We start from the raw sequence: 72089 nt of genomic DNA, 5'->3' as shown, positions 1-72089 counted from the left end.
AGTAACTTTACAGAAATCGAAAAGTTTGGATCGCGAGAAGTCTACAGCTGCCAGAAAGAGACGTAGATTCATGATGTCGAGAAGTTCACTAGCACCAACTTCAACAAATCTTCTAGATCCCCATCTTAAAAGAAATGGTAAGCCATTTATATTGTTACGTGGCCAGGTTAAACTCTAATTTTCCTTTTCGATCCTTTTGTTTTTTTCTATTTTATGTCTTAAGTTTGGATTTTGGCGCTCCGCGATTCTGTGTTTTGTCCAGTGATAAAATGTTTACCTCATGTAGGGGTAACAGCTCAGTCACTTTAGTCCACACAATAAACATAAAAAGACACTGGAACGGAACGGAATCTATATGGCATAAACTAAAATTTTTGTTGTACTTTACAAACATTTCTTTGCCACGATCATTTAGCCTAATTTCTAGTTCCACAAACTTCAACTCTGAATCTCTAGTTATTTAAACCAGTTCAAACCAGTCATTTCTAACAAACCTTTGTTTTTAGAAACCAATAAAGTCAGAAAATGCAGCTAAACAAACTGTAGCATTTTTATTTAGTTTTAAATAACAATGCTTTACTCGTCACAATTCTCCTGCGACACGAAAAAGGAGACATCCAAAGGGAGACATCTCCCTCGCTGACAATTTTTTCTCTTTGGTTTATTAGACGCAATTTTACAGAGATTGTCGAAAACAGTGAATTAATCCCTGTCTGGCCATAAAACAGTCACCTTACTACACACGTAGCCTTGAACTTGCCAAATATGTCGGTTGTTGTTTTGAACTTTGTTTTAATGATAGAAAACTCCTCCTTCTATGTCAACAGTTGAACAAGCATAAAGCGAAAGCAGTCATTATATATATTATGAAAAGGTCTTATTAACTTTCCCTGCACAAATAATACCTCCTAAAATCTCTCAATTATCTGTTTTATCGTTTTTTTTTAATTTTTAGTTGGCGCTAAAACGACTTGCTACCCATTTAAAGACATGGTGAGTAAATATATATTTTTTTAGTTTCAATTTTATTTAGTTTCATTTTCCTTTCACTTTTACTATCGCATTCGTGAAAGGTTTTGACACTTCTTTAATATCTTTACACTGGTATAGCTTAGACGCTTATGCATAAAAGGTCCAAAAATGACAGAAAATGTCACATTTTGCAATTTCTTAAACACGTCATAATTTATGCATCATAATTAAATTTGAAACACTATATTTAAGATATTTTCAAAAGACTTTTTGAACAACTTTTTAAAGTATATTATATTAGTCCAACATCATTTTTTTATCTTTCGATCTAAATTGAAACTGTAACCTAATTAAAATTAGTGATAGAAATTAGCTCAGCCAATCGAAATCTCAGTATTTTTGAGACAACCAATCAGATCTTAGCATTTATGCAAGAGTCAATCATGGAGCAGTATCCATAAGGATAGCCTCAGGTGCTATGGCTTTAAGTGAGAAGAAAAACAACACTGTTAATAAGGAAAAATATCCGTGTTGATTTCAACGAACGTCTCGGTATATCACCCGACGGTGTGCAAGACAAGTCTTTTTTAAATATTTAGTAAAAAATCTTTGGTTGCCCTCCACAACAAATGGGATTTTTGCGGAGGGCAAGTGCAAAATCCGTTCTGTTAAGCTCGTGGTGTAGCTTTCTTTTTTACATTGATTTTTAAAAGTCAAGAAGTTTCTTCGTCCCATCTATCGCGAAATATTTCACAATTTTGCTACCAATATTTTTTTCCATATTCAGTAAATCATAATGCTGGTTTAATTTGAAGACATATAATTAGGCCTTAACTCACACGCAAGACAATAAGAAATAGACTTCTTATAGATAAACCACCATCCCTCACAACATATCTGAAAACCATCGATCTCGACGGTTTATGACGTCAGCACTTCAGTAATTTCACAACTGCTGTGAAACTGATCAACTTTGAAAAGCTTACAATGAAATGCTATTACGTCACATCTTCACAAAAATATTCTATATACATAATTCTTCTTTCAACTCATAGAAGAACACGCACCTGCGTGAAAAAACAAAATCATTTAATAAGAATAAAAGATCTTTATCTTAAACACGTTAACCTCACATGGGTGGTATCATATTTCTGCCATAGCAACAGTCCTTTAAAATACATGGCAACACGACATAATAATTAGCTATTAGCTTTCTTGCATGGTATTTTCAGCAATTACTTTTATTTATCCTTTCACAGTGGCTGAAAAAGTTTTTTCCAAGGAGATTTGGGAACGAAAGGGGTTTAAAGTCTTCGTATGACACACATGTTGTAAGCTAGCTCTTCAATTATTCATGCGGAAATGAAATTGCTATACCGTTTATATTTGTTAAAGATATATAACGAAGTATGAAATCTATATAAGATTTTGAAAGCAAGTTTTGATGAGCAAGAACGAAGGAAAGACATAAAAAGTTAGAAAATTTACTAACCAAGATACGAGAAGTAAAATTTGCACGCTTTTTTTTGCAGGCAAGTTTAAGCGGCGATAGACAAAACATTTAGAATAAGTTTAAAACATTTTCTGTTTCACATTGCTTTTTAAAACTTTTTTCTAAAAAATCAAATATTTTTTAGAAATTATTTTCCCTCTTATAAAAGAGATCAGGTGTTCACAATTGAATAATTAGAGTGTAACGTGAAAGACGATTTTATCGCAGCTCCACCATCAATTAAAATGGAGGGCAGGGCTTTAGGATAAAAAGTTAAAAAAAAGCAGTGAATATATTCAAAAACTGTATTTAGCCTGTGAAAAAATTCTTAGAAATTTAGCCGTCGCAACTTCCAGTTACTTCTTGGCTCACAAACGTACAGGTGAATTATAATAAAGATAGAATACGGTAATAATTATTTAGGTTGATATTTTCTTCTAGGACAAATCGTGGAGAAAAGAAAATATTAACATGTGCGAAATTCAAGTGTCGATCGATTCTGAGGTTCCATGTAGCCAGTCTAATTCCAGTGCTCTGCCGCTCTGGATGAAGGAGGCTGAAGCTGAATTAAATTCATCTGATGCTTCTAGCGAAGACGAGGCCAACGATGATGTAAGGATCTTCTAAAACAAGATCATGACAAGGAAACTTGTTAAAACCTCCCACGTAGAGATATTCTAACAACCAGCATTTTTTTATAATAAAATATGGCCTTTTCATAAAGAGCAACTCTGCAGTTGCATATAAATATGTTTTGAAGGTTAAGTTATCTCCAGTATCATTTTTTGTTTATTACGTTCCCATTTTTATATTGCTTCCTATTTCTGTCTTTTAACAAGTGTCAAAGCAACCCTTTATTTATGACAAAAACTCTATGACTAAACAGTCTCTTACTTTCTTCAAGATATTATCAAAGAAATTACAAATACCATCCGTCAACTGGGAGAAACTCAACGAAGAAAAGAATAAGACCAATCAAATTTTATCCAATCAAAGAAAACAAAAAAATAAAGAAAAACACGTAAGTACTTTTGCACAATTTGCATTAAATTTTTGAGTCACTGTTTTTAAATCCATCGATATGTTTTTTTTTCATAACATTTTCATCTTCCTAGGACAAAATACGACATGAAAACAGACGTCGCAAATTGACTCCTTCTGATTCACCTTCGGCATCTTCATTAGGTAAGTAAAAGATGAACCTGGGCAGAACGGACCATGTCATGCCTTATTGACCCTTTTTATGTCAATTTTTGTTAACTATATATGATCCGCAGTTTTATTCACCATGCACGAGACTGACTTTTTAAACGATCTCCGTAATTAACCTTTTGTATACATCGTTTTTATAGGAATCTTCTCCATGAGCAGAAATAATTAGTCTAAAATAAAAAGGTTGCACCAACATCAGCCAAGATTTCTTGGGGAGCTTTGATAGTCTCGGATTAATCAGTAAAAAAAATTAAAATGATGAATATTGATATGTAGAATGGTTTTGTGTGTTCCTTTATATTATATTGCGTTTATTATGATATTCTTGTTTTTTGTTTAGAAAAATTATCAACCCTAAAATCTTCTATAGATCAGTGGACTTTGGTCGAAGAAGAAGATGAAGAAAATGAAAATGAGGAATGATTTATTTTCCTTTATACTAAATGTTGAATTTTGAAAACGTATGTAAATAGAAAATTTATAAATATATTATGTTAAATTAAAAGTTTTGTAAATAGTTAGAATCTAAAGTAAGAAGTATTAAATAAAATCAGGTGAACAGGTTCCTTTGAAATTTTTTTGAAGTTTATTGGTAATAAGGTAATGGCAGAGTAATCTTTGCTTCTCTTATACATAAAAAAATCACGTAAAATCATTTTTATTAAAATGTAAAAACTAAAGGAAACCAGTTCTGTCATCTTTTCGTTCTTCCAACTTCCAACATCTAAATCAACTGTTTTATGTATATCATCGACTTTCTTCGCGAGAGTTCTTAAACACCGTGAAAACAAGGTAGGGGTACAACACACAAAAAAATGAAATTGTAGTTTTATCATTTTAGCGATTTTGTTTACCGTGAATAAACCCAGTAGTATTCATGCTAACCACGTTTTTCCAAAAACCACGGTCAAACTCTCATAGAAAATATCATACACAAAACCAGTTGTGACGTCACAGCTATTCATCACACCTCATCACGACAAAATGCGCTGATCATCAGCAAAAATCCGCTGATCATCAACGCATGCGCAGCAAGGCTCACGTGACAAAAAAGCATACTCGGCGTGACCAACAAACACCGGCACCATTTCAGAAAAAAATAGGTGAGAATATGAACAGGCTGACGGTACGAGAATTGCGCTATGTTGCGATGCGAAAAGTCTTAGTATAAAAGGCTATTACAGGATACGTAAAGCCGAACTGGTGGATATGTTGGAAGACCAGTTCAAAACGCAGGACATCTGCAACAGGGCCGTTAAAGTATATGTCTGGCTAATCGAATATATACCAGATCAATTCAAGACGCAGGACATGTGCGACAAATTTGTCGAGGGGGAGCCTGCTATACTCAGATTTGTGCCGGACCGACTCAAGACGCGAAAAATGTGTAACAGGGCGTTTGATAGGTATTCCCATTTGTTTGAACATGTACCAGTCAGATTCAAGACGCAGGACATGTGCAACAAGGCTGTTGAAGAGAATTTATAGCTAATCGAGTATGTTCCAGACTGGTTTGTTACTCAGGACATGTGTAGGAACATTAGGGTTAAATGGTTCAGGGCCTACCGCCAGAGGAAAGTTCAAAAGGCTAGAATTAGGCAGGAGCTAGCTCCAGTAGCCTGGCATCCCGACAGGGTCATAGATTGGTGCTTTTCAGAGGATAAAAAGGCAGACCTTGAAAAGTTGTGAAGCTCCTAGGTTATCTCATAATCCCCTGTGTTATAAAATGAAATTTTTTTAAAAAAAAATTACTATAATAAATGTGCAACACCCAATCAAAATTTAAAGTATTTGGAACTGGTCTCTCCCTACCAATGATGGCAATGGCTCTAGTAGAAGAAAATCATCGAAGGAGAAGGAGAATGATCAAAGAATTCAAAATCTAGAGGATCGTCTTTATAACTGTAAATAAATGGAAGAACAATGTAATGACTGTGAACGGGTACTCGATGCTTATGATAGGTGTACCTGCGGACTAAGGTTCGTGGTAAAGGCTATAATGCCATGCTGGTACTGCTACCAGGAGTATATCACATATAACGGGGGTAGCTGTGTATGTGCGAGGAGAAGCAATCCTCGGACGTTGTTTGAAATTCAATAAAACAAGATGCTAAAATTTGAGAATGAGTTTGTCAACCCCAGAAATTTCTTAAGTTTTGCTGCTACCTTTACTGACATCAACGATATCAACGTGGACTATCTAACAGTGTCGGATGCTGTCCCTGCCAATGGAGGTAAGGATCAACGGTACATCGTAGGGTACCATACACGAGACCTCGTAGTTGCTTTGAGGGTAAAAACACCTAAAATCTGGTCCCCGCAAGGAGTCAGCCGGTACAACGCCAGTGCTGTACCAGCGATGAGTCTTGATTTCGAAAAGTACCCCGACTGGGTTGCGAAGTATTGTCAAATTTGGAAAAAAATCGAGGAGCTGATATCTCAAAACTTGAGGACGGAGCCCGTGAAAACAGAGCGTTACATCAACGCAAAACTCAAATACTACAAGGATGCGATCACAACTAAATTCCACGGTCAAGCAGTACCTTACAATGAACCCTGCCAAGCCAGTGCCATCCTGGCACTATCATCCGCGTGTATACAGGGTAAAAGCTACCATCCTCGGGTACATGTTGTGGAATGTAGATATAAGGACTTTAAAGTTGAATGGTTGCTGAATGATCATTAAAAAAATCATACATTTTGTAGGCCCACAAGATCTACAAAAGATATAAAATTAAGGCTTGTAAGGAGGTGGCGAATCTAGGTAGCGCTTGCATACTGTACAGATCGAAGTTTTTTTAAGACGTTGTTTCTGCCCTCTTCTCGGTCTTTCGCAACTAGCTGAGCACGTTCACGTTCATTGATGGCGTCCACATGCCGTTTAAACCGTTGACGTATCTGTTCCTTTAGTAGCAAATACTGTTGCTTTTCCTGGATAATGAGACTTAACTCGTAGTCATTGATGGCCCCATTTTCTACAGCTTTCGAAATCAGATCGACGATGGAGTTTAATTTCGACTCAGCGAGTAGTCTGATACTTTCGTGCTTCTTGGATTTAACCCCAAGTCTTTTTGAGGCGTTCCGCGGACCGGCCTGCCCAATCCCCATAGCAATCATTATACCCCATGGCGATACAGAGGGGAGCGCTGAGCCCTGTGGCTAACGCCCCAATTCTGACACCTGAGGTGATAATACTCACACTTAGCAGTCCATGGTCGCAGTAGAGTACCCACGTACCATGCATCTTGAACTTCTTTGAAAGCCCATCCCGTTCTTTGATTTCACTTTGAAGATATTATTCAATCTCTCCGATCTTGTCAAGTCTATACTTTCAGTTTTCGTGGATAGTATCGTCCTCCACAGGCGCACTTGGTAGATTTGGTTATAACTTGGTTACATCATTCATTTATTCTATGAGCAAACACGTTGTAATTCCTGTAAACGATACATTTTTATCATGTTGAAATTTAATCTGTAAGCATGAACTCTAGGCGATCCGTAAAGCCCTTCAGAGGAAGGTAAATTGGAGTGTCAAAACTCCAGGTCAACCTATCCCCCAGGCATTCAACTCTTTGGTGGGGAGCAAAGAGAGAATTTTAGACTTTTTACCATCCAGTAGGGTATCACATTCATCCAACTGAGGACAAACAAGACGTAGCTGAATGCAAACGTCAGCTCTGTAGACTGCATCGTAGTAGCCCTTCGTATAGTACTTTTTACTAGGATCGTAGGGTAGGCCCAAGAGCTCTTGCAGTTGTCAATGAATCACCACCGTGTACCCGTCACTGACACGGAGCCTGCAGAGTCCATTTTTCAGGACAAACAGCTTGATTTTGTCCTCTGCCTGACTGTTGACGATAGTCGCCAAATCCTCGATCTTGTACAGACCGTTCATAATCTCAATTCGAGTAACCCTCTGATCAGGCCCTACCTTGCGGATGGCAAACTCGTTGTCGCTGTAAATGTCCAGCCATGTAGGTCGAATACTGATGGATTTCAAGGCAATCCTCGTGTCCTGTCCCAGGTAATCCTCGAATATCAAGGGCTTTTTAATATCGGTAATGTACAGCTGCTTCATCCCTTTCTTAGAAGAAAAGGATGAACATGTACTCGTACAACCCCAAGGCAAAGTACAAATCCAATAGGGGAAAATGGCCCCTTGGTTTCAAGAACCTGGAGCACCAGGACCTGTACATGTCTACAGAATCACATATTCCCGTGGCATTTCCCGAGTTTACCAAGTATGCTATCAAAATCCCCACCAATTTGCTGAATGACTCTGTCAGAATGGGTTGGACAGGACAAGCCTTGGACTACTGGAATATCTCTGCTAAGCACATGACCGGCTCCGTCTGTCAACTCGATTTTATATTCCAAATTTACTATCATATTAGACGCATTCTAGCAAGCATGAAGGTACCCATGCCTTATGAAGATGGTTTTCATCAGTACAAAAATCCCTACTCAACATCCGGATACGCTGCAGATCTTAATAGCCTGTACAAATTCAAGGCAGTCATGTCCTCCCTGACAAACGGTTCATGGTGGCCCCTAGTTGATTGGTGATTATGCAGAGGTTATCATACCGACAAGCCGGGGCCTGACGTCGGAAGGTCTTACCAAGCTAAGCTAGGGTATTCGTGTCTACGTGGTCTTGGTGCTTGGATCGCAGGCGGGGGCCAAGGCATTCTTACTTAAGTCTGGTGCAGACAACTACACAGCAAGGCAAATTCTGTTGCAAAAATTTCAAAGTATGGTGATGCGGGAAGATAATGTCGGGCAGGACATAACACAATTTCAGAAAGGGCTGCAGTATGCCGCAACCCCAGTCAAATTTGCCGTCATGCCCAGCGTGTACATGCTACCCTTAAACATGAACTTGCGTATTGGTAAAACTGAGGGTTATAACAATAACATCCTCATAGCACCTGCCAACGTAAGTGCTGGGGTCCAAGTTGATGTGAATAATAAGCCTATTGCAAAGCCTACGGAGCGGGCCATCAAACCACCCCCTACACATACTACACCATCTAGGCATACTACACCTCCTGTACATACTATACCACCTACACCACCTAAGCCTACTACACCCCCTAGGCATACCACACCTCCCAGACATACTACACCTCCTAAGCATACTCTTGAACAACCTTTACAGGGGGAACAACATGAGGATACCAAAACAGTGTTGATCACGGCGGGGGTAGGGCTCATTATTGCCTACATCTGGCCTAAGTAAGGTCTAATGTGTTTCATTGACATATTAGACTTTTTTCTCTTTCCAACATAAGCCACCACAAAAGCAACAGCAGCTGCGATTGCCATGTACAAGTGCTTGGCTGCATATTCGACAATTGTTGCCGCTACTCTGAGAAAGAAAGAGACTACGGTACCAATAACCCCGGGTAATGCAGCGCCTGCCTTGGCTGCTTGGTATTTCAGGAATTTCCCAAACCTTTTCAGCTGCTTCTCTACAAACCCCCTTCCTGCAGCACTTCCTCCTGCAGCACCTCCAGCGCTTCCCCCTGTAACTGCAAGTACGATGGTGCTTGTCAGTTGACCAACAGCTGAAACGATAATATAGTTAAACCTTGCTCTTTGAAGAGGATCTTGAGCTTTTAAAGGAGGGACGTGTAATCTCCGGCAATTTTCATTATGGTTTCTTTGATGACCTTCAGCTGACTAACTATTTCAGAGGAAAGTAGACCATGTGCTTCTTGCGCGGCCTCTTTTTCATCCTTCAGGTCTTTGATCTTTTCCTTAACCTTTGCTATTTCACCCTTGAGGTTAGCTCGTTGACCCTCGGTTGTCACGGCCTTCTGCGTCTTGAGTTGTTCAACCTTATCCTCTGCATTGTGAATTTCGCTGTCGTACAAAATCATCTTGTTTTTTAAGTATTTTAAGTTCCCTCTTGTAGTTTGTACTACTTGGTTAAACCCTCTTATTTCACGTTCAGTGAGATCAGTGCCACCAAACGGAGTTTCTTGGATAGCCCTCTCTGTGGCATCTGCAACTTTGTTGATATTCTTTAAATAGTCCATTGAAATGATATCATCAGCCCTGGCCTTCTTCACCATATCATCAACCTCTTGCCCAAGTGCCTGGACCGCTGCGTTTTTGTTAGGTGTAGTTGTATAGTCACACGAGATGTACCTTCAATTTTGTTATGATAAATCCGGCAGATCACAACTCACCCCTCTCCTTTGTAATAGCTTCCGTAATATCTACATCGTTAAAAAAAGACGCTTCCCTTCCAGCCTAAAAGCATCGTAATATCTCGCAGTAGGATTCCCCAACTTCTCCCTAGGATGATCGTAAAGTCTATCGACCTTTGATCTTAGTCTAGCCCCTGGAACACCCTGTTGTTCTCCTGATCGTGGAGGCCTTGGCGTTGATGGAGTAGTATCTTCATGTCTGTCATCTGGACGGCCCTCCTCATCCTCAATATCCTGCTCATATACTGGATTCGTTGGCATTTATTTAAAAACAAATCCCATATAAATAAATGAGTGCATTTGGAACTACATTGGACCCCATACGCAAAAATGAAACAGCTTTTTGGTATCAAGGGGAGAAAGCAGCGCGTCCAGATCAGTAACACCTCCTCGACAATCAATCAGAATAAGGAATCGTACGTGGATATCCCCATCATGCGACAGGACGAGGTTATTTTACTCCTGTTTGACTTGGAAGTGACAACTACCAATACAAAACGCTTGATCGTCTCGAATATCGGCAAAAGCCTGGTGCGAGACCTACGTATCATTTTGAATGGCAACGAAGTGCAAAATCAATGACTATTCCACACTGGCAGTCTACCGGGATCTCTGGCTACCCAAATTTGATCGCGATAATAACCTGATTTTAGAGGGGATCAACCTCAACGACGGTACCATCCATGTCACGGTATAGTCGTCTTGCTTTACCCTACGAAAAGATCCTAAGAAGCAAGGTGGTTACCATGAAAAAGGCTGATACCAGTTACAACCTTCAAATTGACAACCCGGCGAAGAGTTTGAAAGGCGTCCTATTACTCTTCGTGGACCCTACTGAAGAAAACAAGATTAAATATAAAAAACAACGAAATAAGTGTGTTGGCCTCAGAAAGAAAGCCATAAAAATGTATTTTAAAAATGTTATAGATTCTGGGATTGTAGAAAATAAAACTTTTTGCAAAACTATTAAGCCGTTTATAACCAATAAAAGTGGTTTGAACAATGATAACATTACGATTATCAAAGATGGTGCTCAGATAACCAATGACAGTGAGCTTGCTGAATTATTTAATGATCACTATATAAACATTGTAGAAAAAAGTAGTGGAACCAAGCCAATATCAATTGATTATCGAAATTCCTTAGACAAAGAGAGACTAATTAATGAGATAATTAAAACATACGAGAGTCATCCGAGTATTGTCAAAATTAAAGCCTGCAACGAAAATATAAATTTTTTTTAACTTTGAGGAGGTAGATGACAACACAATCAAAAAACTTTTTACTAATTTAAACATAAATTCCTCTCCAGGTAGAGACAAAACACCCCCAAAGCTTGTGAAGTTAGCTAGTGAATATCTGATTGGCCCATTGAAAAATGCTATAAATAGCAGCATAAAATTGAATATTTTTCCCGATGGAGCCAAACGTGCAACGGTTGCACCTCTTGACAAAGGAGGCAAAGACAAACATAGCATTAGAAATTTTAGACCTGTCAGTGTGTTGAATGTATTTTCAAAATTCTATGAAAACATTATGAAGGATCAAATCATGTCTTTCATAGAATCGAAACTTTCAATATTTTTGTCAGCCTATCGGAAAAACTATAATACACAGCATGTCTTAATTCGTTTACTAGAAGAATGGAAGAAAAAACTTGAGATGAATTACGTGGTTGGTGCAGTCTTAATGGATCTATCAAAAGCTTTCGATTGCGTGCCACATGATATACTAATCGCTAAACTTGAGGCATTTGGATTTGAAATTAATGCCCTGAAATTTGTCCTGTCATACCTAACAAATAGAGAACAATCTACTCGTATAAACGGATTCTGCAACCAAAATGTCTTCTTGTTAATGTTCTGCCTCTAAACACGCGTGCATTAGTAGGGAAGATGATGGTACTCGTCGTCGTCCTGTGCGCTGTGCTTGCCATGGATTATAATTGCGTTGTCTTTCATTGGATCTTGAGCATGTGGTACATACCGTTCTTGGAGCACTGCAAGTTTGTCGATTCCTATTTTCAAGCTCGTCCTCCAGCACCACAAGTATCCCATATCCCTGTCCTCGAGGGCTTGACGATGCTCATTAAGCTCATCCTCCAATTTTTCAACACCTTTTCGAGTTAGCCATCTGGTAAGTTGTGCAGCCTTCGGTTTTTTTGATTTGATAACAATTTCCAGAGCACCATCCAATGTGACGAATACATCATGCGGATTTTCCCCCTACCAAGGGGGGGGGGCATCCCATGGCCCCTTGAACCCTACTATTTCACACCTGGTAGACGAGGCCGATTTTGTTCATCGAACAGGGTCTCGATTGCTCCGGCAGGTACTGTGTTAAAAAGGCTAAGTTGCGAAGACATTTTTTCTCTTATAGGATAGAATCGGATTTTTTATACGGTCACTCGAGAATTTTCAAAGTCCTAGGATGTTCAAGCTTCACGTATAAGCACGCATGTTTGGACTTTTTTAACTCAGCCTTGATCTCCCCCCAATCGAAAATAAGGTTGGTTTCTTCGTCGATCATCTTCAGATCTCAACGTTCATGGGGGTACCAGAGGAAGAGTTGTTTCTTCTGTCTCCTCAAATTTTTGGGCAAGGCAGTATACGATTGCGTGAGTAGCCAAAGACTATGCTATGTCTACCGCTGATGGCAGGCTCAAGCAGGGACTGTCGCCGCTTATCAAGGCTCTCTTCGGCTATACAGTCGTCAACGACAAACAAACTCTCTTCAGCTGCCAGCAACGACGACAAATTTTCTATCCATTCAAACAGCCGATTTTTGTGGTCTATCAGAAACACGTAGTCGTCCCGCCAGAGCGAGGCTCTCTCGAGGTATATCTTATTCCATCTAATTGTTGGACATAATACGACTATGCTGTAATAGGGTTGCCTTTAATGGTTCTCGAGCAGGTCCAGGACACGTTGCGTCTTGCCACAGCTTGTCGGGCCTGTAAATATGACCGTATGTGGGTCTCTGACAACGTCTAACGTTTTTATATTAAACAGCCTGTTTTTTTTTTATGTATTTTCGGGATAGTCGACAGGCAATTGGTACAAGCAAAAATTTAGAGTGCTTCGAGGCACTCTTTATTTTTGCTTCAGCTGCCATAGGTGCATAAAACAATAGAATGAAAATTATGCACAAATATTTGAGTATTAAAAGTGAAGATTTTGAGCGGGTATTATGAAATTTAAAGTTCACTCGTATGTGAGAAAAACAAGAACATGAACGTTTTTTTTTAAATTTTGTTTACAACTCTGCCTTTGATGTTACCGGCAACTTGCTTTAGTCAAAGCATGCTTTATTTTTATACTAAGCATGCTTTATTCTAGTATGAACCCCCTCTACGTGTTACTAGTTACGTGTTGAGATTTTTAAACAACATTAAGAGAAAGTTACGTAAAAAAGAACGCGTATATGGTTATCTTACATTGGATGCAATTAACGACGCAGAAAATATATGGTTATTTAATATTCGGAAAGTATTTGCTGAAAATGATAAATAATCGGAACCAGCTAAAACAATCCCTTGGTATTTATTATGACACTCAAAATGTATTACGATGCAAAGGAAGACTCATATCGCAAAACTCTCGTAATCTAATCTTGTTACCAAAATGTGGATATTTTACGCAATTAATTATTCAACGAGGTCATGAGAAAGTTAAACATGGGGGATCCAAGGACACACTCACTGAAATACGTTTAAAATATTGGATCATACAAGGAAGAAGTGTTGTTAGCTAGTTCATTTATTCGAAAATGTACATTTCCTTGCAATCGCTTAGAATTCAGACCTTTCAAAAGGTATGATTTTCAATACATGGAGCCATGGACGGATTCAGTAGAAAGATGTTGTGGCTTTGAGGAGATCTAACAAATAGAGTCTGAGGGTACATTGGATTTGGGCGATGAACAACAAATGCTTATGGAATGCTTATGGTATTCTTTTTCTGGGATTATACAACAAGAACTAAACGATGTGAAGGAACATTGGAACACACACTATATCCGCAAATCAAGGTTTGATTGTGTGTCAGGCCAGCCAGACTCAATTTTCTATAAACCTGAAAGTTACAGTGGTACAGAAATGAAACTTGAAATAGAAGAGGACAAGTTTTTGAACGCAATGGAAGAAACAAACGATTCCGAAGATGAAAACAAATTCACTGAGTATTTCGATTATGTACCTGCACAGCTTAAAATCCATGCGTCAAAAACTCGGGATGATGCCTTGAGCGTTTACCACACGCTTTTGAAGATTGCGCGCCAAGGGACATAAAATATATATACCAGATTTTGCTGATAACATAAATTTTTAAAAAATGATATATACTAAAAAAAAAAGAAAAAATATCAACAGAAGTATAAATATAAATAACTGTTAGAAATCTTTACTTTTGTATGTCCCTTTATAATGTTAAAAAATGTTAACAATAATAAGGTACATATCTAAATATCATGTTCTTGCAAATGACTGTCCTTTACAGAAACCTATGTACAGAGTTCTACGAAAACTTTCAGGACTTTTCATGTGAGCGACTTCAAGAGTTATTGACCGACTGCATGAGTGAACAACAGGAAAACAAATCGTATGACCAACAGTTCGAGAAACAGTCATTGTCAAAATATACTACGATTTTCAATTTTGTATGGTCAATAGGTATATGTTTTTGTCCAGTTAGCCAAAACAACATATACTCCATACGTTTTGTATCAATTTCATAGAGAAAATCCTCAAACATATCTATGATTGTTTCTTCAACTTGACGTCTAGTAGACTCCTGCTCTGAATATATTGGTGTCAATAATGTGGCAATATAGGTTCCATCCACATTTGTATACTCAGTGTTATCAATGTTTTTCATGTTTATCAATGTTTTTTTCTTTTTTAGATATCAGCCTTTATCAAAACAACAACATTGAGCAAGGGAGTAAGAGTAAGGCCTATTTTTTTGAGAAAACATTAAATCGGTATAGGGAGTCATGTAATGAAACATGACTTTAAACATGGTTTTTCTGTTTTGTTTTTACATTTTAACTGTAGGTATGCTATATTCTATATATATATCAGCATAGAGGTTAAATTAAGGAGAAACTAATACATTTTTTATTTATCCACCCCCCCCCACCCCCCTTTTAATTTACTCCCCACTTATTAAAATTCTAGTATTTTTCAACCCCCTTACTATTAAGACCCCCCTCGTTTATTTGGCACTCGTATACAACACTTTGTGTACAATAGAAAAAATCACGTTATTTCAGAATATCTATATCCATGAAAATTTTCTAAATACTTTTGACGTCGAGACCCTAGTTAATGTCTATTTCAGTGATCATGACGCAATCATGCTTAAACTTTTCCTAACATATATGTTTACAAAACCTTCTAGAAGGGCTACTTTAAATCAATTTTGGAAATAGAATATTCAAAAAGCCTCAAAATAGCGGTTATTAAGTTACATAGTAAAGTTTGGCTTAATCTTTTAATAGTCTATCTTGTTTTTAAATAAGAATCTCAGTCTTGGTCGATTATTAAATTTTTTTCTTCTGAGTAAATTTTCTCTTTACAAGGCGGAAATCTGTTGCTTGTTCTAGCTTCTTAGCGCGACGCGCTAAAAAAATGGAAAAAAACAAAAACTGCAATGCAGCGTAATCATGGGTACCATTGCAACGTTTTTATTAATAACTGAATAGGTTCGTGTTTTCTCATTTTAATTTCGTTTAACATATATTCGAATGATGAGAAACTGAACTATGTTGTCCACAAACGTTCGTGCTTTATTTTTAATAATGATTGCAATAATAAGCTTAAAATTGGTTACATCGTTATACTTTACTTACTTTCCTAACTTTGAGGAAAGATTTTACAAAGATTGGTCTACGGACAATCGACGCGATGACAAGGTTGACGAAAGCGTTATTACGTCATTTCAACAAGATGTAAGAAGTATGAGGAAACTGTTTTAAACTTTTATGTTTTCAAAATCTGGGAAACCTTGCTGCATATTTATAATAAAATATGCAAGACAACAGTACATCTCAACTAGCTATATATCAAAATCAATGCTATCCCTCATAGAGATTAGCATAGGCCTGAAATTCACTTAAAATTTAGGCAACACGAATTGGGTTTAAAGAAAATTTATCTTTCTCAGGCTAAGGTCCGAGGAGCATCGTTAGGGAAGAGGTTACGATAAACTTCTTTTTTTCAAAAAAATGAAGAACTTATACCTTTCTAAGGGTTACATCGTCACCTTATTAATTAACCGTATAATCAATATTAAAGGATGCTAAGGAAATAATTTTTAAGTTTTTTTATTGCTTGATTTTAGTGTGTAGAAATTGGCTTTTTATGGAAAAAGTTTCTGAAGTAGATTTTAAAGAAAAAAGTGTGCTGAGTAAGTTTTGCTTGTTTGTTTGTTAGTTTGCTTTTTTTGTTAGCTTGTTTGTTTGTTTGTTTGCTTTAGAGTATTCTATTTTTTCTTTTCACTCACAGAGCTGGAATCGCAGCATAGAATAACAGCATTGAAGTTCGTAATTCCAAATTATCCCAAATACCCTGTTTTTTCAAAATTTCCAACTCATGTTAACATTCAGTATCGGCTAGATATATTTGAAGACTTCGAGGATGTTGTAGAAAACGGTGAGCTGAAGGTAGGAATTTTTGAGTCAAAACAGTGATCTCAGTGACATCTCTCTTTTTTTTTGAAACCAGCCTTTATCAACACCATTTTTTGTTATAATTTGCATAATAACATTAGGTTAAATTTATAAAATGGCGCAGTCTATGTTTTTTTAATTGGTTTATGATTTTAGTACTTAAACTCTCTTATATTGCTTCATTAGAATAAAGACATAATTACCAAACATATAATTGTGGCTTGTGGCGATGGGCAATAACAATGGATACATATTTCATATATTTTATATATTTCAGACTTTTGTAGGCGATGAAAACTTGGAAGAGGAAAACGGTGGCGTGGGCACTATAGTATTAGAACCTAGCATCATAGCAAAAGAGATACGTGTTATATTTAAACATTATGTATTTTTGACTGAAAAACCGTCTATAATTTTACTTGGGTGTAAAGACGAGGAGGGTATAAAAAACTTTCAATTCAACAGTAAATCTATGGAACTAAGTTTTGCAGAAGCGTTACCTTATGATTCACAACTCTTACAACCAGATTTTGAAGAAGGTTGTCCTGTGTTTAACTTCGAAGATGGCGCACTGGTAAACTGGACAATAGAAGGAAAGGCCTTCAAACATCAACCAACCTATGATGATAACAAGTATTACAGAGAAAGGCAGTCGGCCACCGGGTTCTTAGGAAGGTGGTGGGTGTCCAGCTACGAATATCATCCAACGCCAACTTCCGAAAGAACTGTGACCAACTTATCCTACACTGGTACGCTCCAATCGCCGCTATTTTTCATCAATACAACTAAATTGAGCTTTCTAATTGGTGGAGGAGATGATACAGGAAAAATTGGAGTCCAAATCATTGTATTTAGAAGGGTTGTGAAGAGCCTCTTTCTGAAGAAAGAAATAAAAGTTATGGAGCGTCATGCGTTCGATATGAGCAGGTACAGGAGTAAACCTGCGACGCTAGTTCTTGTTGATAAGAGCACGAAAGGAAGTCTGATGTTTGACGATCTAAGAACAGTGGAACGGTGTAATGACGGTAGGTACAAGCTACTCAGACGTATATATTGCAAAGACAAAAGTAAATGCGGACGGATTTAAAAAGTTTTTTGAGTTTGGATCAGCACGTCAGTAATTTTGTCTTTTTCCTGATAAATACAAAAAAGATGTTTTAAAGAATCAGTTGTTGCGGTTTACCGAAACTTGCACAAAATTGATCTTAAACTTCTATAAAATAAATACAAAAAATACAAAAAGGTATAAGAACAAAATAAGAATAGTTTCAGATAAAATACTTCCCAAAGATAAGACATCTCAGGCTGAAGGTAAATTTCTTGTTTCTGCAATGCAAAAGTGTAGCTTGTATTTAAGAATGCATGAAACCACTTGGCATGGAATCTGGCGAGATTACTGATTCAATGATCACTGCTTCCAACACGGTTCGGGAACCAAACAATGCTCCGCATCATGCAAGACTCACAACCTCATTTGACGATTCTAATGTTTTTATATCTCCTATGAAGAAATTTCCATGGCTACGTAAGTCACCATAATTTAAAACTTAACGGCAAACTACCGTGGCTGATTTGGACGAACTGGATTATAGTTCAAAGCTCGCGGTAAAACTCGCGGCACAACTTAATTCCGGCGCGACTTATGAGCCATTAATAACGGCCGTGACGTATGAGCCTTTAATTACGGCCGCGACTTATGAGTATATACCACGCGGCCGCGCATTACAACATGCGGCCGCGATTTCAAAATAATTATATCGGGTTTTTCTCCGGGTGTATTAGCAGATTGTCAAATCATGCGCTAATTTCACGTGCGCGCAAATTCATTCATCTCTTTTTGTATTATGGGCATATAACAAAATAAGAGGCATTCTTGATGCGTATGCAGTTGTGGTCGTTAAATGTGACGATTGACCATGGAATGAAACACATCGATCCACCAACTTGTGCAAAACTTTTTAAGGCGCGACCAATAAGCTTCAATTCGTTGATTTCTAGCTGGGCTTGCGTACAGATAATTATCAGAGGAGCCGATGAGAATAACTTGCAAATCTTCACAGTATATTTTTTTACCTTTATACCAGTTAATACACTGTATGTAATAAATAGCTATGATAAGTGGATCATTGTTAGAAGATGCAACAACAAGCCATAGAATTTTCCTGCTGAAACCATCTACGCATCTATGAATGCAGAATCCCGATCTTTTCATCTTTTCATCTTTTCAACTTATCATTTCCATCCAAATGATATACATCGCCGGGGCCAATAGACCAATACATTCTGCGTGTGATGACATTACTTTTTCGACTTTCTACACCTTCTGGGTCAACTTCTATAGCACCTTGCGAACATCTTTTTTCGACACAAGAATACCATATTTCACAGACACATTTTCAGTCATTTGGCGGTATCTAGCTTTAGATAATGATGTTTGTAGTTCATTTTCAATAATACCTTTCATCTGATACATTTCTTTTTCTGCTCAATCCTTTCTTCTTTAAAATAGCCTTCAGCTGAGACATACTAACATTCTTTTCATGATGTGCAGTAATGATGGAACATACGTCTTTGTATTTTTATTTGAGTTTAGGATGTATACCGTGGTAATAATAAACTAAATCTTGCGATGTGCTTGGGTGTGTTGAAGGAAGAAATATGTCAGGTATATTGTGTACACTACAAAATGCAACATCTTGAACTGGCGGCCGCTAGTTGTAAATCGCGACTGTTAGCTATAAGTCGCGGCCGCCAGTTTTACCGCGAGTTTTATCGCGAGTTTTGAATTAGCATCCAGTTCGTCCAAATCAGCCACGGTAGCAAATAAATATTTATTATTCTTAAGGCCCGAATAGACAGAACAATTTTGTAGATCAATTTTCGAAAAATATTATTTGCTGAAATATTGTTGAAAGAAATATTTTCGATACATACACGATACAATATAAAGAACAATCTGAATTTAATTTATCGTAACATCAGACATGAGCGACAACGAAAAAGTAACAATTTTGTGCTCCTTCTTTTACATGGAAAAAAGTTATAAAAAAAAGAACTGTAGAGGTAAACGATGGGCTCCATCACAGAAATCAAAGGGGAGCATACAATACAATTCCTTGCCTTGGGGCTTGATACGATCTAAAAGTACTTGTTAATACAAAATTATCTGACATAATTTTTAGTCGCGTTACTCTTCACTATTTTTTAATCTCTTTTACGCGCATAAAAACATTTGAAATGAATGAAATGCTAAGTGTGAGTTTCGAAAAAAGTGAGAAACTGGCGGTTACATTTGAAATAATATTGTTCTAAAGGCCAGGATACATTTGTATAATATCATTAAATATATTTTATAATACAGTTATAATTTTTCTACAATATACTTGTAATTTGTTATAATATCGTTATAATTTCATTTCATTTCATATAATCCATATTCATATGATTTAAATTTTATTAGATCAATTTTCGAATATTGATTTGTGTTTTTACGTCTTTTAGTATTATCGTTCTCTTACTTTTTAATGATGTATACACAATAATTTTAAATCAATTTTAGTTCAATTAGGGGCTGTTCATTTGGAGGCGAGCTAACCAACCGGTTGACCAGGCTGCATCACCCAAGCGAGATGTCAATATGCTTTAGAAAACCTTATAAAAATGCATGTGTTTAAGTGAGGAACCAGCCAACCCGCATTGCCGAAACCTCGGTTGTATCTACCGACATCTCGGCAGGGCGAAATAAAATTTTTCCATATGAACACACCAGCCCGGCTAACCGAGCTGACTCATTTTATTTTTTCTGTACAGTGCCAAAAAATATTAAAGGTTGCCTTTTTTGTCAACTATTGGTGAAAATAATATTTATATTATATGCATGGAATCAATAAATATATAAAAACGCTTCAAAAGAATAACACTATCATCAAATTTTAATGTTAGGTATTTATCGTTGTTTTGACAAAATAATCATTATTTGTAGCTTTTTCATAAAATACAATTTTTTGAAGAATTCCTTGTAATTTAAATTTCCTTTAGAACGCGATATAAAATATATGAACAAACTTTAGGGACTATTTTCAGCCCGCCGAACCGAGCCAGCTTGCCTTGTTTGAACGTAACAAAATATCATCTCGCCTAACCGAGCCAGCCCGGTTAGCCGGACCAGCTCGCCTCATATGAATAGCCCCTTTTATTTTGAAAATTGAATTGCAAAATTCGCACCTTTATAGAATTTTATTGCGTTATTTATGTTTAGAAATAAGACTACCTGTGGAGGCAATAATTGACGGCTGGGCAACCCAAGGTGCTTTATTGGCCGAAAACAAATGGTGTTCCCTGTCAACTTATTTTGTTAAATATGGTTCGCACGAAAGCATTTGGAGATATATAAGCATCAGAAATTACTATGGCACACCAGCAAAATGTGTATGTTAACAGTATTTTCGTTTTGCATTCATTTAAATTCAACAGACTTATATTTGAAGAAATACCTAAAAGAAGGGAACACAAGAAACATTCGCGTGCTATGCAACATGTCTCATAGCCACCTTTCATTTGCCGCAGAATGGTCATATGTAAAACTTTGAATAAAGGAATAAGCAGAGAAATGATATTGGCTTTACTTTTGCCAGACGATGAAGAGAAGAACATGCTCTATCCCATAACGCCGGATTTGTTTTGTAAAAATCGATTAATTGTCTTTTCCTTGTCAGATAGCTTCTTTTTTTGCTTTTTCTTCTATCTTCTTTTCTGACTTGATGTCCAACTTCTCAAGAAAAGCAATACTTCAGTTTCTTGTATTTTTATTGGTCAATAACAGTATGCCTCAAAGGATTTTGGGAAATATTTGTTGCATCACGTGTTTTAACAGTATGGACATGGGACATGTTGCAGAAGCCACAAAATTTTTATCACATATCATATTCGCGCCATCCCCGATATCAAAAAAGCGAAAAGAGGTCCTGGGGACGAGGTTGATTTTGTCCCCAAGCTTGTGGAGCAAAATCTTTGCTCTATGCAAATTTTTTTTGTTCTATTACAGAAGCAATATTGCATTGCACGCGCATGAAAATGTTTACCTTAATCCTAACTAAATGTAGATTTTAATTTTATGCCAAAGCTTCTCGAACAATTATTACAGTTTAATAAATTATTTTTTTTGTCAGATTTTTGAACACAAGCTGGGTGAAATAACTCGTCAGTGGCTGAACCCACGGTTGGTTGCTAAATTGTTAAGGTTTATTTTTTATCAGACCAATTCTCAAATCAACCAATTTTGCTTTCGTGTGGAACTATATGGATGTCCAAGGTGTAAGTAAAGTGTTTCCTATGTTGTTTTTTCGAACTATTTGAAAGAACCTTGAGAAAAAAAATTGACAGTAAAAACCGTTTAGGAAAGGTAACGAGAGCCTAGTCCAAAGGCTAAAGAGAACAAAGGTCTGCAGTTTTACGGACGAACCAAATAAACGTGTAAACCTTAACAGCGGTCGGTAATTTCACAATTTTTCTAAATTTTTTATGAAAAATATTATTTTATAAATGATTGCTTGATTTTGAGTTGTTCAATCATCACTGAAAAGCATCAAAAAACCATCACAAAAAGTTTCGATTTTTTTTACGTTCGAAAAAAATATTCGGACTACCTTTTATTAATTCAGATCAACCTTGCTGCTAATTTTTTTTCGCATACGTCAATTTTCTTTAGTTTATTTTTTTATTTTTTTTATTAAACGAATATTTATACTGGATATACATGTCAACTAAAAGCTGTTATAAATATGTGTCCAGTTAAAAATATATAAAAAGACATTAAAAATATATATACATAAATAATAAAACCAAGTATGATAGACACACAAGAATCAAGGACTGGTCAAAAATAAAGAAGTCGGGTGAAAAAGAGTTTAAAAAACCTAGGAAAAAAAGATTGAAGGCAGAGACAAACTGGGAAACCAATTTGAAAGACTGGCTAAAAGACCTAAGTATTATTAAATAAAAACTAATTGAAATGTTCATTTAAAAATGTTTTAAAATCAGACATGCCTAAAGAACGGGCCTCTAGAGGAAGCGTATTATAAATTTTTGCTCCCATGAAATAAAAACTTTTTCTGGCATACTCCGTTTTAATTTTTGGAATAGTAATCAACTTTCTGTTATTTCTCGTGTTCATTTCATGATCTTGAGCGTGAAAATAGTTCTGAAAGACATTTGTTGCAGTACCATAGTCATAATACACGTCCCTAACAAAAGTGAACACGCCATTACATTTTCTTTTGAGCACATAATGATCGAGAAGTCTAACATTGTTGCATAGACAAGCAAGAAATGGATTAATATCTACTGTATATATTTGCATGATTGCAAGCCAATTGTCTTTAGCTAAAATGATAGATGGTAGTATGAAAGTGGCGACGAATTTTGAGAGTTTGCTCGAAAGAAGAGAGCGAATGAAAGATGATTATCTGTTAAAAGTTTTACATCTTCCGAAGAAGTTTGTAGAGGTAGACAAACGAGTAAAGCTTTCATGTGATGTCCATTCTAACGTCTTGTTAAATAATTTGCCCACCTCCTTCGAGTGGTATGAAATCATTTTTAATTCAAAGTTGACACTAGCTTTCAACACGCGCCACATTTGGCTTCCACTAGAAAAATCATTTGTTAAAAGAATCATAGGATGTCACCAATTCCTTTCATTGAAGCTATTTTTTACTGCGGAGTTTATATTGACAGAAAAAACTTCAAACATCATCACACCTTTTGTGACAGCAGAACCTGGTCTGGAATATCGTGGTGGACGACTTATTCATGCGAATCCTGCGCCGATTTATAACGATGGCTCTAACTCGTTCTTTTTCTCCCTCCATCTTGCAAATGCAGGTAAATTTTATTTATTCACATATCTTATAACTTATTCTAACTTCGTTGCCAGAATCTGTTGCGTATTTTTTATGTAATTTTGTTTTGCGTCTAATGCTTTCATCAAGCGTTTTTTCTAAATACATGTTGAATAGGTTAAAATCTCTATATCAATATTGCCCATATTCTGTCGTTTGTGCACAAGAAAAAGTTGTGCCACCAAAACACCAATTTTTATATATAGATCTTGAAACACGGATCGAGACAATATATTAGTGTTAAAGGGATTTTTGATGACGTCATCAACCAGTTCAATCCCGAACCAACTCGGGACTCAGGTTTGGGTGAACAACACTAATTTAGCGTCAATTAAGTCATTAAGGTGCAGTTATAACTTCGAGGTCAAATAAATTAAAAACGGAGTGGTGACGTCAGTCATTTTTCACCGCATGGGTAGCTAGGAACACCGTGGGACTGAATTGGGTAAGTATTTTAAACATGGGTCCCCGAATCTGTTTCGGAATAGATATGTCGATAACGTCATTACAAAACCTTAAAACAAGATATCTCTGCAACCGTTTCTCAAAAGTACATGATCCTATTTATTTTCTTCATTAGTGTTCCAAGATCTATCCGATGAAGGTAATGGGTATAAAATTTCTTAAGAAATTTTTTACTATCCTTAACGGTTCGTCAAAAGCACAGCACCCAATTCATTTTCTTCCTCAGCGTTTTCAGCTCAACACCATAAAGGCAACGTGTAAACAAATTTTTTTCCGTTTATAGACGGATCATTGCTGACGTCATCAAAATTCAAATGAAGGTTCATTTCAAATGTTATCCTGTCTAAGTTGGTTTTTCCACAAACCTTACGGACTAGTTATTAATTTAGAGACTAGTCGTTAGCCGCGGAAAATGCACGTAAATTAGTGGTGGGGGGAGGGATTACTATATGATTATAATACGGTTTTTGATTTAATAACCTTTTTAAACAAGATTTAAAAAATCACAGAAATATAAACTATACTATTTTGAATACTTGTTCGGTGTATGAATCCATGGGGTTAACCCGTCCTTTATGTATCGTATTTCCTGTTTTCGTAACACGACTTTTTACTTCCACAAAAAAAACAGACGGAATACTGCTGTTATTGTAGAGACTGGTTAGCCGTGGAAAAATTCACGGGTTCGCTTGTCCTTTGATTTTTGACCGTCGCAGGATTGCTATTACGTGCGTTTTTAGCACGATATTACTTGGTGTGACTAGCCCGTCATTGCTATAGAGATTTTTAAGCAGAATTTCTTAATTTATGTTAGTTCACAGTGAAAACATGTTTAATGTGTATTATTTGAAACTTACCTTCATCTTTTTTGATGAAACAACGTGAACTGGACATCAAAAGTTTTCATGAAATAAGCATCCTCGTGCCCAAGGAGTTTTGCATTTTTGATATAAGAGAAAACCGGCGGCAAAATTGTAGCTACCTTCTCTCATATCAAAAAGGCAAAGTATCTGGGGTCGAAAATGATAAAATAAGAAAACATCAAAAGAATACCGATATTTGCATGCAAAACATACAGTGTGAAAACCTGCAAGATAAAGCTTGGTTTGCACTGGCGACTAACGTAAAAAAACATGAATTAATTTTAGAAATAATTTTTCACTTTATGTTGGTTCAACGTGGACACATGATTAATTTGCGTTATTTCAAACTTACCTTCTTTTTAATTCACAAAATAAGGATCAGAGGAATACCGATATTTTCATGAAAATGTGAGTTGCCAAACATATGTAAAAGCTTGTGGGGTACATACGCTTTAAAAAATGCTTTTAAGATTTATAAAAAAACATTTTATCCTTTAAATATATTTCTTGGGTTTCTTTCATTGGTTTATAAATAGACTTCTACTTCATTTCTGGACATTTTTTGGCACTTTCCTCATAGTTCACGCTCTTCTTGCACTGGAGGCTAGAAAATTTGTCTCGCATATATTTTGTCTAGATTTATGAAAATTAATTTGTACTTAGGAACGCGCACGAAGCAACAATGAGCAATGGGGAATGGCGAAAATACCCGTGGATGTTTTCATGGGGTAAAAACTATTTTAATTTAAAGGTAATTCCAATCTGTTCAACAAAAACAACAACATCCGTAACATTTCTTTTTCAAAAATGTCATCCACGTATTTGCTGTCTTTCCGTGTAATAAGCTTTTTTCTTCAGTTGAAACTATGCATAATTAATTAGATTTTGCGAAATAAAAAAATATTTCACGTCATTTTACGTTAGTTACCAGTGATAACCAAGTTTAAATACGCTTCGAGAACACGCTTTTAAGATTTAAAAAAGAACCTTTTATCATAAATATATAGTTGTTTTACTTTCATTAACTTTAATAACCATCTGAAATATTTCTACCTAAGAAAATATGATAAACAAAATTATTTCACGCTTGTCAACTAACTAGTGGAAACTAACATGTTTCATTTGCTTACAGTTCATCCATATGTGACCATGTTGAAAAACAGAGATCATTGCCCGCCTGCCAATGTGATGCATTACCCTTTTAGGGCATATTCTTACTTGGGACTTGACGACAACGAGTTATCTTGTTTTAACAAGGTTGTTGCTGCTGGCCATAGATCGTTTGCTTATGAATTTCATAAAAAGCAGTGTTACGGAGGAGAAGGAACAAATAGCTGGACAAAGCCAAAACAGGGAGACACGCTCTATCAAAAGAATTTCAATTTGTATGGTTGTGTAATTCTTTTCTCTAAATACCAAAAAGAAATGGGTTCACCTTGCTTGAAGACGTGTCAGCGGAGGTTGCTGGAACTTTCCTCTGATCGCTTTCGGACATTTTTTTTTTATGTGATGTATAAACCAAAAGTTAAATACCTAACCATCACAGTAGAAATCAATGAGTACACTATACATACCCAAAGGTTCGATGAATCACATTTAAACAAACTCTTGTATGAAAGAACAAATTACGAAAGAAAGTATCCAAGCAGAGAAGACTTGATGCGAGTGAAATTTACATCCGATACTTATTTCGGAGCTCGTGACATGAATTGTTTTTATAGAACTGCCAGTAAAGGAGAAGGAAAAGATTGTATGTTTTATGTATCAGCGTACAGCTCCGTACCATGGGGGGCTGGTAATTTTGTAACATTGCTGTACTCCTTTCATGACGCTAACATCTATGAGTACCCACAAGTGAAAATTTCTGGCGAGTATACAATGTCAGATGGATCAAGTAAAGGTGCATTCACACAATACATTGACGTCAGAAATAAGGCGGAACCGAGAATAATGCTGGATAAAGAAATAGGTGTATGCATGGGTGAATACAAAGAAATTGCACCCGTTGTTCACATTGACAGTGTAGTGTTCAATGCGTATAAATTAATAACGTTCCATTGGAAGTATATAACCCGCGCATGGTTATTTGAAGAAGAATTAAAAAAAGGTATTCCTACGGTGGTTGATACGGAGAAGAAGTATTACCAAAATAAAGGAAAGTTGATCTTTGTAGAAGCACTTCCAATACACACTGGCTGGTACGAGTTGACTGTATTTTCCCCGTTTGGAATATCTAAAAATACGACATATATAAATGTGTACAAAGGTTAGTACAGTTTGATGCAAATTAATACGCATTTTTTATTACAACAAGAATTTTTTAAAGGGTATCTGTGCTCGAGTAGAAAAAAACACACAAAAAATTTATTCGAGGTGTAATTATAAATTGTAAATATTCAGCTTTCAACTACCCCAAAGTATTATCCCTATTGAAAACAACACATTGTTCTAATTTTTTTGTTTTAACAACTTATCACAGATTTTCAGACAATTAAAGAAGTTTAAAAACGACGACTTGAGAATTCACGAATTATAACACCAGCGAGGTCCAGAAGTCTATGTTTTAAAACTGATACCTCAATAAAAACCTAAACATGCTAAGATTCTCCCAAAATAGCCTTCCTTCTTTTAGTTCCTCCTTTTAGTTTTAATTTACGCTAAACCAACCTTCTTAACAGGTTACTTTAGTTAAAACACCGTCCCTGAAAATAGATAATAAATTGGGTATAGAACAACTTACTGCTATTTCAACGAGTTTTAACACTTAATATTGACATCTTGTTGTGGCACTTAGATTTTCCCAATATTACTTGGATTACAAGCTCGCCACATGTTGTTGTTGAAGAGAAGAGTGATATTCTGGAAATAAGAACCAACACAGACAAGCATATCAAGGATATTCGCTGGTATAAAGATGGAATTTTTATCAAACAATCAACCCAGTTTGTATTCTTGGGTAAGAATTCTTTTCTTTTACAATAAAATATGTCTTTCTTATCTCGAGTATATTACATAGCCTTGACACATTTAAACTACGAAGGGAGGGGTAAAAATTGGCATACCGACCACCATTCTCACCTCTTTTGGATCATCTTTGCGATGAAAGCCACCTCCACCTTTAACTTGGTTACTTTCCCAAGTTTTGTTGCATCAAAAAGAAACACAAAAATGTTATGCATTGTGCTATTGTACTTCTTTTTGCATTATTAGACGACACAGGAGAAGCTTATGAACGCAAACGGTTGCTCTTAAAAAATTTAAATCATAAACAGCTTTCTGGAAAATATAAAGTCGAGCTGATTGGCGAGTATTGTTCATTTCATAGCACTATTGACGTAACAGTTCATGTGAAACCTTTTGTCTCGATCAAATCAAATTTAGGAGGTGGAAGGAATCTGGTAGGCGAGAAAGGAAAAAAAATAGTGCTGACAGCAAAAATAAGCGGAGGATACCCACCAGTGACGGTAGGCTTGAAAGTTATAAGGGTATGGAGTGAAGGGTGTTGACTTGAGTAATGCTTGATTCTTTTGGTTTATTTTAGGAAAGTGATTTACATTGGACAAAAGACGGCGGAAAAATCGCAAACATTGCAAAAGGTCGCATAAGTATCGAAAATTCACAGCAAACAGAGGATGGCTGGCTGTCGAAACTTGAAATTAAAGACTTGAACTTCAAAGATGCAGCCGAGTATCAGTTTATTGTCGGAACTTCCGTTTCTAGGAAAAAGTTAGTTTCCGTTATAAAAAAAGTTGTGGATTTAACGACAGAAAAACCAACTGTCCTTTCGACTACCTTACGTTTGCAAACAAAATGGTGGAAAGTTTTTCTTGTCGTGTTTGCTTTATGCAATCTGGTAATATGGTAGCGCATTAGTGATTGGAGTCAAGTACAAGGACGATTCACTTAAAAATGCAATAGTAAAATTGGTTGTGGGGAACATATTTGGTAAAACAAGCGACTTAATATTTGTTTTCTTAAAAAATATTGTGTAAATAGTATAAACTATTGCTACAAAATAGCTAGAATTTTTTAAAAAAAGCAATACTGTACTTTATTTGCTCCAAAGAGCTCCATAGGAAATACAAGATACCTTCCACAAACCGTTATGAAAAGAGTAATTGAATTAAGCATTCTAGGGTTGAAAATACATAGTGGTAATTATGTTGACCATATTCTAACATAAAATATCAGTAGTATAAACTAGTAAAGTAAAAATTCTTTTCATTGGTTTTAACAAACAATTTTAGGTTAATTTGCCTCGTGTTTAGTAAGCATTTCTAAGTTTTTCTAAAGCACTAACTTACAAACCATGAAACTATTTGACAATTCGACAAGCCATAAAACCATTTGACGATTCGACAAAATATTCGACGACTCAATAAGCCATTCGACGACTCGACAAATTATCCGACAAGTCCACAAACCATTCGAGGAGTCGATAAACCATTGACGGCTTGGTAAGCCATTCGACGACTCGACAAATCATTTGGGATTCGACAAACAATCAAACCATTTGAATATTTGATAAACCATCAAACCATTCGACGAGTCTACAAGCCATTAGACAAGTCGATAAGCCATTCGACGACTGGACAAATTCGACGAGTCCACAAACCATTCGACGACTCAAAAAATCATTCGACGACATCTTCCGTATTTAATTTTTTAAAAACACATTCATTAAATAAACTTCTACAAAGCTTTTCCTGACAAATAGTTACATCTTCAGGTAAGTACATTCTTAGAATTAAAATAAGTATAATTACACCTAATTACACGAAGTAAAAACACTAACGAAATCTAAAAACGCTGGTTATCCATAACGATTTGTTGAGGCCCAAACCAACGCCTTTAAACCAGAGAAAAAGAAGCAATTATTCCAGCTTTTTTTGAACTCTAAAGCAAACTGTTATGGCCAGGTTATACAAAAGCTTCAAAGGAAACAAAAAAGCGTAAAATATCCCAGGCTTTACATCACAAGAGCCTTCTTTAAATGACTAAAAAGACATCAATTTCATGAACCTTACTTTTATAATTGTTTCAGGTTTGTAGTCTTGCTTCTGTTTTATCTTTCCTGGTTATTTTCTCGTGTTTTTACTTCGTGTAATTAGATGTGATTATACTTGTATAAAAAGATTTTAAATTTGATTTTAATAACCTGAGGATGTAGTTATTTTTTACAAAATGCTTTGTAAAATTTGATTTTATTTCAGGCCAATTTTACCAATTTTTGGCGTATCTCTAGCTGCGCCCTTGCTTTACTCGCATTCTCTGAATTGATCATATTTACAGGCGAGAGAGTAAGTAGAATCTTCATTCCCACCACGAAAAAACCCTTCCCTGACACAAAGCCTGTAAATGTACAAGTTGCTTGCTAGAATACGAGTAAATAATACACTAACCGTTAATGTCGCATCTCATTGCTGGGTAAAAAACTTAGGTTTTGAATATTATGCTAAAACAAATTAAAAGAACATGATTAGTTAATGTTGTATAAGAATTAATACGTGGATGTATGGACCGATTCTAAAGGATACCGTCTGAAATCCAATACGTTATCATCCTCACAGTGGTCTAAAGCCGGCAGAAATCATTGCCTGGGTTACTTGTAACCACCGTGATAAGTGGACTCCCATCTCCGCACCCATCTCTACCGTGAGGGTAGCAATAAAGATTGCTATTAAAGAATATGCACCATTCCTTTAAGAATAGGTGACCGAGCTTGCGTCATGGGATTCGATACGATTACCTGAAGTGACGATATTTTAACCAGGTGTCCGTTCGTGCCATAATTCTGTTTATTCGACAGCGGTTGCAAGAATCGGGAATTTATTCAGGCGATAAAATTTTGAAAAAAATCTGGATAACGCGTGAGCTGCGTTGTTAGCTTTTTCCAGTACATAAGTCCTGGAATATATAAAATTTTTAAGACAGCAGAAACACTTGGTTCGCTCAACAGAATAGAGGTATTAAGGACAGAGGTCAAGACATATACCACCGCTTGATTATCGCACAAAAATAAAGCGATTTTCCTCTCCCATTGCCTACCTCAAATGAAAAAAATTTTCTTCAATATTAAATATGGATGGATGGATGGATGGATGGATATTCATGACTTTCAATTTAAAGAGGAATTGTTGAGGCTGAATACTTTTGGTGAAAGGTAATAGTACCACCTTAAAACATATTTTCCAAGTGGGGTTTTAGAGGAAAAGAAAAATCGTTTCAGGTTTATTGTTTTCTTTTAAATTTGTTCTTATACAGAAATGAAGTTTACGTAACTTAAGTTAGCTATGATTTACAGTTTTAATAATAATCAAAAATTGAATTTGAAAATTTTAGAAAATTTAATGATTTTGTTCCCCCATATTACTCAGTCTTCTTCAAAGTTCAGTACTTTACTCAGATTATTGGTAATGGCGAAAATCTTTACGCCGCAGGGCTTCTTGTTAATAAATGTCTTTTCATTGCGCTTTTTAGCGCCTTTCCAGTTGAGACAACAACTAAACATCAAACTTCCATTTTACCTATAATTATACAAAATTTGTTCAAACCGAAGGACAAAGGAGAATACCAAGATTTACAGAATACCTTCAGATAAGACACAAACCAGTGCACATTAAAGAAAGCGATGGGTAGCGCTGATTCGTAGAGACAAATGGCAAGAAAGTCAAATAAACAATGCAGCTATCTAGCTAGTTTAGCTTCTTTTACTTTTTAAACTTTTTTTTATTCAAAAAAAAATCGGATGACTTTGAAGCGTAAACTATTAGACTATTATAATATTAAAAAAAGAGGTTAAATTTCTTGACGGTTATTTAAAAACCTGCCTTATTTGAATAGTTATTATAAATTGTAACTCGGACAGCCAAGAAAGTTTTAAATTATTTCTCATTTAAAAATCACCTTCTACTAGTATTGATGAAATTGAAACTTGGTAGTGTAAATAAAAAAAGTTATGCATTTTAATATAACTGAAGGTAAAGTGTCTATAATTTATAGAACATGTCAGAATCATTGGACGTTTAAAAAAATTTTAATTTTATCTTTAAAAATTTTATTTTATTTATTTACAGGATATTTACATATCAACATATAATGCTGTTTCCCATATGTGTCCTGTGTAATATAAAAACAAAAGCAAATATAAAAATAAATATGAGGAATGAAAACGCATAAAACTGTAAAAACAAAAGACTGAAACTAAAACTGTCACAATAGCTAAAAACAGACAGAACCAAAATTTAGAAATAAATTGAAGTAAAAATCCTTAGAATGAGGAACTCATGAGGTGAATCATCGACTAAATCACAGGGAAAAACTATTAGTAATAAACTTCAAAATATAAATAATTAATATACAATACAAAAAGACATACCAAAAACATAGAAAATTGAGGTAGTCTTCTTTCATCATATAGCAGTATGTAACTATATATATGTAACTATATATATAACTTATAGAAATGCGTAGCTAAAATGTTATAATGTTGAACAAAATAGGATGAGAAAATAGAAAGTTTGAATTTGAAGGGAACTAAAGAATGGCAAAACAAAAAACGAGGAAATGAAAGGATGAAATCATGGATAAACTTTAAACTAAACTGAAATAAAATATAACATATATATATATATATAGTAGAATGGTAACATTAGATATTAGCTAATAAGGTGCTCTTTTAATAATAATGAAAATTTAGTAAATGACAATTCATTTCTGATATTTATAGGAAGTTCATTGTAAATTTTTGCAGCCATAAACCCACTGGACCGTTTTCCATACTCCGTTCGCAGGGCGGGAAAACGTAAAGATACATTGTTGTTTCTCGTCGCGAAGGAATGATTAACTTTCTCGAAGAAGTTGTGAAAGTTTTCACATATCATATCATCAAGGCGCTTTCGAACAAATTCGCAGGCTGTTCTCTTCCAGAAGCCTTGAATTGTTGGTAGTTTTGAATCGTCAGTGTTTCAAAATATACGTGCAGCTCTCCTTTCAAACGTAGCATAAGTATGCTACGTTTGAAAGGAGAGCTGTTTCAGTTGCGTTGGTGTTTTTTTCATTTGTACAAGACTACAGTATTTGAACATCGGGAGGACCATAGTTCTGTAGATAGCATTAACTGTGTCAATGTCCATGTGATTTCGTAATCTTGCCAAGAGGTTGAGACGTGCACTTGCTTTCTTATAACTAGTATCAAACTGGCTGTTTAAGTTCAAGGTACTGTCCATTTTGATACCCATGTATTTATATGAGGTAGTAACGTTAATGATGCCATACTGATATTTCAATTCGATTATTCTTGGCAGCTTAGATAATCTTTGGGCTGTACCGAACATCATGACTTCAGTTTTGTTCTTTTTCATGTTGATTAAGAGCTCGTTATCTGCACACCAGTTACATAAGGCTGAGAAATCTGTAGACAGCTTTGGCTCAATTCATATAAGTCTTTTCCAGTAAAGGACGGTGTCATCTGCGTAGTGTATTATATTACTATGCATTATGTTATCACCAACGTCATTCAAGTACAGTAAAAATAGAGTGGTCCAAGAAATGATCCTTCAGGAACACTAGATGTAACTGATTGTGAATTGGAATTTTGACCACCGTATACCACTGACTGCTTTCGGTTAAAAAGGTAGTCCGAAAACCAAGATAATTCATTATCCTGTACACCGTAAGCAGCTAATTTTGATTGGAATTCGGCAAGACTTAAAGTGTCAAATGCCTTTGTGAGATCTACAAAAACTGCTCCAACAACATGGCCACTATCAACAGATATTCTTATATCGTCCAGAAGAAAAGTGGTAGCTAGTTCAGTTGATCTTTTTGATCGAAAACCGAATTGATTTTTCGATAATAACTTACTTCCCTCCAGAAATGCTGTAAGTTGCTTTTGTACCGCTTTTTCGATAATTTTCGATACAATTGGCAAGATCGAAATTGGCCGATAGTTTCCGAAGTCATTCTTGGATCCTGATTTAAAAACTGGGTTCACTTTGGCAGCTTTCCATGGTGTTGGTACTAGTCCTGATTCTAAAGACGTGTTGATCAAATGTGATAGTGGTGATGATATAATTTTTGCAGTATCCTTAAGAAATCCAGCGGGCAAGTCGTCCAATCCAGTTGTTTTGTTTCGCTTGATTGATTTCAGGTAAGACTCCACTTCAACTTTGGAGACGTATTTGAACTTGAAAGTTGCATTAGTCCTTCTTGGTGGTCTGATACGGTAAGTCCATGTAAGATTTACTAATGGGAAAGAAATATTTTTGAGGAGACCAATGATTTTGGAAAAGTATGTACAAAATCCATTTGCAATTGAGCGTTTGTCAGATGTTTCCACTCCATCGACAGTAAAAGTCCGGTCAACAATTTTAGATTTCCCTTTGACATCATAAATAGACTTTATAACCGACCAAAATTTACTAGGGTCATTTTTATGTTCGGCTAATAAGTTTTTGTTATATATTGATATAGCCTTGCGAACAAGAATGTTGACTCGATTTCTCAAGTTTTTATACATAGATATATCAGCTTCTTTTTTCGTCTTCCTGCTTTAACGAAAACTGCAATCTCTCTCCGCCACGAGGCCTTTGATTTCAGGGGTCATCCATGGGCAAGCTTTGCCCTTAATTCGTCGCGAGATTTTAGAAGCATGAACGTTGATCGTATTAATAAGGTAGTCGTAGAAAACATTCCATGCTGAGTTTACGTCTTTCAAGGAATAGAAGTACTTCCAGTCCTTTGAGTTTAGATCGTTACATGCAGAATCAGGATCGTAATTTCTGTAATCACGGACTGTGATTGTTTTTGGCACATATTTACTGTGATTAGCTTTCCTAATGCATCCAACCATTTCATGATCAGCTATACCGGACGGAATAGTGCACGAACATTTGACGTTTTGATAATTAGTAGTAGCAATAATATCTATCAATGTTCTTGTATCTTTCGTTATTTTCGTGGGTGCTGTTATGAGATGCTTCAGACCATGTAAATTCAAGATCGTTTTGAATTCAATATTCGATTTCTTGTCTAAATAGTAAACATTTACATCTCCCATTAGAATAACTTCTTTTGATTCCGAAATCGTTTTAGTTAAATTATCTGATAAAGGTTGGTTGAAGTTTTTCGGCAGAAAGTTGGAAGGATCCGGGGGTCGATAAATGACTCCAACAAAAAAGTTCTTTGCATTATTCAGTTGAATTTCCAGCCACATAAGTTCGATATTTTCGTTCTCTAAATCCAGGCGTCGCTCACACGTAATATTCGATGATATATACGCTCCAACACCTCCACCAGAGGCACGATTGCGGGGTCTACTGTGAAACTGATACCCCAGAATTTCATACCGATATAAATCTGTAGAAGCGATATGTGTTTCACTGAGGGAAATACTGTCGATGTTTTTATGATTGTCGGTAATAAATTCGATATAAGGTTTGTTACCAAATCACCCCCGAACATTTTGATGAACCATGCTTTATTTTTCAAGAGATTGCTAAGTTCGGGAACAAATGGTCCAGGGTAGATCTCGATATCCCCAGATAACAACAATAACAATTTGAAGAAATATCCCTGGCGATAAAATGTACGTTTATCCATATTATATTGCCATAAAGAAGGGTACACATAACTGTCTTCTTTCAGAATAATATTATCACGAATTGCATAACCATCTTTGAACAATTCACAACCGTGAGGAGGTTTCTTGATAGCAAATACAAGTACAAAAAAATTAACATCTTGACACAACTTAACATGACCGTACTGTGCGCTATCTTTTTCCTTTTAAAGAAAATGTGTATGTGTATGTGTTGTTACAAAAGCGTCGTTTGCATAGTAGTGTTAAAGAAGTGTTAATTTTAGCCCCCAGCCCCCAGGGAATACTCAACAAAACACGCGTGGTGCGGTAGCCTATTGTTTTAATGCAAGCAGCTTGTCTCGTTGTCCCATTCACATCGCTTCCAGAACTCTGTCTCTTTTACTTGTGCCTTGGTAGTCAAAAGAGAAAAGGAATCCGGGTACGAGGTTGAAAACCATCAGCCATTGCGAGCTATGAGCGCGAATGGTTCAATTCCCCGTTCCCTCTATACGGCTAATTCGCAATGCATTATGGTAGTTGTATTCTACAGTTTTCCCTCCCAGAAGCGAGAGTTTGTAAATAAATAACAGCATTCTTTTTATTGTGGCGATAATAACAAAAAGCCGTTATTGTTTGTGATAATTTTCAAATCTCCTCAAGAAAATCATTATCTCCCTTATCCAAAACCCGTGTTATTGATGTAAACATTTAAATATTGTTAGTTAGTGAGGTTTTAGGAGTGAAAGAAGTCGAAATGGAAGTAATAAATAAGGATACAGATTTAGATATAATTTTAAGCTCTACAGATCTTGGGCCTAGCTTTTCTCAAAGCTCTTGTGTGGTACCAAGACCTGTTTTTAAAGAATTAACAAATGCCGAGAGGGACGAAGAAGTGGAGGAAAGAACACACGAAGATATAAGTCAATGGTCAACTGATCTTGCAGCTATGCCTTCGATCACCCAGGAGAAAATTCACCAATATTTAGTTCTTGGAAATAGCTGTGATAGCAAGCCGAAGGGTGCTACAAAGCATAAAATTCTTGGATACCAACTATTCAAGGAGAGCTACGTGAAGAAAGTGAGAGTTAAAAGTAATGTTATGGCTGAAAAATTAACTTTTCTTGTGAAATGTTTTGTAGCTGCTTCCATGAAAAGAGAAAAATATTCTGTTTATGTCCACCTGTGTCAAAGAAGTGGTGATATTTTGTATGCGAAATGTTTATGTAAAGCTGGAGCAGGAGGATGCTGTAAGCATGTCGCAGCAGTTCTATTTCAATTGGTTGAATACAAACAGTTGGACTTAAAAATTGTCCCTGATGACAAGACATGCACAGATTTGTTACAAAAATGGCATGTACCTGGAGAAAGTGCAAATTCTGCACCAATAAAATTTTCTGCAATGGCATTCGAGAAAGCAGACCTTACGAAAGACACAAATGAAAGTCGCAAAAGACCGTTGGTCACAGGAAATAGAAAATTTTGTTCTACACCACTGTTTGCACATGAGCCCTCAACCGAAAAAGTCAAAAAATTAGCGACAGACTTATTTGAAATAGGGCAAGGAACTTCAATGGCATATTTATTACAAGGAAATGACTATAAACCATCATCATTTTATGACACATCTATAAAAGAATTTAATTTTGAACAGACAAACAGTGAAACAGTTGAATTACGTCCGACAGTTAATTTATTTTTGCAGGCTCTTGACTTTGAACCAGAAATAGCAGAGTTATCAGATGAGCAAAAGTCATTTGTAAACAATTTCATTCATGTCAATGCCGAACAAGTTCGAGACATAGAAAAATCCACATGTACTCAGTATAAATGTGATATGTGGTACACAGAAAGAAAGAAACGCATAACATCATCCAATTTTGGATCTATTATAAATAGAAGAAAAAATATACATCCAAAAAGCATATTACAAAAATGTCTAAATAAAAATAAAAACTTTACATCAGAGGCCTGCAAATGGGGCTTAGAAAATGAAGTTAATGCTCTAAACTGGTATCAAACCGAGAAAAATATTGAAGTCGAAAAATGTGGTTTCGTTATTAATCCAAAATGGCCGTGGTTAGGTGCAAGTCCTGATGGCGCAACAACTTTGAATGGGAATGCTCGATTGATTGAGGTGAAGTGCCCATATTCAAAAAAGGATTGCTCTATTTCTGACGCATGCAAAGATAAAAATTTTTTTTTACAAATATCGAATGGCAAGCCAAAACTCAAAGAAAGACATAATTATTTTCACCAATGTCAAGGTGTGATGGCAGTAACACAAGTCAATGAAATTGATTTTATTGTTTATACAAAAGTTGACCGACATGTGGAAACAATAGTTTTTCAAAAGGAAAAATGGAACAGAATTACTTTGCCTGAGCTAACACACTTTTATTTCACTTTCATGCACAGCAACATTACAGAACAACAGTGTGAGTAAATAAAATTGTTTCCTCACAATATTGTTTTGTCTTTATATTTCATGATCTAGTATATATATATATATAGTGTACGAAAGTTTATAATTTTTAGTCATTCGTATTTACATCTGGTACCAACTGTGGTAAAAAATTAACTAAATAACAACAAATAACCCATATCTTATTGAGTTCAGCAGCCATTGATAGTTTGAAAACTGTTTGTAAAATTCGGTAATTTTTTATACGTTCGATTGCTCGTTCGACATGTACACGTACAGATGCTATTCTTCTAGTTTCGTTTGTCTAGTTTCGACTGTGTGCGATATGACGTAGGCATTTCCACAAATACTTCTGTACAATCTAATATGACACGGGTATTTGGGTAACTTTTTTGAAAACATTTCGGCATTCTATTTTGTACTGTTTCTTTTGAAGCCCATATTGGAAGCATACGGAATTGTGAATGTAAAAAATCTGTCCATGTAATCAATATTCTGCTTATGTGACTTGTCGACATATTAAATCGAACAGCCATATCTTCTAACAAAAGTCCACATCGAATTCGAACCAGTATCATAAAGAATTCTTCTTCTGCGCTCAATGATCGTGATCGGCCTCGTTTTGTAGAGTTTATATTTTTTGTATTTTCAGTGTTAGTATTTGAACCCCAATATATTAGTTTATTTGCAGCTGGTTGTAAATATTCTAAAACTGCTTTGAATAATTTATAAGATTCGAATCCGGTATAAAACTTAAAGTGTGCTTCATTGTGTTTAAACCGGTCAATTGAAAATGCTATGTCACTTATAGTGGCTTGTTGTTTTTCAATAGTTTGATCAAGTTCCTTTTCATGAATTCTCATACAACTAATTTCGGCTCTCAATTTTTCCAACTCTTGTTTTAACTCTTCCTCCACAGATAATTCTGCAGCAATGTCATTTGTCGTAGCCCTCACAGGAGAAAATAGTTGCAATTTACAGTTTGTACTGTTGAGAGTTTTTCTTGGTTTGCTAGCTGTTGGTTTGATAGTTTTTGGGACTATTGTGGGAACATTGTTCATATATGTCTTCTTTCCACCAGTGAAATGAACAGAGCAAACTCTATGCGATGTAGAAGGTACAAAATCCTTTCTACTGATCATAAAAAGCCATTTCTTTCGAAGCTCTGAGTCTTTAGGAATGACATAAAAAGATAAGTCTGGATTCTTCTTTGAGTTGTTTTGACAGAGAGGTACACAGCAAGTTATCCCTCCTCCTTTACTTTTAGCTTGCAATAAAAAGCTTGAACTTGATGAAAAGTTTGAGCCAATGCTTGCAGGAGAGCCCAAGTTTTGAAAAAAACTGTTGTCTTGATTAGAATTTTGTATATCGCTTTGGTTTTGAGTAGAATTAAGGATGAAGTGTACTTGTTCGGCCATTTTTGTTACTACGAATGGTTTGTTTACGTTTTCGCGGAATACAACTACCATAATGCATTGCGAATTAGCCGTATAGAGGGAACGGGGAATTTTGCAAGCACATGGTCTAGTGGGCAATAATGATGGCGGAAAGAGGTAGCGGTAGAAAATTGTATATATTTTATGTTATGTAAATGTACGCACAGGGTAAGGTAATTTTATAAATAGTTAGGATAAAACAATTTCTTATTATATATGTGTATTATAGATGTGTAGCTAGCCATGTAGCTAGCCAAGGTTTGAATATATATAAAACTGTTTCTTGGGCTTGTCAGTGTTGTAATGACCATAAAAAGGAGTTTCTTTCTTGAAATTTTGATGACTTGGCTTTCGTGTCAGTGTTGTAATGGCCTGCATGTTTAGCCTGTCGCACAAAATGAGTTTTTTCTTGAAATTTTGATGACTTGGCTTTCATGTCAATGTTGTAATAACCTGCATGTTTAGCCTGTCGTACAAAGTAAGTTTTTTCTTGAAATTTTGATGACTTGGCTTTCATGTCAGTGTTGTAATAACCTGCATGTTTAGCCTGTCGTAAAAAAGTTTTTTTCTTAGAAACCTCAAAGGAGAAAAAAAATTTATTTATTATAATTTATTAATATTTAATTAATACTGATATTTTTATGTGTTCCATAATAATTAACGCCGTTTGTATTTCACCGATTTTAATTTTAATAAATTCATATATTTCTATTCTGTTTTTTTTTTAACTTTTTAACTGAAATTCACTTAATGACGTTGTTTAAACGTTTCTTAAATCACCATATAAGGTAACTTAAACGTTACAAATGGAACGTTATTTGAACGCCCTGAAAAACGGAATGACGTTATTTGAACGGTATATTTTGAACGTTATTTAAACATCCTGGAAAAAGTGGTTATTGAATGTGCAAATGGTACGTTATTTGACCGTTAATTGAACGATCCAAATGACGTATTTTGAACGTTAAAAAAAAAAAAAACGTTCTTGTGCCTACTGGGAAAACTGGGTATTTTATGTCCAGAACAGTACCGTTCTACTATACATACCAGATGGCTACATGCAATCATTAGCTCATAACATGGTCTACGATACAGGCAATAGTTTTTTTGTTTATTGTCTAAACAAATGTCATTTTCTCAGATTACTCTTTCCTTTAGGAAAGTGGTAAAATAGTACTGATCCAATTTTGTTTTCATTTTGTGAATGAAATCTAGCAACGCACACAAGAGAACTATTTCCAGCAGACGACCATAATAAAAAGTCCTATACTTAAGTGAAATACTTGTGGTTGTTTTTTAAGTTTACTATTCTCGTTGATTAGAAATTGTGCATCCCTTTCCAGTCAAAAAATCCAAAACAGTGTTTGTATGGGCACTTTATCTCGATTAACCCTTCACCATAACAGTCATGTTTTACTAATCCATCAGGTGATGCACCTAAATGTGGATGCTCTGTATCAATATGAAGGCCTGATAGTTTCAATGTAAAATTTAAATGTTTCTTTTTCATAACTTCCAAGTAATAATTCTTTACAAGATCTTTTTTTTCTCGACCATATGTCAGCTAGGTGGATTGGTATAACCCATTATTTTGAATAAAAGGCTATTGGGGGTGTTGCTAGCTCTTCATGAAAGTTTTAAGCAGTTATTTGTCTAGTTTTCCACAAGTAGAAAATTTGGTATCTATCTACTGATCCTCTTGATTGAAACACTCGAGGGATCCAGCTTGACAATCGTTTTCCTTTTTCTATAACATTGTTGATATAAAACTTGAAAGTACAGTCAGTGCTCAAGATTACTCCTAAGTCCTTAACATAATTAATGGTTGTTATGGTTTCTCCGAATGGTGACTTTTAGGTAGATTGCTTTAGTTCATGGTTTATACCGTATTGTAATAATTCAAATTTTGTTTAATAAAGAAACATATTGTTGAGATTTGCTGAGGCATAAACGTGGTTCAGTGTGACATTTTAAGATTCTCTGAGTCGTTAAGGGTGAGTAATTGTTGAAGCAAGTGCGTGTCATCCGCAAAACTTGAAAGGAGTGTGCTTTGAATGCTTTTATCGATATCATACATGAGAAAGATGAAGAGAAGAGGACCTAACACGCTTCCCCAGGGGCGGATTTAGACTTCGGCCACTTCGGCACTCGCCTAAGGAGAAATTTTGCCATTGAGAAAATCATGCGTATCTAAAAGTAGTAATTGAGTTAAAGCAATGAATATTTTTAGTATAAGCGTTTACTAGAGTTCCTTTGTGCAGGATCCGAGTTAATAATTTTATCCCCACCCAGGAGTGTTTGCCGAGGCTCGCTTCTCCTTCGATGTGCTTTGCGAAGTACTATGGTTTTCACGGTAGTCGAACTACATTTTACCACGTTTCGCTGATTTTGTTCCTCTCGATTCCTTTGTTTTCTGCCGTAAAAACATTCGACTTCGGCGGCCGCCGAAGTGTGGACTTTTGAACTCTGGTTAAAACAAAAGAATTTGTGACGTGAAAAGAATCTCGCCGAAGTCGTCAAAATTTACGGTAAAAGAAAGATTGATATTAGGGGATGGGTGCGTAGGAATAATTTACTTTTCCTATTGTTATTGCCTCGCGGTAGACGGTCTGTTCGTTGGGTTCGGCCGACTTCGGCGAGCACTGGGTAGGCAATACGACCAGGGATCAAGTCGGAGGTCTTATACAAAATAATTTTGGCGAGTTAACCTGATGGCCTCGATAGTCTATTAAGCGAGTAAAAATGTTTTGAACGCCCCAGGAAAATAGCAATATAAGTCACATAAATAAAACACGTGGTTTCATTTTAAAAATATCGTACGTTTTTAATTTCTGCTGATTTCAAAAACATTTTCTCGAAATTGATTGTGATTAACATAAAAAACAAGAAGCCCGATGGCTTGAAGATTTCCGCCATCAGCGGGACTATCCTTAGAGAACAAAAACGCCATGCCTGTTATCTGCAATGCAACCAAAGTTTAAAACAAAAAGAAAACAATAAAGTAAACCCAACGTAAATATCTGTCGTTCTGAGGTCGAAATTGATTTGAAGTAGCCCTTCTAGAAGATTCCGTAAACATCATGTTAGAGAAAGTCTAAGCCTGACTGCGTCATGATCACATTTTTGACGAGCGTATCGACTTCAAAGGTGTTTAGAACATTCTTATGGATATAGATGTGGTCAATAAGTGAACCGGATATATGAGTTGGAGAGGTTACAACCTGTTTATATTCATTGAGAAAATCAAGGAAATAGTTTTTGTCATTAAATGCATTTACATTAAAATCTCCGAGTATAACATCAACGATTTCGTTTCCCAAAAAATGTTGAATAGGGTATAATGACTCATCTCGATTAAGTGAATTTTTACGATATAGAAGTAGAAAACTAACAGCATTCTTTTGAAACCTTTTCTTCGTCATTTTACACCTGGAATTTTCACAATATTAAACAACGTTATAGTTTCATTATGACCAACCTATCCACATTGTTGCTTGGAATTAAAGTAAAGTCCATGAGAACGCGATCGGACTTAATATCATTTTTATGTTTGTTGTAGGATCTTGTATTAAGCAAAGTTACTATGATTGAATTTTCACTAATTACGCCAGTATCCTTTGATGTCAATTTTGAGTGTTCTCGCATATAATTGTATTGCTCGGTTGCTCGTGTCTCTGATTTAATAGCTGATCTGGAAAATGTCCCCGTTAAGTATAAACCCTCTAAGCTTGTGACTCGACTCAATGCAACATAGATCTATCCTGCGTGAAAGCTCTTTCGGATTTACGGTACTTTTTGTTTAGATCCAGTTTTCTCTTTCTACGAACGGAAAGCATAATGTTATCAGTTATCTGTTCAGTTGTCAGTATTTCAAAATATTGAGTTTCGAGACACCTTCCTTGACTAGGGGACACTTATATTTCGCGTATGTAGTTTTTAACTTCTTGTAATAAATCAAATTTTAAAAGGACTGATACCACATTCTGTTATTTGTCCAAAACTATTTCGGCTATGAGGATCAAATAAATTTGTGGGTGCCCCCAAATTATAGCAAAACTAACGCCGCTTATAATGCCCAACATTCCTTGTCCTTTATCGGAATGTGATGAATTATGAAGTGTACGTAAAGTAGTGCTATTATCTGTAACAATATGAGAAATATTTTCTAAACATGTACTTGTATGACCTCGTTTTCAACAGTCAAACTATTTGAGAGGTCACTTGCACTCAAGTACTGGTTTGTGTAACCTAGGCTCGTGTACAACTTTGTTCCTTCGCAGAGGATATGATCAAGATCACCTCAGTCCCAAAAAGAAACCTTTTCAATAACCAACCAAACGATCGCAAACAGGGAATTACACAAACATTGTGTGCCAATAAAAGTTCCAAGCCTGACATCCCTTTGATGAAAAGATCCCTGTACCGACTTTAAAACAGAGTAAGGCCCAGGATTAGTTTCAACATTACCAGGAAGTAAAAGAACCATACGGCAGCAGTTTTTATACGCGGGGTTCACAATACCAGTGGTGGCGTGTGGCCAAGAAACACAACCTTTAAAAACTAGAGAATCCTCGGTCATATTATTTAAGAACCACATAGTTTCAGCGGGCTTAATAATTTCAGTAAGTTCACCAGTAAGTCCATCAATAGGTTTACCAAATAAATCTGAATATCTGATTGTCTAGCTTTTATACTCTGTCGAGTTTCTTCTTTTTTGTACTCTGTCGAGTGTTGGTTGTGAATGTCGAACCTAAAAATAAGAAAAAGTGATTCATTGCGTGCATAATTTCTTCATGGCTAAATATTTATGCGGCGATTTTATATTCTTAAAAATCGCTGCACACACAAATTTAAGTTCCCTGTAATTTTTATTTCATTGGCAAGACATGTTTAAATTCACATGTTTGCGGGATTAGATAGAATACCAAGACCTCACGGTATTCTATCTTATCTGGCGGACATGAGATGAGTTGTGGGGTACATGTTGTGATTTTCAGTTTTGCCATCCACACGCATCACATAGGCAAAATATATTAACAACATAAAAAAAATCAAGTTAAAAAGTAGAAATTTGTTGAAAAGTAGAAACTTGTTGAAATTTGCACTTAAAGCTTACCTCCCACTCTCAAATAAGTTATACCTTCACAAACGTTTACAAAATACTAGTTAGCCTGTTGAAATATACGAATTCGCCGGTCCTACATATTCTTGTCTTCAGGTTAGTCTGTTGTATAAGTATATATACGGGTTAGCAAAAGTGTGTGCCAAAAAATACACCTCAAGTATTTTAGGTGTGCTTTTGGGTGTGTGCATTGGTTAAATTCTTATAAAATTTGTCATTTTGCAGGTGCTATCAAAAGCACGCCTAACCCATTTTGTGTGTGTGGAGGTGTAGCGTGCTATTGCACGCCTCTCCTTAAAAGACCTGAATGACCCATATAGGAATGATCCATATGGGAAAAAAAAATTAGAAACTATATGATCATGTGCTTTCTGCAAACTCTTAAGAAGATACAAGGGTTTAAAACTTTTCCTGACATCAGTAAAAAACAGCCAATGTACACAAAACTTTATCCAGAATTTGTTTACCTATTGCATCTATGTATAGCGTGAAGCTCTGTTCAAGAAAATGTCTCGGATCATGTGCTTTTGACAAACGGTTAATGAGATTTAGATACAGGTTTTAAAATTTTGCTGACTTCAGCAAAGTTCTTCTCCAAAGAACAAAAAAATTTGTATACTCGTTGCCTTCATCGTAAAAATCTAAAAACACTGATCAAGAAAATGAATAGACTTGTGATGACGTCATCAACGTTTTGATTTTAAAATGGGTTGAGGGACCACGGTTCAGTTTTTTGAGGGTTTCAAAAATAATATTTACTTTGCTGGGCACAGACGGACACAACTTTTGTAATTATCTGTTATCTATATTATAATACCCGTATACGTCTGTCTGTCTGTCACGCAAAATGGTAACAGCAGTAGCGAGGCACACAAAATGCATTAATAAACAACGACGAACCCGTGGATGTATTCACGGGTTACCGACTAGTTATATAGATTAGGTTTTCCTTAAAAACTTATTCGTTTACCATTTTCTGAAAAACCTACACATTTTTTTGCAGACTACAAAAAGTTTGATGCAATATTTTTCAACATTTTGTTTATACTTCCAGTATTTCACTGATTCACGACCCAAAGAGTTAAACTGTACTTACTCAAATTATTATTCTCTAAAGTAGAAGTATAGCTAAATAAAAATGTTGTAAACAAATCTTTCAACAAATAAATAACAAAAACAACTTAAAGCAGCTGCCATATTTGTTTATAATGATCGGTATTAATTGATTGTATTTATGCTCACGTGCTTCAACTTAGTAAAGATGGTGCCAATGTTTGGTGTCACTGTTGTGTAGCGGTCAGCTGCAAAAACATTATTCTATTTTAAAAACAAGTTAAAGATTTATAAAAGATAAAGTAACAATTTAACTGACAATCGCAATATAAACCGTTGATCAAATTTTTACTTTTGATTTGAAATGTACCGTTTAGATTGATGCTAACACAGAATGAAAGAGAAAATTTTGCGTTAAAAACTTAAAAAATAAATGGCAACAGAATAAAGGTGTACGGTGGAAACGAACTATATGGATCACATTCCCTGAATCACATTCTGAACATTTTGTTGAAAAGGTATATGTTTAAAGCTTCGTGTCGTCTTTGTAGTTGTAAAACTTAGTAGTAGATAATTAAATCGTAAATTTTAAGGCTGGAGGAATGTTCAAAAAAGTCGATGAAAGAATCATTAAAAAAAATTCCCATCTAGTTGCAGAAGGAGTGCGTAAAGTACGAAAAATGGAAACACACATTAACATATATGTCATGAATGAATTGTTTTGAGACGACAGTGTTCCACCGACAACAAACAGGAGGTTTTATCCTAAAAGAAGTGATATACGTAATCATATGTACTACTGAAAGTGGAAAAATGGCGCAAAGAATCTCCCAAAGATAGCTTCTTTTTTAGAAGGTATGGTGAAGTTGTCAACAACGAAGATTGTATACAGCCAAGTCGTGATAAGGATGACAACAATGATATCAAGGTCTGTAAAAATCTATCTATGTTTTTATTTCTGCTTTAATTTCTTCGCTCGGAATACGCACACTTTCTATTTATCTCAACTTTAGGTAACTTCAATTTCCACGAAGCAAAGACTTTTATTCGTGCATCAAACTGATGATCACAAAATGCCTTTGAAGAAATACGGCAACTATATATGTCTGCTTGTACGCAACATATAAAATCACGAGATAATCTATTCCGTTACTTTTTTGGCGATAAAAACAAACGTCAAATATATGGTTGTAAGATCATTTTCTGTTCAGGACGAGACCTTAGTTGTGTCAAATAAGCCTTTTATACAAATCCTTCACACTGGTGCACTGCATTGGATTTGTGTAGGGAACACTACAAATCATAACAATTCATGTAATGTTTACGTTAGCCTAAGTAGTGGTAAAATCACACCCAGCGTTGCCTGACAAATAGCATTATTCTGCCACACAGCAGATCCGGAGATAAGGGTTGAGAGATGCTCCGTCCAGCAACATTTGTTTGTTATCTGTGAACCACTCAGAATTTGTTAAAAGTGATGGAGAGCTATTTGAATGTAAAAAACTCAACGATGAAGTTCTTTGACGAATTTTGACAAGTAACTCGAAGAATACACCTTTCCCGAATTTGTTTTCTTTGATGTGCCATAGCACTTTCTCAACTTTTTTAAAGAAAACGAATGTCATTTTCGAAATCCTCACATGAAAATTGATAAATCGTGAAATTTTCATATTTATACATCAAACAAACAAGCTGCTACAACAGGTTTTTTAATTTTGTACTAATTAACCTTTGCTCAAATATGAGGCTTAGCACAAGTTGAAAATTAAGAAGGCTTTGACCGTAACAATGATGCCATCAAAACAGCACTTTCCCATGTCGGATTAAGTTGAAAATTTATACACACACCAATTTACTGATGCTGAATATGATGTTAAGGTCAAAACATCAAAATTGATGCATTTTTTATTCCTTCTCTTCTACAAAACTCTCTTTAATTATTATACAGATTAAATATATTTGAGGAATCTTAAACTTTGAGCACGCTATTGAAAACACTGGAAGATAAAAGGATTTTTCCCATTTTATCCCTCAACAATAAATATTTTTGATTCTTTTTAAAAAAATATCAGGAAAATATATCAAAGAATCAAAATTAAAAAAAATTTTTTTAAAAAAAATTGACTCTGAAGGGGGTTACCGTATTCTTAAAAGATTCAACTCCGACTTGACCCCTGGTTATAGTGCTTACCCATGCTCATGCTTCTTCCCGAACTTTGAAATTCATAATGGCTGCAGAATTAACGTCACAAGGACCAAAGAATTATAGGATGCCTCACGGTGATATTCTACTTTGACGTCAATATATATTGAATTAAAGAAGCCATTATAGTGTACCTAAAACTTTGAGGCCAATTACCGACTTTCATACAGCGCAGTCTGGGCACGAGTAAAGCGCTTGTTAGGACAAATTCTTCACAATGGTAGCGCAACAAGAAGAAAATAACAACAACATTAACAGAAAATTTAACTTGTGGTTTACCCATAGAGGTATAAAAGAACTTTTATATCTCCTGCTTTACTATTATAACACTAAAATTAAAGAAGGGTATTCTTTAATGGTTTATGGACTGTATTCTATCAAAAAAAAAAAAGTCAAGGTTATTAAACGACCGAAGACTGTTGATTCCGTCTTAAGGTTAGCCTAGCTAAAAGTCAAGTGTCCAACGTGTTAAACCAGAAAGAAATGTTATTGTTGGCACCACATTGCTAATTTTTATAGTTTAAAAAGTATTGTCCCCAATAGTTACTACCATTATATTTCAAAACAAAGCAAGTGCAGTTAGCTAACTAGCTAGGTAAATAGCTGACGAAAGGTGTGGTGAAAGGTGTAGTTCAAGCCAGTTAGCTTTAGTTAGCCTGGCCAGTGCGCAGGGGCAAGGAAAACACCACTGAAAATACTTTTCTTATTTTATCATTACGTTACCTACCTTAACCCTAGTTTTTCATTTTTTATCCACAATAAAGTTTTCATTATTTGACAATACTGATTTTTCTTTCACTAAAATTACTAAATCTTCACCATCAGCAAAACGGTTTTTGCAAAAATCTTCAGACATGTATGTTCTTTTAGTTAATAATAAATACCCGATATAAAAAAATTAATTCTCGCAAAAAACTCCAAAATTTTATATTGTATATATATAATTGGTTAGGAATCTAGTATTAAGAGGGGAATGGGGGGTCAAACTTTTCTGACAAGGATAGGAAAATGTTGAAAAGATATCATAACAAAATGACATGCAAGTAAGAAAATGTTCTCTTTACAAGAATTTATTTCAGCGAATAAATGGTAAACACATGCAAACACATGACTGACTCTTAGGGGCTGTTTATATGAGAGGCGGGACGGGACGATTGCCGGGACGGGACGTTTGCCGGGATGATTTTATCCCGCCTTTATATGGAAAAAAGTGCGCCGGGACGATTTCACAACACAAGCGCCAAATTTAAAATTTTCTAAAGTATAATGGCGCGTCAAAACGAAAATAAAACAAAATTGCAAGCGAATAAACAGATTTTTTTAACATCATCAACATTGTTGTTGCAGCTCAATACATTGTTAATGATTTTAGCACTTCAATACACTCACTATAAAACTCTTTTAACTGCATCACTTTTGAGTGGAAGCAAAAGAAACTGTTGGATAAAAAAACAGAAAGCATTGAAAGAGCAAAGGAAAAACCGAATTCCTCGTTCAACATGGTTCAAACAAGGACGAGTGGAACAGTGGTGGTTGAACATGTTTTTTGATGTTCTTCCCGAGGAGGATTGGAAAAAGAACTTCAGAATGACAAAGGCTATGTTTACTGATTTAGTAGATCAAATACGCATATGGATTACTCCTGACAACACATCTCCAAATTATCGAGCCTTGTCTGCAGAAAAAAAAGTTGCAGTAACGTTGTACTACTTGAAAGACACAGGATCTTTATCAATGACAGCAAACACTTTTGGCCTGCACATATCTACGGTGTCAAAAGTCATAAGAGATGTTTGTAACTGCATAACTTACAAGCTTGGACCAAAATACATAGCCCTGCCAAAAACGAAAGAAGAGATGCTTGAAAAAGTAGGAGAATTTGAGGCCAAATTTGGAATGACGCAAGCTTTTGGCTGCATAGATGGCACCCACGTACAAATTTTACGACCTAGTGAACATTCACAAGATTATTTTTCTTACAAAATGTATTTTTCTCTTAACGTTCAGGCAGTATGCGATTTCCGTGGCTATTTCATGGATGTTGATTGTAGGTGGCCAGGCAGTGTACATGACGCGAAGGTGTTCGCCAACTCAAATATTGCTGCTAAACTTAAAGATGAGGAAATACCCATTACTTATGAGGACATCCTGCCAGGCCGAGCCAAAGTTCCAAACTATTTGATTGGTGACCCTGCATACCCCTTGACACCGTACTGTATGAAAGAGTACCATAGTTGTTCAACAAATGCTCAAGTGTTATTTAACAACATGCTCCGGTCAGCAAGAAACCCAGTCGAGTGTGCTTTTGGACGCTTAAAAGCCAGATGGGGTTTTTTACCAAAGAAAGTTGATTTAAAAATAGATTTTGTTCCTGTGGCAATCTATGCATGTTTTGTGCTGCACAATATATGTGAACTTAACAAATGTGTTATTGACCCTGATTTGGTGAAAATTGAAATAGAAAAGCATAAAGCAGAGACACAACAATTAGATTACTCTGTGTATTTAGGAAATCTTGCAGAGGGTGATGTTGTACGGGAAGTAATAACAAATTTTATACAGGACAGTCTTCCATACTAACAATTATATATATATACAATATATACAAAAAATGTAAAGATTTATAAAGTATTGCATGTTCTGTAAAAGGAAATTCGCACATTAATTTCAATAAAAAGTTTCTTCTGATACTGCTAAAGATTTGAAAGCCTATTATGCTCAATGTAACTCACAGTGAAAATATTTTTGTTTGTTGTTAATTTTTGTTAAAAATCTACGGATTAGAACGTTTAGGGCATATAGTTTGTTGGGCAACTAACATAACATAAATGTTTAGGCAATCAACATAATATAACTTTTAGGTTTGTCTGTGAACATAAACTTGCATCAATGTAATTGTTCCTGAAACACTCTCTGAACTATATACACATGTTTTTTTCTTCTTCGTATCATTCCCTCATTAATGATTGATAATAACCACCGCCACTGGGATCGATGGGACTTATGTTGTTGTTTTGGGTTACGATGCTTGAGACGACATTACAATTTGGATTTATATGCTGAAAATGGTGACGTCTACCATAGCTTTCATAATTTTGTGAGCTTGGACCTGCTTGCTGGCTGAATGATTGTGCCATCAGCTGCATGGAGTGTGACATAGTTTCGCTAATTTGCAACATAGCCTGGCTTATATTATTAAGTGCAGCTGTAAAGGACTCATTAGAATTTTTAATCATCTCTTGGAGCTCTTTACGATCAGATCTTTCTTCTTTTGCTTCTCTCAACAGTAAGGTATCACGCTGAGCAGATGACAACTTTCTCTCAAGTTGTTTTCTTTTATTATCAATAAGTTTTGGCACTGCTGATGTAGTTTTTGGTGTGGAAGTAACAGTGCATGAATTTTTTGAGACTGACTGATCACTTGATGAGAAGCTCAAATTATCGTCATCTGCTGGATCTTCATATTCACCACTGTCAACACTATTAATATTTGCAGTTGGATCATCATGGTCAGATAACATTTCATTACTTGATTTTGTTTGATTCACATCAGCACTATCAATGCCATTGGGTAGGGGCTCTGTGTTTGCACTTCCACTCCAAAGGAGCTTCAAACTGTCATAGTGTTCATACACTAATCTGCCACAGCCACTACGCGTGCCACTAATTACTGCCTTAGAAAATCCCTGCCGTAAATCTTTTATTTTTTCTAACACTCTTTGGTAGCCTCTTGCTATCATTTTTTTCATTTCCCTAACATTTTCTTGGGAGAGCTCAGTGGAGGTATCCTCCACTGGCCCAAACACTTCTTCTTCATTTTGATATAATTTTGCCAACTCAGTTCGAATGACTTTGTATTGCATTGGTTTGTCTGCATCAAAATCAATGTTCTCAAACTCACACTTTGCTTTATAATCTAATAGACAGTTAATGAGGTTAAAAACCATTTCATCATTGAATCTAAAACACTTTTTCTTGGTTGGAACATCTGTTGGCTTCTTAAAGGTACTGTCCGATTAAAAATCAACTAAAATTTTGACAAAAAATTCTTATTTGTAACTAATTTCTATAAAAGAATTAAATAATTATTTGTTTTCTTACCTAAAACCAACTGAACAACATCTCATTCTTGTTTACAAAAAAGCATGCGGTCTCTCGCTTCGATTGTTTATATAAATGGTGGATGATAGGCACTAAAGCGAGGCTGAAATAATATGTCGTGTGTGACGTATTTACCTGGAGCGCGCTGAACTGACCAAAATAAATAAAACGTGGGCCAGGCTGATATTTTATTATATGTTTAAAAATTTTTGTAATTTTACCCCCTAAATTGTGAAAGACCGCTTTTTATGAATTATTCATATGGAATTATAAAATCGAAGGCGAAAGATGTGTCTAGACCTTAAGGCGAACACACACTGTGCCAATTCTGTACGAACCTTAAGTAAGAAGGATTCGCTAATAAAACTTTAAGTCCAATATGACTTTAACCTTAGGGTTGCATAGTTGTTTCCAGATACTTTAAAGCCAACCAATCAAAAATTAAAAATTAGTTTCCCCTTCACTAGATGTCCCGCCACAGAGAGATTAGGCTCAGATCGCACATTCAGTAAGGTTGAAAGGCAGAATAATGTCGTGGTGCGCTGTTGTGAATTGCACTAACAACAGTCGGAAAAACCAGGATAAAAGTTTTTTTTCACTGCCTAAGGATCCGAAAATTAAATCAGCTTGGATTAAGTTGATTAATCGAACAAGCTTACCGTCCAGAGTATACGTTTGCTCTGATCATTTTGAAGAAAAATGTTTCGACCCTTCCTGGAAACTTCAGAACGAATTGTTCTACACAGGGAGGAGAAAAAAAGCATTACTTTTACCTGGGTCTATCCCTTCCATTTTTCCGTACAAGGAAAAACCAAAAGGCAGAGAAATATCTGAACGCAGGAGGAAAGAAAAGGATGTTAAGGAAGTGAGTGGGGGCTGGTACCTAGGTGGTCGTTCGAAATGGTATAAGTGTTAGCGCATTTAATATTATTCTATCTTTATTTTATAGATTGTGAATCAAGCATTGGAAAAAGTGCCTCAACAATACGAAGATGTTACCGACTTCAGCTGTACTTCGTCAACTATTGATATTGAATGTCGAACATATTCCATTGGTTGTCAAGCTGTTGTTCCAACACGGAATGATTCAACACAATATAAAGATGTTCACATAAAATCCTCATCGTGCCAAACAACGTGCTTTTCTGCTGACGCTCAAACACAAACACCAGATTGGTCTCCAATAACTATGGATGCTGGTGTTCAAGTGGATCAAATTGATAAGACTGGTATGTAAACATAGTTTGAATTGCGAACATCATTCCGCATTGTAAGCGTATACTGTCAAATTCTTTATAGTTATAGATTCAGGCGAATCAGACGATGATGATGACTTTGATGACGAATCCGAAATAAGTGAAGAAGAGATATCCTTGTTGAATTGTAATCCCACTTTAAATGAAAGTAAGTATATATCATGATAAATTCTGCTAACAACACTGGGGATGGAGTGGTTCGTATATATATTTTTTTAATAAATTTCTTTAGACACTGGGATTGACTTGCTGTATATGCTGGGTTTCACTGAACATCCAAGCAAAGCAGTCACATCAACATGCAACGAAAGTCCACATGAATGCGTTAACGCGGACAATGAGGTCGTTTCTGACGCCGACAACGAATCAGAAGATGAGATAGAAGAAGAAGAAGTTGACACATGGCTGGAGAAATCCTTGCAAAGGTATGAATCGATGACCAATGGAACTTGCAGTGAGGTTAGATAAAAACTAATCTTTGTTACGCCTCTTTTTTCAGAACAGCAAAGGCAGATCTTGACTACGAGTTGGAAGAAGAAAAGTCACAAGATGACGACGAATACAACACAAGTTTTGTCTCGCCAGTGGAAGACACACCTATTCATATGCAACGGACGTTTTTGGTGTTTGAATCTGCTCTCGATGAACTTATCAGATTTTGCAATAAATGTGGTGCCCCTCTTGATAAGTCGAAAACACTCGAAGCAAAAAGAACGGGAAGCCAACTGAAACTGAACTTCATTTGTACTCAAGGTAACTGAAATTGTACATTTCCTCAAAAATTTTAAATCCTTATACTTTTATTAGTAAAAGTTTCGCTATTAGTTGAATTTTTAGGCATATTAGGCATTATTAAAGTACAGTAGCGAAATCTAAAGAAAAATTGTAATTATATTTTAAAGGGTGCAAGTACGACTGGTCATCTCAACCAAAGTGGGCTGGATCAAGAGGTATCGGGAACCTCCTACTTACATCTGCAATCGAATTATCAGGCTCTTCATTCCATAAAATCGAGAAGTTCGCCAAATTGTTGAATTTAAAATTTCTGGGCAAATCCGTGTATTATGATCATCGCGGAAATTATGTTTATCCCGAAATCGATCACGCTTGGCGAAAAAATCAAAGCGAGCAAATTTCGGAAATTACGGAGAGTGGAAGATCCCTGCAACTGGCAGTTGATGGTCAATGCGACTCGCCTGGACACAACGCTACCTATAGCACTGTCTCAGCTATGGATACAACAACAAATAAAGTCTTGAACTTCAAAATCGTGCATGTCAAGGCAAGTTCATCATCTTGTGTTCCGTAATGAATTTAAATGTGCACGTTTTTGATTTTTTTCCTTCATTTATAGGAAGTTACAAGTTCTCAGGCAATGGAGAAGGAAGGATTTATACGTTGTATCGACGATATTCAGATGACACATAAACTACCCATCAAGTTGATTTCGACGGATAGACACGCGTCCATTAAAAAACTAATGAGGTCAGAGGAGCGATTTAAGGCCATTATACACCAGTTTGACCCATGGCACATCGGCAAAGGCCTTATCAAAAAGTTGCTACAAGCTTCGAAAAAAAAAGGTTAGGATGAATATAATTTTCGCTCTAATCACTGCAAGTAAGCAGCTAGTTAAGCAAGGTAATTTTAACACTACATCCTGTTCGTTAACTTAAGCTAGTATATCATTATAGATCTAAAGATACTCGCCAGATGGGCACCGTCTATCGTGAACCATTTGTATTGGTCGATCGCAACGTGTAACGGAAACGGTGAAGAGTTGGCAGAGCGATTTACTTCAGCAATCCACCATTCAGTCAACAGGCATGTGTTCGCACACAATAAATATTACAAAAAATGCGACCACCCTACATTGTCAGAAGAAGAAGCACTTCGCAAAGAGTGGCTTGTAATGGGTTCGGCTGCGCACGATAAATTGGTAAAAATCGTTACCCAACCAATGTTGGTAAAGGATCTACATCAACTGACGGAGCAAATCCACACCACCCTACTGGAGGTTTTTCATGCGCTGAAGATCCGTTACCTACCCAAAGCCACCTACTTTAGAATGGAGAGAATGATTGCTGGGACTCAACTAGCAATATTAGACCATAACAACAACGTTGATCGGGCTCAGGTAAGAATACTTAGGATTTTCAAGAAATAAACCATGTCAGTATTTTTTTATAATTTTTTTTTCCTAACTAATGACTTTATTTATAACTTTATTATAGAAGTGTACAACGGATGAGGAAGGCGAAAAAATCCCGTTATTTCGCGTCGCATATTCCAAGCCCAATAAACGGTTTGTTGCGAAAGTTGTACGAGAGGAAAAAAACTATGAATACTTGACCTACATCGTTCGCAAAATTTTAAAAAGAACTCAGTTGAAGAGAAAAGCGACGAGTGGATCTCGTTTAAAACGCCAATGTTCTTTACAGATAGCGCCTGAAGAACGACCTCCAAAAGAAGAGATCGTGGAAAAGAGTCAACAATTTAAAAGAATTAAGTTGTAGATTTTGTACTTTTTTAAATTAGGCTTCCGTTCAATAATTTCCCCCCTCCCATGAAATATTAAGCTCTGGAATTTCTACCCCGTCTTTGTAACCAACATAAACGCCGTCGGCACTAGGGAACTCCTCGCGAATCTTGGATACCACACATGCTGGTATAACTCGTCGCACCCCCCTACCCAAACGATTGTGCACGAACCAGCAAAACTGTCGATAAGCGGCATAGCGGTACGATCTAAACAAAGTTGTAAATAGTTTATTGTACAGTGCAAAAAAATGAGTAAGTATAAACAACTTCAAACCCAGGGTCTTTTTATTGCTTACTTGTTTGATACTTCGTCACGTTTCGCCAATCCTCTGCTCTCTCTGTCATGGAGTGCCACCAAAGCTGTCCACAGCGTATTCTTCAATAAAACCACCGCTCGGAAATCTTCGTGTTCCGTAATACATTTTTTATCTGAAAAATATTACAATATTACTCAATCACACTCGCATCTAAGAAATTCTTATGAAGGAGTAGAAAATTTTATACCATGTAATTGAAAGTATTTAATAGAATCTATCTCGTGACAGCACAAACATTCTACTTCAGAGGGCATCCTCTCACATTTATCGCACAGGCACCATAGACCTGCTTCAACATTTAGGCGAGTAGAAGCAACAAGGTCTCTGGCAATTTTATGTTCGTCTACGTCTTGAAAAGTCGGAACTAGCTCATCATTCCCTACTCTTTCCGGCTCGAATTGAAATCCTAGAACCTGCGAATTATATTCATTCATTGCTATCTTCATGAAAAACTTTTTTAAGCAAAGGAAAAAAATTATAAATAAACATTTAGTCTTTCGATGCGCAAGTCAGGGGGTTCGCCTAATAAGAAGCCAGGTAGCTACGTCACAAGCAAAAATGTGCTGAATAATGAATTTACCCAGTCCTTTTGCCGCGTTCGAAAGTTCGTGAAGATGGTAGGCGATTGAGACAAGATCATAACAAACAAACGATGGTGCTAAGTATTGGATAAATCTTTGTTGTTTAAGAGTGCAATCTTCGTTATTTTTGATACTTAATAAAACAAAAGAAAAGATATTGTTTTTTAATCGGACAGTACCTTTAACAAGTGCACGTTTAGCAGCCATGTTTGTTTTTTTCTTTCTATTGAAATATGCTGATAGTGCAAATATTACCTCGTTTGTCCCGGGACGGTGTGTTTATATGGAAAAAAACGTCCCGCCTAAGCCGGGATCCCGCTTAGCTCAAGCGGGATCCCGCTCAGCCGGGACGGGACGAAATTGTCCCGGGACAAAAATTTTCCATATAAACGCAAAGTGATTTTAAGTATAATTATCAATGAGAGCGGGATCCCGGCAAACGTCCCGTCCCGGCAATCGTCCCGTCCCGCCTCTCATATAAACAGCCCCTTAAAATTTGTTGTGAACTTGTAAACTAAAGAAAAAAAACTAAAAAATCATGAAAACTTCTTTCTGTAAAAATCCATCTCTTAAAGATTACCTTCATCCTCAAAATCTTTTCCTCAAAAAAAAAGTTAGCCAGAAAAAGTTGAATTAAAAAAATTCAATTTTAAACCCAACGGAATTAACAATGAATCTGTTAGCGAAATTTGGCATTAGCATTTATCAATATATCTATATTCCAATATCAGTTCCTTATATCATCATTCTCGGCTTAACGTCCGTTTTCCATGCGAGCATGGGTTGGACGGAGGATAATTAATGACCCTCTTCCAATCTGATCTAGACTGTGTTAGGTCTAAACTCAACTTCCTCTGTATCACGTCTGTCCTTATAACCTCCTGCCAAGTCTTTCTCGGTCTGCCTCTGGGCTTTGCCCCAGGAACTACAAAGTCTCTACACTTTCTTACCCAATTACCCTCCTCCATTCTTCCAAAGTGCCCCAGCCAAATCAATCTTCTTATCTGGATAACATCTATAATTCTACGGAGACTTAGCCTGCTTCTTAGCTCATCTGAACTCTTTCTGTCTCTCAGACTGGCGCTACACATCCACCTAACCATTCTCATATACATTGTCATTGTACATTGTCTGAAAATATGTCTTTCACGTCTTTGTTGGCATCCACGTTTTTATTAATTCGCTTTTTTTTCGATGACTTCCCACTCAATCACAATTTTTTCAAAGCTATTGTTAGAGATGCTAAACCACTAAGTTATGTAGTTAACGGGGTCACTTTTAGATAATCATGTAATAAAGACAGTATAAGCTACATTTTCAGTTGTGGCATTTTTAATAACCTTTTGTCCAAATTTAAAAATATTCTTTGATAATTATCCATATCTTGATTCTTTTAACTTGATATTTGATTATCCATTTCTTCTACTTTTGCAACAATCAGCTAGCTAGCTCTAATACCATGAAGTTCGATTTTAAGGAAAAGATGTAGCAGTGCATCATGTATTTTCTTATAGATACTTCAGCCCATTGCCTCTGCAGGCACAGAGCTAAAAATACCCTTTTACCATCATCCAACTTTAAACTTTGTAAAAGTTAATAACTGTAAGTTGTTCTTGTTTTAATTAAGTTAATATACCACAGAGAGGACTAGCAGCACCATTTCAACACGTTATTTAAAAGTTAAACGTTAGTATGAAAAGCAAAGAATTAGGAAAAAAACAACAAAAAGTTACACATTTCTCGGCCTTTCTCCGTATAATAATAATTCTTTGTGAGAAAGTGACGCAGAAACTTCACTGGGCTATCGAGTCACACAAAAACAAGCTAAAAGTTTGTCCCTACAAGCGCTTTATTCGTGCCCAGACTTCACTGTATGAAAGTCGGTAATTAACTTGGAAAAGAGGTGGTGACGTCAATGATTTTTTACCGCGTGGGTAACTAGGGACCACCTGGGACCAATTTGGGTAAATTTCCCAATCTTGAGTCCCCGAATCGTCAGCAAAACGTCAGCAAAATTTTTAAACCCTTATATCTCATTAACCGCTCATCAAAAGCACATGATCATGTACATTTTCTTGATCAGCAATTTAAGCTCTATACAATAGACGCAACCGATAAACTAATTTTGTAAATTTGTTTTTGCATATGCACTAACTGACATCAGGAAAAAGTCTATAACCAATTCTTACATTGTTCCCCTGCCTAAGTGGATTTTTCCACAGGCTTTATAACATACAAATTATGCTTTAGCTAAAAACAAAAACAAAAAATAAAAAATATTCAACGGTACGTTGCGTTCTCGTTCACTCGTCAATTCTACCAACTGACTGGGATAAGGATGTTTGATCTGGGTAATCGGCCATTCTGGGCCGTGTCATAAAAGGACTTTAGAAAACTGGGGTGGTAGTAATATAAGGGCACCAAAGTTTAAAAAATGGCTGCGGCTTCAGAGGATTTCCTTTATGGTGAAGATCTTGATGCTATTTTGGAGGCATTAAATGAAGATATTATACAAAATAATACTGAGTTTAAAGTGGAACTAACTTCAGTAATTGACGAAATACCCAAAGAAAAGGCCAAGGTTACATTTACCTGCAGTGTGTCTCGCCACAACACTAAGCACAGTAAGCAGCCAATGGAATTTCTCTTAATGCTAGTAAGACTGAGTACATTGTTTTTAAACATGCACGGAAACCTCTTAATTACGATTTTAGGCTTTTTATCAATGGTAAAAGGCTAATACCTAGTAATTGTATTAAATATCTTGGTGTTCTACTAGATTCTGATTTAAACTGGAATTCTCAGATCAACGATATACTGTTGCCAAGCTCAAGAGGGCTAATAGAGCTTTAGCTAAACTTCGTCATTTTGTGCCTTTAAATGTTCTTATTCTAGTTTACTATGCCATTTTTTATTCACATTTGCAATATTGTAATCAAATTTGGGGTCAGCCAAACAGTCTTGATGTTAATTGTATTACTGTCTTGAATCTCAAAGAGCATCATCCAGCCACCTGTATGGTAATTTTGAGCTCCTCAAATTCTCTGATATTTTCCAATGTCACAATATTCTATTTTACATAAACTATTTCATGAAAAATTGCCTGATTCTATCCTTAATACATTTGCGGTTGACTTCACCCATGCTCAAGGCACTCAGGCAGAGAAGATTGGTTTGATCAATCTCCCTACCTTTAATACTATTTCTTTTGGCAATAACTCAATTAAATTTAATGCCATTAATTCCTGAAATAAATTGCAGTCTTTAATGACTACAAAATTTTTTTCCCTCGAAAGTACTTTGTTTCCTCTTACAAATCCGTCTTGACCATTTGTTTCCCGCATGGTTGTTTATCATTTGACCCACTATTATGTGTGTTGTTAGATAGATGTGCATATTTTACATGGCTATCCTCACTAATATCGAGGGATATACCCTGTCTATTATTTGCAGGAGGGGCCATGGCTTATATGGAGAGTCCTAGAGTATTTAATGCTCATTTTGAGCTACGCAGACCCAATTAGAGCCCGCGCTCTACTAGACAATTCCCAGGAACATCCAACAGCCCACACATGGAGCCTTCTCCCCAATTTCCCTAACATGGCTTGGGTTAACCCGGGGCTATCGTAACATTCACTCGCCCATGTTGAATCGCCGTCAAGAGGAATCGAACCCCAGTTTCCCCCACAGAGTAAGAGAGCTATAACCACTAATCTACGGCACCACATTGTTTTGCACGTCTCATATCGTTTACTGTAATTGTCCAAGGGGGCCATACCCTTTGTCTTAGCTTCATGCTATTAGGTATGGTCTCCCTTCAATAGCATTATATATTTTAATTTTGTTACCCTGACTAATTATTATATTTATTTATTTTCTATATTATATATATTTATTTTCTTTTTCTTTATATTTATTTTATTTTTATTTTAATGGTATATAACTGCTATTGATAAATAAAATATCTATCTAACTATATTGGTGAATACGTTTTTATCAAAAAACACATGTCAACAAATATATCATCAACAGTAATTGGCGGTTCTTCTGGCTGGGAAATCTGATGACACAGAAGATATACCAGAGTATAAATTGGTTAATGCTAGGGATCGTGGCGGTCTATGGAATGTCAGAAAAAAGGTAATTTTAATTTTTACAGCTGCCGAGGAACATTTTCGTTCATATACCAATAAAAGGTGCAGTAAAATTGATGACAAGGAAATAGTTTCCTTTCTTATGAAATATTTTAATGTGAAGTCAAATTTCACAAAAATAGTTAACCTCTGCGATGTATCACTGAAAAAAGAAGTTTCTTTAAATCTTCTAAAAGACCTACTCATACTATATGCCAGAGTGAGAACATTTTCTTTTGTCAAAGATAAAATGCAGGTTCACAAAATATCGGCTGATACAAAGAGATCAAAATCTGTATGCACAGAATTAAAGAAGAAATCATCCACCCTGGATCAAAGTCATTGATAGTACTGCAACCACTAACAAAACAGCTATTTTTATAGCTACACACCTATAAAAATCATTACCTATGGCATTATTAGTAAGTATATATATAAACTGCTTTTGTGAATTTTTTGTCTCAGTTCTAATAGAGAATACCAAATTTAGTAGACTAGGTGCAATTCCTAGCTGAGATATGTTGTATTCACTGTATATATACTTAACATGTTAACGAAATTGGTGCATTTAGGGTTAGGCTTTGCTGTCAAGTTTGTTGATGAATGTTTTACAGATTTTTGCGATATTTTAGCAGCACTGTCACATTGCATGCAAATTTTTTCATCGTTAAATTGTAACAGTGAACAATGCATAGACTGACGATATTCTGACTGTTGTGAGGGTATTTTATCAGAATGAAGACAAAAATTTTTCGAGATGTTATGTTTCTTTAAGTGGTGTGAATGTACAAGTGACAAATCAATAACTCCAGGACAGAATTTGTAGGTGGATACAACATTTATTAAATTTGACAGTGTATTATTTCGGACTGATCGTTTATATGTACTGTATATTTCGTATCATCAGGAAGACTCCATGCATAGCCTCGCATAGTAAATGACAAACTATCGTCAACATATATTTCAAACTGTACACTGGAGTGAATTAGATCGCACATCCAAACCTTTACTGAGTCTGGAGATATATCTACACACCAACTCTCTGGAAGCTTTAGTGATTTTACTCGGTCGATGAAGTTGTCAAAGGATTGATAAAATATGTGTTGGTTTTGATCAACAGTTATTGTACTGTTTTTTCACAGCATTCTTTTTCATCTAAATAAACAACAGGTATAAGAGAGAGCATTATTAATAGTGTTTTCAATGTTTACATAGCTAAAAATACATAAAATAGCACCTACGTTGTATAAGCTGACTCTGTTGAAAGTGTTTTTCGCATACATGTAAATTACGTTTTCTAATCTGTGTCCTCAACTTATTATCAACAACACGATCCTTCGTAATCACAGCAATAAGCTTCTGTCTTTAAGATGTGTTGCACTCATCATTTCTTTGTGGAATAAAAAATATTCAGATGCCAATAGTTCTTCTCGAAGTAGAGCAACCAAATATCGAACAATTAACACCAGGCATAGCAAATTACAGCATAAATAAAAAATTACTTAAAAAAATATAAGTTTTGCTAAGGTTTTCCGCTTGTTTTTTAAATTTTGGTGCCCCTAAAAGTAGTCTAAGTAGTAGAAAATGTAGGAACCCGAGTTATTTGTCGGGAGCAGAGCGCGTTGGCACGAGTCTCGAGACTATTCTTTGTGACTATGGTTTGATGAATCAGTTGGCGTGTCATTCCTTTTCTCGAAGTTCTCGATCCTCTTATACACAAGATTGCTGATTTCAATAGCGTGGATGATATTTTCGATTAATTGATTTCCCAACCTCGTTCCCAGAGCATTTTGCCTTGTTAATGAAGTTGATATCGGCGAAATTGCCCTGGAACAGACTGGTCACATGATCGCCTAAATGTTATGATAATTATAACTGAAAAATAATTTATGAACAGTTTTGCCCTGCAGAAATTTGTGTCTAACCTGCTTAGGAGTTTTATATGTGAACACAACAAGAATACAACAAATATGGCGGTCGATTTATTTTGTAGAGTGGATAAATAGGCCAGCTACAGTTTTGCATCAACTTTAAGGAGGCTTGTTTAAGAAATATGTTAAAAAAAGATATCATTTGTCTTTCCCAGCAGAAGTGATAGTTACCTAGCTAGCATATACCGTCCAAATTACGTGAACGTCTTAATTAATAACTAGTAACCATTCTTGCGGTCGGAATGTTCTCCTTCGTTGCTCTCCGATGGGGTACAAAGTGGAATTTTCACGCTCAAACCTTTTCAGGAGCAACCTTAATTAAACAGAATTTACAAGCAAAACAGCGTTTAAATGTCGCAAAATGGCAAACATTAAGCAGCATCTAAAACATATTAAAAATTTGACTAAAAAAAAGAATTTCTTTCAAAAACGTAGAGAAAAAGCCCGCACGCGTCTCGTATGTGTAGTTTACCTTGTGTTTTTAGGAAGTCTGATGAGGAAGTTGTGTTTTTGCTTATTGCGCTTATTCACTTTCCCAAAAAAAGTAGATAGATACTCCTCTGAGCAAGCGAAACGAAAAGCAACTTTGTTTTCTCGATTAATAAAGAATAAGCAAGTAAGCGTGTCAAAGTTGATATATTTGCTTTTTTGCATGGAGAGAATGCGGAGATGAAAAACTACTTTGCTATCGCGTATAAGCAAATAAGCAAAAAAAGGTAGACAGAATTTCTCAACCGTAACAAGATGAATGCAAACAGTCCACTTTGTTCGTGTTTATAAGCAATCAACCAAAGATGGACGATAGAGGTAGTGTGATACTTTTAGGTTTCTGGATGTCTATTTCTATTACTATTTCTTATAAATTTCAAGTACCCAGTGTGTATTAGTATGTATAGTTTATTCCCTAAGCTCAAAATCAAAATTTTTTTTGTCTTGAGATGATTATTTTAAAGTAGCTAGCTATAGAGTGACACTAATTTTGAAGGTACTGCCTGCATCACATATAGTTTACTCCTGTCAGGAATCGAACCTGAACCTTTTACGAAATTGTATCATAAAAATCATACCATTTGATCACAGGAGTTTAGACATTTAGTAAAAAAATTATTATACCACAACAACATTAAAAATTGATAAAACGCACATAAATGATGACCAAATGAAGGATTTTGAAACACATTTTGCTTACTCAATTATGGCCAGTTTTCTTGACTTGGTCTTTGTATACACATCACAACCAAGCAGTTGATCAAAATTCTCAAAAGCCAGGGTTTCATCACGAATCAGCAACACAGAAATAGATCTGTAAAGAAAGTTACCATCTCCACTGACACTGCATAACAAAAAAATCAGATAGAAAGGTAAGTATGAAATAAAAAATATTAATAAGATTGGTAAGATTTTTTCTATCCATATTGTTCTAGCTATACAACATATGTCAAGTAGTCTTGGCAGAGGGCACCACTACGATGACTTGGCTTGAAAATTGTTGGATACGTTTTCCATCCTTAATACAGCTCTGTTTCCACTCGTCATACTGGCTCAATATTCAGTCAAAATCCAACCACTAGTGTATCTTGCTAGGTAATCACAAATTTCTTGCGCGAGCAAAATATCTGAAGTTCACGGCTTAAAGCTTACCTCCCACTTTAAAAAAAGTAATCGAAAATCAACTCAAAATATTGTACTAATTACGAAAAAAAATTTCTTTTATACTTATTCAGATTTGTTCGCAAGATATTCGTTGTTGAAGTTGTAAAATATTAGCTGGAGAAGAAACTTTGTGCCAGTCGCCATCTTGTGTCCCTATTGTAAATAAATTCCTTCGCGGGAGGGCTTGTGACATCAACCCCCGGGTGGTAATTTCGCTAACTCTGCCGTGGGCCATGTTAACCTGCAGTAAGCTGAAGTTGGCCTCAGATGAATTTGTGGCGCTTTTGAACAGTCCTTTTACTTAATTCTGTTTTTTTTTTTTTTTTTTGCTTTTGGTGTTGAAGTGAAGACCAAAGGCTATAAAAAAGTATATATAATTTTAATCGTTTTTGGGACAAACTAATATGTGATGTTGGATTGAAATACAGTTGTTCTTACTCTTGATCCACCAGTCATAAACTCAATGCCATTATTTGGTAATGTTGACTGTGCCATTTTTGTTTTGATCAGATGGAGAGCAGCTTTTTCAAATTCTCTCGGGATATCATTTTCTTTATTTATTTTAAAAACATTACTCAATAGTGGCGACTTTTGCCCGATACACATGCTGAGATGATTTTCTTTGCAATATTCCTCATGTTTGAAAACTTCACCACATTTTTCGCAACCAGTTTTCAAATTACTTATATACAGGATACAGGAATTTCAACAAGTTAGTCCATTTTTTTACAAAGTCACTAAGAAATGGGCGTTAAAAAACGCAAGGCGTTTAAGGGCGTTTTTTACTTAGCGCATAAAACCCCATTTTAAAAATATATTAAAGCCAATATGAGGAAAACCAAGCATGGACAGGTCTATATATTAGCCAGTTTTATACTAAGATTTAAGCCGGTTAACTTAAAATGACATGTTTCATAAGTGACCGGTTTGTACACCATGTTGAGGTCAAAATTTCTGCACGCTTTGAAAAAAATCTTGAGTATTTTAACCCCTTTTAACCCCAGGAGGCATTTTTTTTAAGAACTACAAATTTTTGTGTACCGCATGGCTTCTCTCTACGCTGGAGAGCATATTTCAATAGATTTTTGGTGACCAGCCGAATAAGAGTACTGTTTTATGAAACCCTGTGTGAGACAAAAAAGCAGAATAAAAGTTATAAAAGACAACATAAAATTATATTTTATAAAATATAAAATAAGCCATTAATATAAAATAAGCCATTTTCTGTTTTTTATAGCTTAGTGATTTTTTATCTTATTAGTTCAATAATAGTACAAAAGTTTTTCTGCACAATTTATCTGCATTCTAACTAGCTAAAAACCATAGTCTATAGAAGAAGAAAAAAAGGTTTTTCTTCTATAGACTATGCTAAAAACACATTAAAAACATTACAAAATCTACTTCTACCTAAACAACATCCATCGATAAACAAAGTTCACCAGAAAATAGTATTTTCGAGGTTTTGCAAAGTAAACCATTCTTTTAAGCTAAAATCGTTGATTTAAAAAGAGCAGCTTATTCCACTTCCCACCTGCTTTCAATTCGCAAATTCGTAGTGCCATGCACAACAACTTTCTTTATCCAACTTAACTAAAAGCAAAACTTTAATAAAAAAACATCATGCGTTTTCTTTCTCCAGCTGCCAAAATGATTTGTACGAACACCACACATGCTGCTACGGCTTCATAGTTTCATATTCAATTCAGCATGGAAATCCCTTCACAAGTCAGTCGCAATAGCTTTATCAGGGGGTAGTTGTACAATTTTTATCAAGTTCTTATTTCTTTGCTGTTTTATGACCTTGATAACAAATCTTCAAAAGTAAATATGTTGTTTATTATTTTTTTTTTGTTGCGAAAAACTATTGAGCGACGAAGTAAAACATCATTTATTTTTGGTTTTAACGGTTTTTAACGGCATTTCTCGCCTTATTTGACTTACTTAGGTTAAAAATATGGGGGGTGGCTTATGCTTTTTATGGTCACATGTTACCATTATTTATATTTTCACCCCCTAATACAACAAGTAAGTCGAAGTACATCGAGAATAAATTAGGGGGTATGCACTACAATTTTAGCAGTGAATTAAAGCAAATAACTAAATTTTGTACACCCTAATAAAACAACATGCAAAGTTACTTGCAGGATAATTAAGCAGCTTCTTACGTATTACGCCATATCATCGATGAATATGCGCTCAACTATATGATACATGCATGTGTGTATTATGTGTAGAAATTCTATAGAAATTCAACCCACCCAGAGCTATTACGAGTGCCACCCTGGTAGATTTTTGTGCTTAGGCGAAATACTTTTTGATTTCCGGCGCGTAAGGCGGAATCTTTAAAATCGCCTTGGAAGATGAGAGATAGGGACCACCTATAGCCTGTGTCCAGAATAAAGTATTTTACCCAGGGCCTGGAAGTTGTTTAATTTCTTAAATGCCGATAGAAATGCGTTATTTGATTTTTTAGCCAAAAGGATCTCAGATTGTCAGAATCTGATTTCGTGGCTTCCTGTGATGCTTTGTCTCGAAGCTCTTCGGGTTTCAGGTCCCACAGGCCAAAGTTTCTTGCCTAAAACAGTCGGTTACCGTTCCTCTTGATATGTTTGAAACTCCAAATCAATGTTTTGCAAAACAGGATGTTTGGTCGATGAGACTTCTCAGATAAAAAAATGCTGTGTATTTTAAGCTAGCTAGTTTGTTACTTAGCTATGTTAAAGTGTTTTACATTTGCGATTCTTCAGAGTGTTTAAAGCTCTTATTTAAGCTACAAAATTCCCTAGCATTTCTGTCCAACTATTCGGCGATTCGGTTTGATGTCATAACAATTTCTTTGGAGGTGAAAAGTTTCCGTATTTTAGGTGAAGAGAGTGCAGAGCTAGACACATTTTGGAGTTTTAAGAACAATGTTAAAAAGTTTGAGCAAAGATAATTTTTTGGAGCAAAATCTAGATAGCTAAGCATCATTGCCAGACAGATTTTTATTGTGATCAACCTTTCGTTAGTTAATTATACTTCCATTTCTACATTTTTACCATTCTTCCCCCTACGAACTAGGTTTGTTTTCACCCAGCAAAAATTTAAAAATGGTGGATGTAGCACAAATGCGATTCGTCAATTAAGCCAAATGTCAAGCATCACTACGGCAACAAAGCTGAACCGAATCGCCGAATAAAATGGCTTTCCTTAAGTAGTTAGGGATCAAAACCATTACCTTTTTTCAAATATCAGGTGAGCAAGCAACTGACTTAACAGTTTGGGAAACAAAACTGATGATTAATAGCCCAAAAGGTTCAGTAGTTTTCAGGAAATTTTGACCGGTTTAAGCTACATTTGCATGTAGCTAGCTAGCTACAGACTGTATTGCATACAAAGTTTAACATAAAGAACGTAAAATAAGTGTTGTCTTATATTTAACACGACTATCGTTAAAATGCAGCATCAGCAGCAGATCAGAATTACAAACTTTGACAGACAAATCTGCAGTGCATTTTTCTCATAAAATTCTTTATGAGCTTTATGAAATTTTATTTTGTTTTGTACACAAATATTCAAAAAACATTTTTTTCCAATTTGACTATGGACCGTTACATTGTGTTACAACATTTTGCTCCATAAAAAACCTGACATGCGAGCTCAATATGTATGTAAGTGTGTCGTAACTTACATAAATGGGCAACAATTACAATTTTTTTTATTTCTTTATACTTTGATTTCTTTAGCATCTAAGTTATTGAGTTCTATGTTGCTCATTTGTAAATGCCCTAACTTCTGAGTACTATGTCAGACAACATACTGATTTTGCCTCTGCTAAAATAACTGAACTTAAGGCACCCAAAAATTGATACTACACATTTCGCATATATTCTGCAAATTGAAGCATTATTGTGTACCACTCATCCACAAAAATAAGTTTCAGGAAAATTTATTGTGCAAATAATTTCTACCCTAGGCAAGTTAGGCTCTTACAACAATTTTGAATGCATATTGAAGTTCCAATTAAAAGTTGTAAAGGTAGTTGCATTGCTTATAGCCTGGAAAAGATTTGAGGTAGGTAATTATACTTGTTATGCTTCATATTTCCAAACCTTTTTAAAAACTTGCGAAGTTTTGCTAAAAACAATACTACACTCAGGGTTTTTTACCCAAACATAATTCCACATATCCAGCCTATAAATCCTGCAATGTAGGATTCCCGCTAAACCCACCTTTATTTGTAGGTTAAAACACTAATCCAGTGGTGAAGTAATTATAGAGTAAATATAGTATTCTTGGTCACTGTTGAATATAACATTTTAGGGATGCTTTTAGGCATGTTTAGGAACTTTCAAAAAAATTAAATATTTATGAAACTGCCGAAATTTGTCTTTGAACACGCAGGTATTCTTCTTGGAAAGACAGACATCACAAATATTTGGCGTTTTACAGCATCACCTGATTTTTTTACCAAAGATTCATAAAATGGTGAATAATGTTATTTTATCTTGCATTTATACCTGTCATCTTTAAATATATGGGCACAGAACAAAATCACATTAATGGGCTAAGATTATTTTGAGTTCTTCATATATGTTTTTTTAGTATTTTTCTTTCTTATTTAGGTCAGCCATAATCTAACACAGCCATCATCAGCATTTCCGAAAAATGTTGAAAGAGTAAACTGCAAACATTAATTTGTGAAAAATGAATCACTAAAACTAATATATATTTATATAATTTATTTTAGTTTTATTTTGGTTATTTAATAGTATTTACTTCACATTATTTTTTTAGGAAACTAGACTTCTATGGTTTACTTTGTCAATTTTACAGAATTTCTATCATCAAATTTTTAGAACTTTTCAGGTAGATCTCAAGTTTTTATACTTTTTTAGAACTATGTGTAAATCTGCATATACTTTTTTATTTATTCAGATGTAATTAAATTGAAGTATAAATTGGGTAATTTGTCCCCCATATTTAAAACTTTTCAGACGAGGTTACTTTAACCCCTTGTTTTATATAAGACCAATGTTATAAGAACATGAACCTCAGACTCACAACCCTAGACTTAAATTATTGTTTTTACAACTATAACTACTCAAGAAATGGAATAGTCAAAAAGCTTCAAAAAGCCATTAAGTCACATAGTTTTGCGCAATTATTCAATCATTTATCCTGTTTTTAAATTGGAAATCTCAGCCTTGGGTCGACCATTAAACGTTTTGCTCTGTGGAATGTTTCTCTTGACAAGGCGGAAATCTTCAAGCCTTAAGGCTTCTTGTTGGAAATTGCAACAACAAGGTTTTTGATAAAAATTAAGTACGTCCAACCGACTAGCTTGAGATGCCCTAAATCCGCCGCTGCAGTCTAAGGTTAATTATTTTTTTTTTGTTTGTTTCAGTAGTCCCCATTGGAAACAATCCACTAACTATAGGTTTTTGTGATTTTCTGGACTAGCCACTAGTAGTAGAAGGGGATGAATATAAGCGGTTTTCAATTTTCCACGGTCAAACCCTTATAAAAATTACATACAGTTTTTTTACTTGTGACATCACAGATTTTATCATGCCTCAAATGACTAAAAAGATCACGTGACCCCCACATCCATCAAATCTGCTGACATCATCAAAAATCTACGCATGCGCAAAACCTTCAACGAGCGATAGCCTTCGGTCTGACAAAATCCCACGGTAGTTGCCAGGTAGTTGCCAGATCTTCGATCTTGTACAACCCATTCATCATCTAAATTCGAGTAAGCCTTTGATCAGGCCCTACCTTACGGATGGTAAACTCTTTGTCGCTGTAAATGTTCAACCAATCGAATACTGATCGACTTTAGAGCAATCCTTGTATCCTGCTCTAGGTAATCGTCAAAAATCGTAGGCTTCTCGATGTCAGTGATGTAGAGTTGCTTCATGTTTATTCTTAAAGAAAAGATGAGCCTTTATTCGTACAACCCGAAGGCAAAGTATGCGCCTAGCCATGGGAGATATTTGGAGAGACTTAAGGGGGATGACCTTTCAGTGCAGAACATCGTTATTGATGCCCAAGGGTCCTCTGACATTTCTCTACCGGGCTCAGTTAGATTTCGACGTCTAAACAACCCCTTCAACAAACAAAACTCCAGCAACTGGCTCGCGAGTTTGGAGTACCCGGCGGTGAGCAGGAGTGGAGGAACGAAACCATCTTCAGTAGTTGGCAACTTCATCGCAAAGATTATCCTGCTTCAGGTCCTAGCTATCTTGACGAGGACTTGTGGAGTCGCTGGATCATTGAAAAATCCCAGGGCCTCACTCGTATTGGTATTGAACGGTTATCCCAAAGCGTCCGCTTCTATGCCTACCTAATTCTCGAAAGCCAGGCAAATGCAAGATCTGGAATCATTGGAAACCACGGCAGCGCAATTGATGCTCAACGCCTGTACCTGACGACATTTAATGACCTGGTAATTAGACCTAGCAATACAGGAAAGAAAATTGCCGAATTTCAAAATGTGCTGAAATATGCGCGGTCCAATGTGAATTTTATTGTGTCCCATGGCGTCTATATGATTCCCAGTGACATGAGCCTTCATATTGGAAATGTTGTAAATTTCACAAACAAAATTCTCATCAGCAGAGAGTATTTCGCTATCGGTGTTAACCCTCAGATTAACGTTAGCGAGTCGACTAGCCCCGCAGAACAGAGTTCCAAACATCAAGCACCAAGACGAGAAAAGGGGGTAGCCGTTTGCCACACACTCTTGAAAGAGGTAAGCATGATGACAATAAAGCTGCCTTGATTACAACTGGGGTAGGGCTAATCATTGCCTATATTTGATTAAAGTAAGGTCTAATGTGTTTTTTATCAACAGAGTCGCAGACTGCGCTAGCAAATTAGACTCTAGCTTTGCGATCTACGATTTCCCCCAACGTAGGCCACAACAAAAGCGACGGCAGCAGCGATTGTCGTGTAGAGGTGTTTGGCTGCGTATTCGACAACTTTTGCTGCTACTCTGAAAAAGAACGAGACAACCGTGCCAATGATGTCTGGCAGCGCCGCACCTGCCTTACCTGCCAGGTATTTCAAAAATTTTCCAAGCCTTTCCAGCTGTTTTTGCAAAATGCCCTTCCCAGCGGCACTTCCTCCTGCGCCTGTTGTGGAACCTCCACCTGTAACTGCGGGTACGATGGTGAAAATCAGTAAACCAACAGCCGAGACGATACTTGCTATAGTAATCCCTTGCTCCTTGAACAAGATTCTAAGCTTTTCAACCAGAGACTTATCGCCTTCTGCAATTTTCATCAGCGTTTCCTTAATTGCTTTCAGTTGACTCTGAGTGTCGGATGATAGTAAACCGTGTGCTTTTAGTGCTGCTTCCTTTAGATCTTGGAGTCGTTCTAGATCTTTCCTAGTCTTGGCAATGTCTTCGCTTCAGATAGTTTTCTGTTCCTTGGATACTCCAGGTTTAGCTTTCTTCGCCTCAAGTCTTTTTACCTTGGCTTCTGCTTTTGGGATCTCGCTGTCGTAGAAGATCATCTTGCTTTTCAAGTGCTTCAGGTTACCCCTTACCGTTTGAAGCTCGAGGTTGAGCCCTCTTCTTTCACGCTCTGTGAAGGCTTCACCGGTGGATGACGTTTCTGCCATAAGGGTCTCCGTTTCAACAAGGACATTCCCTAGCAATGGCATCATTTCAATATCATCGGCTATCTCCTCGACATGAACAATCTCGTCCAGGAGTTTTTGAGCCATTGCTTTACTGCCTTTGTTTGGTGTTGTATACTCTGTAAAGCCCATGGCTCGCAAGCGGTTTGTACCTAACCTCTTCCGTATCTCGGCAACGCTCCGTAATTCACCATTTCTTTTCGTGATCTCTATGCCATCGAAAAGAAGCTGGTTTCCTCGTGCCTCAAACTCGTTGTAATATCTTGCGATTGGCTGCCTTAGCTCCTCACCAAGGTGTTCGTAAAGACAATCGACATTTGATTTTAGTAGGTCTTCCCTCTGCCT

The 72089-nt window shown here is 35.9% G+C and overlaps 5 protein-coding genes and 1 long non-coding RNA gene across 6 annotated transcripts in view; 5 read left to right on the top strand and 1 right to left on the bottom strand.

Annotated features, from left to right (window-relative positions):
- Window positions 1-4239, top strand: part of LOC130641525 (uncharacterized) — a 7236-nt gene extending 2997 nt beyond the window's left edge. Inside the window, exons 4-9 of the mRNA XM_057448354.1 lie at window positions 1-137; window positions 956-993; window positions 2906-3076; window positions 3369-3485; window positions 3580-3649; window positions 4017-4239. The exon at window positions 1-137 is cut by the window's left edge and continues 28 nt beyond it. Coding sequence (XP_057304337.1) covers window positions 1-137; window positions 956-993; window positions 2906-3076; window positions 3369-3485; window positions 3580-3649; window positions 4017-4099 — 616 coding nt within the window. The 3' untranslated portion in view covers window positions 4100-4239. The remainder of the gene's footprint in view (window positions 138-955; window positions 994-2905; window positions 3077-3368; window positions 3486-3579; window positions 3650-4016) is intronic.
- Window positions 4240-15586: 11347 nt separating this feature from the next.
- On the top strand, window positions 15587-24268 carry LOC130642264 (uncharacterized). The gene is made up of 9 exons (XM_057449353.1): window positions 15587-16298; window positions 16397-16554; window positions 16838-17585; window positions 17918-18085; window positions 20819-20988; window positions 21729-21873; window positions 22942-23439; window positions 24037-24067; window positions 24205-24268. The coding sequence occupies exons 1-9, from the start codon at window positions 16253-16255 to the stop codon at window positions 24266-24268; spliced, it is 2028 nt and encodes a 675-aa protein (XP_057305336.1). The 5' UTR covers window positions 15587-16252.
- Window positions 24269-27644: 3376 nt separating this feature from the next.
- On the top strand, window positions 27645-28909 carry LOC130641524 (uncharacterized). Its single transcript, XM_057448353.1, has 2 exons — window positions 27645-28248; window positions 28326-28909. Exons 1-2 carry the CDS (start codon window positions 27958-27960, stop codon window positions 28647-28649), a joined length of 615 nt encoding a protein of 204 aa, XP_057304336.1. The 5' UTR covers window positions 27645-27957; the 3' UTR covers window positions 28650-28909.
- Window positions 28910-45777: 16868 nt separating this feature from the next.
- Window positions 45778-47702, top strand: LOC130641522 (uncharacterized). The gene is made up of 3 exons (XR_008982466.1): window positions 45778-45917; window positions 45993-46327; window positions 46413-47702. It is a non-coding gene; the product is annotated as an uncharacterized LOC130641522 (long non-coding RNA).
- A 117-nt stretch (window positions 47703-47819) lies between these two features.
- LOC130642263 (uncharacterized) lies at window positions 47820-50182 on the top strand. The gene is made up of 3 exons (XM_057449352.1): window positions 47820-48037; window positions 48555-48561; window positions 48950-50182. The coding sequence occupies exons 1-3, from the start codon at window positions 47820-47822 to the stop codon at window positions 50180-50182; spliced, it is 1458 nt and encodes a 485-aa protein (XP_057305335.1).
- A 368-nt stretch (window positions 50183-50550) lies between these two features.
- Window positions 50551-58465, bottom strand: LOC130642262 (uncharacterized). Its single transcript, XM_057449351.1, has 2 exons — window positions 56005-58465; window positions 50551-55929 (listed from the first exon to the last, which is right to left on the bottom strand). Exon 2 carries the CDS (start codon window positions 51547-51549, stop codon window positions 50551-50553), a length of 999 nt encoding a protein of 332 aa, XP_057305334.1. The 5' UTR covers window positions 51550-55929; window positions 56005-58465.
- Between the last annotated feature and the right edge of the window lie 13624 nt (window positions 58466-72089).

The sequence above is a fragment of the Hydractinia symbiolongicarpus genome, chromosome 4, assembly GCF_029227915.1.
Source record: "Hydractinia symbiolongicarpus strain clone_291-10 chromosome 4, HSymV2.1, whole genome shotgun sequence".
Lineage (NCBI taxonomy): Eukaryota > Metazoa > Cnidaria > Hydrozoa > Anthoathecata > Hydractiniidae > Hydractinia > Hydractinia symbiolongicarpus.
The sequence above is the reverse complement of the archived record's forward strand: the minus strand, read 5'-3'. Positions and strand labels throughout refer to the sequence as shown.

Bases quoted from the DNA above. Each gene is read 5' to 3' on its own strand.
- LOC130642264 (XM_057449353.1), top strand. From the start codon at position 16,253: ATGGAAAAAGTTTCTGAAGTAGATTTTAAAGAAAAAAGTGTGCTGA. The intron at 16,299-16,396 runs GTAAGTTTTGCT...TTTCACTCACAG, and splicing joins TAAAGAAAAAAGTGTGCTGA to AGCTGGAATCGCAGCATAGA. The intron at 23,440-24,036 runs GTAAATTTTATT...TTTCTTCATTAG, and splicing joins CCTCCATCTTGCAAATGCAG to TGTTCCAAGATCTATCCGAT.
- LOC130641524 (XM_057448353.1), top strand. From the start codon at position 27,958: ATGCATTGTGCTATTGTACTTCTTTTTGCATTATTAGACGACACAGGA. The intron at 28,249-28,325 runs GTAGGCTTGAAA...GGTTTATTTTAG, and splicing joins GAGGATACCCACCAGTGACG to GAAAGTGATTTACATTGGAC.
- LOC130642263 (XM_057449352.1), top strand. From the start codon at position 47,820: ATGGTAGCGCAACAAGAAGAAAATAACAACAACATTAACAGAAAATTT.
- LOC130642262 (XM_057449351.1), bottom strand. From the start codon at position 51,549: ATGGTTTTTAACCTCATTAACTGTCTATTAGATTATAAAGCAAAGTGT.